This window comes from Euphorbia lathyris, chromosome 8 (assembly GCF_963576675.1).
Source record: "Euphorbia lathyris chromosome 8, ddEupLath1.1, whole genome shotgun sequence".
NCBI classification, from domain to species: Eukaryota; Viridiplantae; Streptophyta; class Magnoliopsida; order Malpighiales; family Euphorbiaceae; genus Euphorbia; species Euphorbia lathyris.
The window spans coordinates 81,668,452-81,740,540 of record NC_088917.1 but is presented as its reverse complement, the minus strand read 5'-3'; positions in this window follow the sequence as shown (position 1 = coordinate 81,740,540).

Sequence of the window (72,089 nt, the reverse complement as noted above, 5' to 3'; positions counted from 1 at the left end):
AGATACTGTGTTTGTGATGAAACTAGTCCGAAACTAGACATTTTCGTTGCAGCAGGTCGGAGAACTTTTGAAAGGCTATACACAATGTGAACTCTATTCCGAACTTCATTATCACATTTCCTGTCCTTCAAAATCTCCATTATACTTACAAACTCGGGGGAGGAAAACACGGTACCAGAGTAGATTTCGTCGCTAATGAGATGGATTCCTTTCATAGAGGGTTTGAAGGGTTAGTGACAAGCACACCCTTTGGCTTCTTCAAGATAAGATTTGGAAGCCATTTGAACTTGTGCATTGAATTGGTACAATTTCAACTCCAGTTCTCCTATTAAGATCTCTATCAAATCTGCATAAATTAAGTTGTAAATTAGAGGTCAGAAACGTAACTTAGATGTTGTTTTCATTAAATGGTACTTTGTGATTATCCCAACAACAATTGCCTTTGTAATAACAGAGAAGCATAGATGGATGCTCTTTTCAATATTGAATTTGCTAGTAGGATATGAGAATGGTAAAGATTATGCACGCTCCTATTCCTATGGTAATGGATTTGTTAAATTTCAAAACTTTACCCCAATTTTGTTATTTACCTCCAATTTGATTTTTGAAAGATGTAAACCTTATTCTTTTTCATTTCAGCTTAGTTCAGACATGTAATAGTTTTATTCTATAGAAACATTTGATGGTGTCAAAAACATTCCATTCCACCCCATTGCAGTAAATATATAAAACATATAGGAATTGTTGCACATATCATCATTATTCCTATAAGTCTTATGTGTTTCATTTGAGTATTTTGATCCTTTGAAGAATGTGAATTATGTTAGCACTTCTCCTACATTCTACTTCCTACAGACATGCTCGCTATTAGCTCCAATGACCTGATCAAAGATATGATAGGTATGGATTATCACTTCTCTTACATTTGTATCATATACAATGCTTATATAGATAATATAACATGATTTTGACATAACAACCCGAAATTACCACCCTTACTTATGTTCTAATTTACAGAGTAAAATTCTAAAGAGTAGCTATAAAAAGAAAAACTAAACAGATACATTACTGTTACGAGTTGATTTGATTGCACCTAATTACGAGATCCGGCTAAGTCTTAAAACACTCCCCTAAAATAGCAAACAATATTATTCATACAAGTTCGAATCAATAGCCAACTTATTTGTTTATTGTAACTAAACAGGGGCTGAACAGAACATATGCATAAAAGTCTACTCTAACTATACTGCACGGTAAGCTTAGATAGAGTAATTAAATGTCAAACTCGTTTAAATTCGATATGAACTCGACAAGTCCATATCTTGAACAAATATTGTTATTATTAAAACCTAAAAGTACTGTTTCAGTTATTTGGATGCAATTTAGAAAAGGGTAACAGTACTTGACATAAAAAAGACAAATTTTGAAGAGAACTTCAACGTTTACATTATGAGCTTATGTAGAAGTTGATTGTACGTACTTAGAGTATTTATACCTTAATATTTAGAGATCTCTAATGGCGTGCATGGATTGGTCACTAGTTGCCACTTGTCACGGCATGATACGCACACCACATGCATGACACGTGGCGACTGCCTGTTACTAAGCAAGTCGAGTCTGAAGAGGACTGTGTGGGCCACACACCCCTTCCCATTGTCAGTTGCTACTAAAATTCTATCCAATCCTTGATAACGTGCGTTTGTCCATACGATGAACGAAAAAGTTGTGCTTTAGGCACACACAATCTCGGTTGAGACTTAAACTCATAGTAGAAATTCTAACCATCTTTCTATCTTATCTTAAACTTATACTAAAGTTCTAACCATCTTTCTATATTATCTCAGACACAAGAAATATCCCTTCAGTCATTACAATATTACCTTACATATTCTTTAGTATCAAATTAGTGTTGTAAGTATGGATTGAACAACAGAACGACCATGACTCAACAAAGAAATCAATTTCAACCCTACTTCATATCAACAACCTAGCCTCTTCATTGACATTAGTAATGATCTCAGACCTTTTTATTACACCTGATATGGACGACACATTGGTGAAGCCCTATTGAGTACCTGTGGTTTTCAATGTTAGCAAAAAAAAAAATTAATAACACTATTAAAGTCAAAAAATATTTTTTGGTATCGTTGTTAAAATTAAAATTAATGCAGTGAAAATGACAAGTTGAAATTGTTTTAGTTATTGCAGATATAACAAATTAGAATACTTTAGCTTGACATGTTGATGGGCTCCATGACCCGCGCAACCTATGTTGCCCAGACACGGATACGAATACGGTATCCGACACAGACACGGATACGGGAAACGTCTTTTTTATAAAACATAGGACACGGAAACATGAAGAAACATGTAAATATTAAAAATATTGGGTCATATTTATAAATATTAAAAATATATTTTTATATTTGAAGTTTTGTAATATAACTAAATAAACACATATAAAGGAAATTATAATAATCTTATCTCAACGTAATTATTAAATACATGAAATATAAATAATATAAAAAAACGTTTTGAGAAAAAAAACATAAACAATTAAAGCTTTCGTCTCTCTGTTTTTTTTTTCTTTAAATGAAATCCAATCCTTTTTTGTCTGGGAAACGGGTTTCCCAGACAGATACGCATATCCAACTTCTGAATATTACAGATACGGCCTCCAAACGTATCCCAGCAGTTTCCGAGAGTTTCCGTGTCCGAAACCTGATACGCCAGCATGTTGAAGTGTTCGTGCATCATAGCGCGCAACTCGTCTAAGCATGCCTTATATGGGTTGAGGTTGGACATGCATATTTAAATAAAAAATTAAGCCATTTGGGGTGAAAATCCCCAATCTATTGCGCAAAGTGGCTTAAAGCCACTTTGCAATTTCGAGTGCTCTCCTCCTCCCCCCTTTCCACCATTCTTCAGCTCAGCTCTCCTCCTCCCTTTCCTTTCCTTTTCTTTTCATTTTACTTTCATTTCTTCTTCTAATTACACAAGTTAGTCTCTACATTTCTTAAAGTATGTAATTTCTTCCATAAAATTAGGTTAATTTTCATTTATGGTTTTTAATTTATAATTTGTTGAATTAATTTGGTGCTTTGTTAAATTATTTTAGGGTTTTCATAGTTTAGGGAATTTGTAGGGTTTTGATAGTTTAATTTGTTGAATTAATTTAGGGTTTTGTTAGTTTAGGGAATTTGTAGGGTTTTGATAGTTTAATTTCTTGAATTAATTTAGGGTTTTGTTAGTTTAGGAATTTTAGTTTAGGGTTTTTATAGTTTATGGAATATGAATTAATTTGTAGAATAAATTTAGATTCTTTGATTTAGTGATTTTCATTTGAGGGTTTAATTTAGTGATGTTGATTTGTGCCATATTTTCAAAATTCTGGATCTCGAAGAATAGATTTGCCATATTTGAGAGCGTGCCCGTTGTCAAAAAAATAGGTACATTTTCCAGTAATATAGTATATGTAACAAGTACTTTTTAGCATTTATTTATCAATACAATTAACATTTTGTATAAAGAAAATGAATAGGAAGTTAGGGATAAAAACCTTAGCAACAGCCTTTGGTTGGAAATTAAGAAGTTTAGGATCAACACATTGTTTGACTTTATCCTCACTCAACCTTGGACTTGCCCAAGTGACAATGCTATGTTGTCCCTTAGGTTTAGTGTGATCAACTGGCTTTTTACCTGTCAAAAAGCTCTAGAAGAACTACTCCAAAGCTATATACATTAAACCTGTCCAAATCATAACTTATAATTATTAAACAATCACTTTATTAGACTATGTATTTTTTTTTTTGTTATTTATCTGTATCATTCTGTTCCTTATCTCTAGCCTAAAATATAGGTTCAATTGTTGACTATAGTTGTTCACTACAGAGTGAACTGTATTCTGTATTAATACTGAACTACACATCAATAACAATCACTGAGAATCATATTATTACATGGTATCAGAGACCTAACCCTAACTCTAATCTTCTTCTTCTTCTATTCCTACCTAAACCGAAACACTAAACCCTCCTTCCCTTTTTCGGCAGCTGCCGCCGCCGCCGATTCCGGCCGCCTCCTCCTCCCTACTTCGATCCAGCAAAAACTGACTCACCACTCTTCCCCTCCCGTGGCCACCATGAGCACCAATACAGAAAATTCCACCACTGGAACACCACCTAACACAAATTCAAACATCAATACCATAGACACAAACCCTAATCACCATTCTTCCCTCACCGTCTCCAACATATCTACCTTCATCAAAATAACCCTAGACATAGAAAAAGGGCATTACCCCACTTGGGCTGCTCTATTCAAGCATTCCAGGTCCTGGACAATTTTTTTCCTCCCTCACCCACCAACCCTTCCGTCAATACTCTACAACAATCCAACCCCGACCTCTGGTCTCGTATTGATGTCGTTGTTCTTCAATGGATCTATAGCACCATCTCCCTAGACCTTCTACATACTATTATTGAAGCCGACTCTACAACCGCCAGGACCTGGATATGCATATGTTTGTACAGAATGCCTTGTGATCTGAATGCAGCTAGTTTGAAGTGGGATTAAAATTCTATGTTCCCACTGTCATTTGAGACCTTTGTGTTGAATTTGGAAAACATTTAATGTCTAGTCATATTCCCATGAGGAATGAATTTTTTTAGAATGGTCATGGCCGCACAATGATTATTTTATATTAATAACTCAATCTGACATGTCTGTCTAAGATTTGATAAACTATGTTTTAATTGTGGCTACTTGTCATGGCTATCATTTTTGTTTGTTTCTTTACTCTCATGCTATTGATTGCATATAACCCTTGAATGCATCAAAGAAGGGGCTGATTACATCAAAGGGTATGAAATGGTCAAGCTTGTCTATCTCTCATCAAGACTCCATTTTGTTTATACCCGTTAAGCAAGCGTATGAACTGGTCTAAAATGAAAAAATTGAAGGGGACTGAAAACATAATGCAGAAAGCCCTCTTGATTACATGTATCTTAATAACAATGTAGAATTTCATCATTGACTTGTTAGAATCCTAGAGTAAAGATTCAATCCCTTAAGCTTAAATTTAATAGGTTTTGATGACATGAACCTTAATGACTATACAGATTTTAATGAAGAATAGGATACTATCTTTCTTTTTGGCTTCTTTCCGATCATCTTCTTTCTCCTCGGGTTCGGCCAATTATGTACAGATTTTTTGTATCATCCAACAGCACCAGATTTTTTTCCCTTTCACCCATTATCCCATTCCATGAGGAGCTCTTTCATCTCTATTTTGACTCTATTCTTTCCTATCATCCTCTTCATAATTTGTTGATTCATAAAACAAAGAGCTTCTTAATTTATTTGTTGAACTTAATTTATTTGTTGAATGGGTTAGCCGAGAAGGGAATCCCTTACTTGGTTGAGAGTTTGAAATTTCAACTGTGAAAGTTACAGTAAAACCTCTATATAGGAATACGAAATAACCTCTATAATTCTTGAGCAATAATTTGGATTTATAAAATATTAAATATTTCTACTTCTTTTAGGCCTAACACTTTTAATTTTTTAGTATTCAACACCCCAAAACCATAAAAATTTAGGTGTTTTAGTTTAGGAAATCAACATTGACCATATAGAAAATTAAATAATTTTACGACTTTTCACTTTGGCCAAAATAAAGCACTTTTATCATGCTAGAGGCTAAAAAAATTTGTCCAGCTCTGACAAGCTGGACTTTAAAAAATTACGGCAAACTATACAACTAAAATTAGCCCACCCCCCCAAACCTCAAATTCTGACTCCAACCACTGCCAAGTGGTCCCAACTCTTTTATATGAAAAATATATTAATAATCTAAAAATTTAAGAAGTGGGACTTGAAACCATAACTTATTGTGTCTCAACCATTAACGTAAACCACTTAACTAAATTACTTTTATCGAATAAGTTTGAAAAATATATGACTTTATATATTCAAGCAACATGAATAAACAAGGAAGAGTTCTTCTTGATCATACAGACGAAATGAAGAATCACTGAGAAGAAGAGAAGAAGAGAGTTTTGGATTTCCAATCTGAAAGAGAGAGGAGTTGAAGAAGATAAGGTATTCGTCTGACAAAAGTTTGAGTGACCTTTCAATTGCCTGAGGGCAATCTTGTCTTTGCACAGCCCTGAAGGGCAATTTCGTCCTACAACATTCGTGGTATATTCTAGAAACAGCCCACCATTTTATAATAGTCCCAACTGCACCCAATCTCAACTCAAATGGATCACCACCATCCATCACAGTCGGATTTGATCTATGGTTCAGATTGGGACATTTGTATTGTCCTTATTTTCTTAGCCTTTAAGTTTACTTGTTCAGCACACCTAAGAGCATCTCCAAGAAACTCTTAGTGAGCTCTCTAAAAATAATATAAAAAATTGACTCTTAGTGATTTAAGAGTGGCTAACATATATCTCCAACCATGCTCCTTATATTCACTCCTTATTTATTATTTTATTATTAAGATTATTCTTTATTGTTACATTACCAATAGTGTGAGGAGAGAGACACATCAATAATAAATTATTAATAAAAAATGAAGTTGGGAGACACTAAGAGGTGGAGAGAGGCTCTCTATCTAAGAGGCTGTTGGAGATGGATTTTCATTCTCCGTCATCAAATTTTAACTTAAGAGCCAACTTAAGAGGCTGTTGGAGATGCTCTAACATTAGTATAAAATGTAGGTGTCTTCTATGGTTAATAGTTAGGGTGCAGGCTATTGTTACTTCGTTCAAAAACAAAGTAAAAACTACTTTGCTTAATGTTGGCCCAAAAAATAAAATAATTATTTTTATGTATATAAAAAGCTTGGGTTATGTTTTTAGGATATAGTTTATATTTTCTAAAAATAATACACGTGTAAGCTAACCTACAACCCATGAGAGAGTCCGGCAACACGCGGGGCGTGTCCTCAATACGCAGGGCGTAAACAAGGCGTCCAGAGAAATCAACGTCAAAAACTCAAATACGCAGCGCGTCCTTCACTTTACGCGGGGTGTACTTTCTTACGCGGGACGTACTTGCCAATACGTCATGCGTAAGACGCATCCGCAGAGTGTTCCAAGATCAGAAGCTCCAATACGCAGGGCGTATCCACCTATACGCAGGGCGTACTCCTTCACGCGCGACGCGACACCAGAGACGCCACGCGTAGAAATCAACAAGAAACGCACAAGGCCCAGTATCCGCCAACACGCAGGGCGTAGTAGGACATACGCGGGGCGTATCGTCTCGTTCGGAAGCAGTCAACGGCAGTTGAGGAAGTTAAGTTAGTTGGTTAGAGTTAGTTGGAGTTAGTTGAGTTAGTTGGTGATGAAAAGACCAAAACACCCTAATACCTCTAACTAATTACCAAAACGCCACTTAAAAATACTATAAATAGACCCCATCCCCTACACTAAAATACACACTCAACACACAACAAAACCCCTCTCTCAAGCTCCAATGCTTAATCTTTAGTTTTGCTCCCTAGTTCTTAGTTCTTAAGTTCTTTTGTTCTTATTTCTTCAAGTTCTTCAAGTTCTTCCTTTCGTTCTTCATTTTTCTTAGCTTCAATCCCTCCTTTAGCTTCCTTTAGCCTTAATTCAAGTTCCAATAGCCTTCCTTCCAAGTTTCTCAATTCAATTTAGCATTCCTAAGCTGTTACTCTGCTCAATTTTCAATTAGAATTCCATTTTCCAAAGTAATTTTCCAGATTCGTCCAATCATTTTCAAAGCCCATTTCTGTCCATTTAAAGTTATTTTTTGCCTTCGATCCCTTCGACAAAGTTGTTCCTAACGTCCTGAATTTCGATTTAGCCTTTTGATTCATTCAATTCCGTGTCCAGAAATTCCGTTTACAAGCTGATCTTTATACCCCAAATTCTTTTAGCTATTCTGCCCAGATTTTTCCAGATTCAACTAGTCATTTTCAATCTTTAATTTCGTCTGTTTACCATTCGTTTTAACCCCCGATCCCTTATACAAAGTTGTTCCTGACATCCCAAAGTTCAATTTACACTATTTATTTGCCCAATTCCATGTTCTTAAGCACTCCAACCAAGCTCCCCAAAGTCAAGATTAAATCTACCCCATTTGCCTACCAACGTTTAGTCATTGCACAAGACACATACCGTACGGGCCCGACCGGTTGCAGCTCTCCGAGGACCTCGCACCTACACCAAAATTGAACTTCAATCCGAGATAGCTATTGTGGCTCCGAGTTTGTTGTTCAATTTCAATTTGTTTTATCGCATTTCAATTCTTTGTATTGATTTGTTTGTTCAAATTCAATTGATTACCTATATGTTTAATATAGAGATTTCTCAATTGTAATTTAATTCATTTCCAATTTCATGTTTCAAACATTTATTCATCAATAAAATACCAATTTTCACCAAATCTTGTGTCAATTTCGCACCTTCAATTTCTTTATTTTTCCGTCTTCAATTTACACGCTTAGTTTAAATAAAAACAATTTATCTCGCAAAGTTTCTATAACGGCGCGAGAGACCCAAGAGGGACTTTTTCAATCCTTGCGTCCCTCGCCAATCGCTTCGATTTAGAATTCATGTTTTCGGCGCACAATTTCACAAACGTAACCGTTTTTCATAATTGAGGAATAATTCCTCTGGCACGCCCGCACCCTAACCACACGTGACAAGGTTGAAATTAGCATATTCGCAAAATATCGCTAACAATTTTTGGCACGCCCAGTGGGACCTATTTTTAAGCTTTGCCAAAAATTTTAGAACCCGTTTTTGTGCCTATTTCTTCTGTAACTTGTTTTTTTATATCACATTTATTTTTTTCGCCCCACTTCCACTTTACCAAAATTTATTAGCTAACGCTAACAATTTTTGGCACGCCCAGTGGGACGTTTGTTTTTTTTTAGCTACCAAAAATTGTGTCTATACTCGTTTTACGTTCTTAATTTTTTCCACACTCATTAACCCACTTGTTTTTCATGCCTTGCTTTTGTTCCGTTAATAAGCATTTATTTATTTCCTTGTTCTTTCTTTTTCAGCACTAGATTACTAACATAATTTCATAATTTTCACCCATAAGTACTCACGGAGAATGCCTCCTAGGAAGAACACGGGGAAAGATCCCATCCCATCGGACTCCGAAGAGAGTCAAAATCAGAACCGGGATCAGAGCAACGAACCCGCCATGCCTGAAGGTTGTGCGGCTGAGATCGTGAACAATAGCGGAGGTGCAAACCAACAACCTCAAGGCCCACCCATATTCGACATGGCACCATTTTTAGCAAAACTAGAGAAGCATATCGACCAATTTCTACATGGATTTTCACAGTCCATGAGAGAAAGTTATGAGGATGTGTGCAAGGCAATGCAAGCCAACAACGAGGCGGTGAACAATTCCAACAAGGGATCGGCTCTCGAGGAAAGGATCGTTGATTTAACCGGAGAAATCAGTAAAATCCCGGAAAAGTGCGCCGAGCTGTTCACACAAAGGTCGACATCTCAAGGACCGGTAGACGGTGGGAAGAAAGCACCGACATCAGGAACTGGGGAAAGGTATACCCCGCCACCAGCTCGAGAAGAGAATCTCAGGTTCAATGAGCGCGGTGACAGGATCAGCCCGGAACCTATTCAAATCCCGCCACCTCAACAACAGTTTAGATCTCATACAGGACCTAGTAACCATGCCGAACATTACGAGGAAAGCTATGCTCGTAATGTGGGGGGCAATGTGAGACAAGCCAACTTTCACCCACAACGGACGACGCATACACGCATGGAGCCCACCAACAACTTGGGAGAGGCCCAACCCATAAGAAACATCGTCCAAGAGATCTATGGGCTAGCCGTGAGGGAAGTATACCGATCCGAGTTCCAGAAACCCTATCCACGGCACTATGATCAGCAATACCCTTTACCCCACAACTTTAGAGTACCCGATTTCGCTTTATTTTCAGGGGAAGAAGGGCAATCCACTGTGGAGCACGTGGCACGCTTCACCTTTCAGTGCAGCGGTTTGAGCATGGACACAGACTTCGACATGTTACGCTTGCGGCTATTCCTAGGTTCACTAACGGGACCAGCTTTCTCTTGGTACACCACCTTAGCATCCGGATCCATTCACTAACTTCGCCAACTTAGTTGTTTATTGTGGTAGCCAACTTCAACTACTTAAAAGCCAAAACTCGGGATCTCATTCAACTTCCTCTTTCAATTACTGAACTCTCTAACCCGTGTTTGGTTCTACCCAATCAGGAGTGCCATATATAACTGAAGGAAATATGGTTATCTAAGAACTTGAAACTTTTTACTAATGGCATAAAAGTATATTGTAACTAAACAGGGGCTGAAAAGAACATATGCATAAAAGTCTATTGTAACTATAGTGCACGCTAAGCTTAGATAAAGTAATTAAATGTCAAACTCGTTTAAATTCGATATGAACTCGAACAAATCCATATCTTGAACAAATATTGTTATTATTAAAACCTAAAAGTACTGTTTCGGTTATTTGGATGCAATTTAGAAAAGGGTAACAGTACTTGACATAAAAAGACAAATTTTTAGAAGAGAACTTCAATGTTTACAGTATGAGCTTTTGTAGAAGTTGATTGTACGTACTTAGAGTATTTATACCTTAATCTTTCAAGATATCTAATGGCCCGTATGGATTGGTCACTAGTTGCCACTTGTCGCGGCATGATATGCACACCACATGCATGACACGTGGCAACTGCCTATTACTAAGCAAGTCGACTCTCAAGAGGAACGTGCGGACCACAGTTGCTACTAAAATTCTATCCAATCCTTGATGACGTGCGTTTGTCCATTCGATGAACGAAAAACTTGTGCTTTAGGCACACACAATCTCGGTTGAGACTTAAACTCGTAGTAGAAATTCTAACCATCTTTCTATCTTATCTTAAACTTATACTAAAGTTCTAACCATCTTTCTATATTATCTAAGGCACAAGAAATATCCCTTCAATCATTACAATATTACCTCACATATTCTCTAGTATCAAATTAGTGTGGTAAGCATGGATTGAACAACAGAACGACCATGACTCAACAAAGAAATCAATTTCATCCCTACTTCATATCAACAACCTAGCCTCTTCATTGACATTAGTAATGATCTCAGACGTTTCATTACACCTGATATGGACCGTCACATCGGTGAAGCCCTGTCGAGTAAATGTGGTTTTCAATGTTAGCAAAAAAAATTAATAACACTATTAAAGTCAAAAGATATTTTTTTCGTATCGTTGTTAAAATTAAAATTAATGCAGTGAAAATGACAATTTGAAATTGTTTTAGTTAGTGCAGATATAACAAATTAGAATACTTTAGCTTGACATGTTGATAGGCTCGGTGACCGGAAACAGACACGGACACGGACACGGAAAACGTCTTTTTTATAAAACATAAGACACGGGAACGTGGAGGAAACGTGTAAATATTAAAAATATTGGGTCACATTTATAAATATTAAAAATATATTTTTTTATTTGAATTTTTGTAATATAACTAAATAAACACATATAAAAGAAATTATAATACTCTTATCTCAACGTAATTATGAAATACATGAAATATAAAAAATGTCAAAAAACTTTTTGAGAAAAAAAAACAATGAAAGCTTTCGTCTCTATCTTTTGGTTTATCTCTGATTTTTTTTTATTGCACATACTGTCGACGTACTCTTTTGGATATTCCTACTCGTTTTCCCTTGAAATAACAATCGACCTTAATTGCTCTATTTAGCTATGTTTATTTTTTTCTGAAATGAAATCCAATCGTTTTTTGTTTGGAAAACTGGTTTTCCAGACAGATACGCATATCCAACTTTTGAATATTACGGATACGGCCCCGAAACTTATCCCAACAGTTTCCGGGAGTTTCCGTATCCGAAACGTATCGGAAACGTGATACATGTTGAAGTGTCTGTGCATCATATGGGTTGAGGTTGGACATGCATATTTAGATATTGGCTCGACCCACCCGGAACTCGATCAAGTCTGCACATAGAACGTGTCTCTTGTTTGTGGGAATTGGCACGCAGGTAGGGCCACCAGTCCAACTAGTCCTGCAACTGCTACTAACTGCAGACATAAATATATATATTCAACAACACAAACATTAACATTAATCTTCATAAAGAAAATGAATAGGAAGTTAGGGATAAAAACCTTAGCAACAGCCTTTGGTTGGAAATTAAGAAGTTTAGGATCAACACATTGTTTGACTTTATTCTCACTCAACCTTGGACTTGCCCAAGTGACAAGGCTCCGTTGTCCCTTAGGTTTAGTGTGATCATCTGGCTTTCTACCTGTCGAAAGATCTAGAAGAACTACTCCAAAGCTATATACATCAAACCTGTCTAAATCATAACTTATAATTATTAAACAATCACTTACTTTATGATAAGAAACATAGATAGAATGACTGACTGTGGAGCATGATACCCAAAAGCTCACCTTAGCTAGATATGTTAATGGGCTCGTTGATCTGCACAACTTGTCTAAGCCCACGTCATATGGGTAGAGGTTGAACATGTATATTTAGATATTGGCTCGGCCCACTCTGAACCCAATAAGTCTGCACGTATAACGGGTTGGATTTGGAATTTGTCTCAAAAGTTGTGTCCAACTTGGTTCGACTCGTCAGTATATTATATACATTTTATATATGTATTTATTACCTTTATTTGATTTTTATTATTTTGTTAAATATATTTTAATTACATGAAATTATTTTTGTTGAGTTTTATTGAATTATTAATAATTTTAGTTTGTTTGCTTTCTTTATTATATTTTAATTTAATTTTAATGAATTTGTTAAATATAAATATATACTTAGTTTGACGAACTAGGTTGAGTTAGTAATCATTTTTCGAGCCCAAGCCCGATGAAAATATGATACTTGGACAATATAATTTATTATAAAACTCAAGTAGGTTCCATCCAATCCGGGGCCAGCTCCACCCATGATCATATCTAATTTTAAAAGATAAAAATTATTGGACAAAAATACCTTCCTTCGAGAGAGGAGGCGCCATCCCTTACTCGTCATTTTGGAATCGCGCTCGAGAGAGAATTCCTGAACTCATATTGAGCTTAAAAAATTACCACTGACGGATATGAGAATATTGCGGGTATCCTTTAATCGGTGGTCTCGACTCCTTTATATAAATAACATATTAATAATTCCATGTAAGGATATGACTGTTAAGACTAAGGATGATAATTAACGGGTACTGTACCCACAGGTATCTAGTACTACCGATCCTAATGAGATTATGCGTGCTTTGTATAAAAAATGTATGAGACGAGTATCAATTCAAAATAATTAACAATTACGGGTATGAGAATACAACGCATACCTGTTACCTAGTGGTTCCTACTCCTTTATATGAAAAATATATTAATAATCTAAAAATTTAAGAAGTTGGATGTGAAACCATAATTTATTGTCTCATCCATTGACCTAAACCACTTAACTAAATTACTTTTATTGAATAAGTTTGAAAAATATTGGGATAAGGTGCAAAAGTACCACTAACTTTTATAGTAAGGATCAATTTTACCCATAACATTTAAAATAGTGCAATTTTACCCCTATTGTTGGCACCCAAGGGCAGTTTTACCCATAACATTGTCAAATTGGACCAATTTGAGAAATAATTCATCAAACTGTCTTTTCGGTCATGAATTTTATCGTCTAGACGTCACATCCGAGTCATTTTACCACTCATTCATAACATATTATAAACATATACCGTCTATTGTACGAGTTGGACAAAAAAAAATTCAAAATATTTCATATAATTTATAAATATTAATCTTTCATTCTATTATTAAATCACATAAAATACGAATTTATTTTTTAACAAACTGATATGTAATTAGTGCAGAATAATAAACAAAATATATGTGTATTAATAATGTCTGAAATTGACCTAACTTAATAACCTTAGGAGTAAAATTGCTTTTTAAACGAATGTTAGAGGTAAAATTGCAAATTGTTATTGACTATAAAAAGTGTATTTTTACACCTTATCTGAAAAATATATCCTTTATATATTAGTCATTGTGAATTATAGTCTCTATATAAGAAAACACTAAATCACTCTTCCGCCTCCAGCAGGCGCTGTGTCTAGCTAGCAGATTGGGAATAAACAAGACAATAATGTGGCTGGCGAAAACGATACTCTTCTCTCTCTTGGTTTCACCAAGCTATGATTTTCCCAGCTCGGTGTAAAAGGTCAGTTTTGTTCTTCTGATCTTTCTTTTTTATTGTGTATTTGGGTTACACGGGTTGCTTTTATTAATTAACTAATTTGATGTTTGGTTTATTTGAACCCTAAATCTGTAAAACCTAATCTAACCTTTGAATGCTAATTCAATCTCATTAATTCTTGTTTCTGTTTTTTTCTGTAATATTGAATTTTTGAATTGGTTAGCATACATTAATTTTTTCCGAGTGCATTGAAGGAAGGCTTAAGAACATAATGCTTGTTTGAGTGCCAGTTGTTTTGTGTCTAAAGTTAGTCCGAATGTGATGCTTCTTTGAGTGGCTATTGTTTTGTGCTTTTAACTTTAATATATAGGAATCTAAACTAATTTAAAATCAAAATTAGTTGAAATTTAAACTAAAAGAAAAAACATGGCGACCAAGTCCTCAATAATATTGAGTTTGCTATTTGTTGTAGTCATCACTACATGTTAGGTTTTCTTTCTATTGAATTGTCCTTTGTTTTTCAGAATTTTGATTTCATATATAATGATAAAATTTACACTTGAACAATGGTGTAGAAAAAGGAGAAGACGGTGATGAGATAATATCTTTTGTTTGGAAGAAATGTTCAGATTGCAACGATCCCAGTAAATGGCATTATGAAACTCGTTGACTGTATCAAGGATCGATGTCTGAGCTCTCCTAAAATATCTAAGCTCGACTCTCCAATCATAATTGATAAACATCATTCTTCTTCTACTCGGACTGTTTTTACTTTCTTTACCCTCTATGTATGCATACCTTTTTAAAGGCCAACGTTGAAAGACACTTTCTTCTATGTTGCACCTTATTTTCGAACTCGAAGGAGTTGCCAAACTTTGAAGCAATGACACTACATCAGCATTATCATCTAGATAGTATGTAGACTTGTTTGGTTTTTGTCCAACTTTATGTAAGTTTTATGTGTTTCTGAGTAGACTTTGAAAGTGTATATATGTGATCCACAATTATTGGAACCAAGATGCAATTTTGCATCTCCAAAACCAAAGGGCTTGAAATAGACAATTGGTTATGGGTCATTAACTCATTCTTTTTCTACATATTTTATTATTATTATTTTTTGGCCTAATACATTGCGAGCTCCTTGAACTTGTCCAAAATAATAGATTGGTTCCCTGAACATTACAAGTGTCTCACCAGCTCTCTAAACTTGCTTATTTCGTATCACCACCTCCCTAAACTTGTCCATAAAAATAGATTACCTCTCTAAATTTCGCAAGTGTCTCACCAACTCCCTAAACTTGCTTATTTTATAACAACTAAATACAAAAACTTATTAAACCTAAATTATAAAAATACGTCTTCATGTATTTCAGAGCTAATTTTTTTTGCTTCTCCTACCATTCAACCTATTATAAGAGTTAGTGTTGCAGTTTTGAGAGATTGAATGGATGAAGATTGAGAGTTAGTATTATCGTTTTTGTATTTAGTTTTTACAAAATAAGCAAGTTTGAGGAGTTGATGAGACACATGCAAAGTTCAGGGAGCTAATCTACTTTTATGGACAAGTATAGTGAGCTGGAGATAAGTTCAGGGAGCTGGCGAGACACTTGCAAAGGTTAGGAAGCGAATCAACTATTTTGGACAAGTTCAGAGAGCCTGTGATATATTAGGGCTTGTTTTTTTGTTTTGTTTTTTTAGGAAAGAAAATCTTCATTAACATAGACCACGAGAATCCTTACAAAGAGCAGAACCCAACCAGTAAGAGGTTACGTTTTTTGGACATCGAAATTTTACTAATTTTTTAGTAAATAACTTTGTTACTTGAGTTCGTTTCTAGCTTTAGCATCTATCCTAATTCATGAAAAATTGAATTTCCCAATGAAAAACAACTTGATAAATTGGTTGATCCTTTAAGTACGGTTGAATAAACAAACAAACAAAAATCACAATTAAAATATAGTTTATCGAATCTTAGACAAACATGTCAGATATAGCCTGGGTTGGACTTTGGCTGGCCAGAGACATATTGACTGGAGAGACTTTCTTTTAAGTTAGGCAAAATTACAAAACTGGGTCAAATGGGAGACTCATTTACATATTAAACCCATTTACTAATTCTACTACATATCTAGACTGATTTTGTGCGACTTTCCAAAAATACCCTCAATATTTACACGGAGCTCGCCCCATCCCGTCTGACTTCGCATATTCACCCATATGTGAAGCCTGCGAAGTTAATGTTTTAATTTACTTAATGAATTTAGTTCGCATATGCGAAGCCTGCGAAGCTGGAGTTTGTTTTGCTTGATGAATTTAGTTCGCATATGCGAATGCTGGATATGATTTCAAGCTAATACCCGAAGTGGTATATAACAAAAATTGGCAAACAACAACGGATTCGAACATTAAAATCATAACATTATCAAAATTTACAACAAGATTGCCACAATAACAACATTCAAATCATAACATTATCAAAATTTACAACAAGATTGCCACAATGAACTCTACTAACTAATCATTTCAAAGTGAAACTAACTAATCCGGTACCAAGATTACGCATCCGCTTCAAAATTGGTACCGGATTAAGTTAGGTCCACTTTGAAGATTGGCACCATAGGATGGACGTGTCCCATGGTGCACCCCGAGATTGACACAACCTCTCCTAACGAATCATTTCAGGAGTGAATGTGTCAATCTTGGGGAAGTTCATCCCTATACAGGAAGGAAAATCATCTCCCCTACAGCCCAGTACGCCGCCTTCCAAAGGGATGTTACGTATTCAACCATCTACAGAAAAAATTAACCATGTTAGTTAGGAAAAAAGACAATTTTGGCTTCGCGAAATGAAAATTAGCGAAGCATGCGAATGTAAATGTGCAGGGGAAGAGTGATTTTACTTCGCATATCAATTTTTTCGCGAAGTCTGCGAGGTCTGAAATGTGACTATCTACATCGCATATCACTGCTTTCGCGAAGTCTGCGAGGTCTGAAACGTGAGGATCTATTCGCAGACTTCGCGAACTAATCGATTCACGAGGTAGATCCATACGTTTCAGACTCTTTCTCTTCGCAGAACTTCGCGAAATCATCAATTCACGAAGTAGATCATCACTTTCCAGGCTCGTTCTCTTCGCAAAGCTTAGCGAAACCATCGATTGCGAAGTGAATTCATGAAAAAACACAGAAAAAACAAACAGATACTTACATTTTTCGCCCCTTTCATCCCCAAAAGCGACAATAACAATATGATAACATGGGAAGAACGAAGGAAATAACGTAGAAAAACCATTTCTTTGATGGTAACAAGAAGAAAGAAACCAAGCAACGAACAGGAAGATGAAAAACCATTTACTCGTTTTCTAGGGTTGGGAAGTTGCAGAATCAAGAGATGAAGAGATGAAAAAGAGAAATTCATTATGATTTTGACTAAATGGTGCAGATTTCGTGCAATTTAAAGGAAGAAAGGAAGATCAAAAGTCTTGAAATCATTAATGCTGGAGCAACTTTTCGCATAACCAAGGAGATAGAGGGAGCGACAATTCGCAAGTGGTGGAAGTGGGAAGGTCAGGGGTATTTTTGGAAAGTCACACAAAATCAGTCTAGATATGTAGTAGAATTAGTAAATGAGTTTAATATGTAAATGGACCTCCAATTTGACCCAGTTTTGTAATTTTCCCTTTAAGTTATTACTTGTGGTTTCAAATGTAACTCCAGAGAGTCTCGTGTTTTCCAAATCCAACACAAAGAAAAGAAACCTATACCATACAACTTCTAGCATATATAATAAAACATTAGCCAAATTGGTGAGCATACATAAAAGTCTAAAGTAACTAGAATACTTTTTAATATATCACAAGAATCCGAACTCAACATTCTCATTTCTTGATACTCGATGATAACCATAAACTGATCAAATTTTATATTGCACTGTATAGCCATTATCTGAGCTAATTCTGTAGGTTACTTGTTCCTAACTCTAAATAGAAGAATTAGTCTAATGGAATTTAATATAGGAAGCAATAGAAAACAATCTAGTAACTAGGAAAACATGCTTGTAACCAATGAATATATCCAATAAATCAATAAATTAATTACTACCTTTAAGGAAGTCACATTTAAAACGGACGAGCAAATGAATAAAAGAAAAAAATTAGCATTGCAAAGTCACAACTATTTACTATAATGATATTTCATCACTATGGAGTTTCACTCATCATATATTCCATAAATATAAGAAGAGTATTCACATCTGACTCCACAAGACTTGTAAAAGACAAAAAATATCCTACCCTATCGACCTTTCCTATAATATCTCAACTCGACTCTCCAATCATAAATGATAAACTTCATCTTTCTTCTACCCACACGCTTTACTTTATTTACCCTATATTTATGGAGGGCAAGGCAACAGTTTATACCATTTTCAAGGCCAACGTCGAAAGACACTTGCTCTTCAGTGTTGCACCTCTATTTCGAACTTGAAAGTCGCCAAACTTTGAAGCAATGGCAAGACATCAGCAGTATCATCTAGATAGTACGTATCAATAAACTAATATAGGTTATTTCTGTGCAACATTCACAAGTTAACAATGCTTACCAATACCAAAAGGAGTATCAATCCTTAAACGACTTCAGATTTCATTGACATTCTGCATCAACATCGTCCTCACATACTTGGATGAGCCCCACGGGCAGGCCATGAGGGTGTTTACGGGAGAGGGTTTCATTCAAGCTATTAAACATCGAAGTCTAAAGTAACTAGAACAGTTTTTAATGTCTCACAAAATTCTCAACTCGCATTGTCATTTGTTGATACTCGACGGTAACCATAAACCGATCACGTTCTATACTGCACTATATAGTCATTACCTGGTGTAATTCTATAGTCTAATGGAATTTAATATAACAAGTAATAGAAAAAAAAATCAGGTGAATAATAAATCCAATGACCACAAACATGCTTAAAAACAATGAATATCCCATAAATCAATTACTTCCGTGAAGCTATATTTAAAACGGGCCAACAAATGAATAGTTCAAAGAAAAAACATAGAATTTTAAAGACAACTATTTACTATAATGAAATTTCCATAGCATGTAATTTCACTCATGATATATTCCATAAATATAAGAGTACTCACATTTTAGTCACATTTGTCTCCAACAATCCTTGTAAAAGACGAAAAATATCCTAGCCTATCGACCTCTCCTACAATATCTCAACTCGACTCTCCAATCTTACTTGATAAACATCATCCTTGTTATTATCTAGATATTACCTAGACTTGATCCCCGGGCAAAACTTTCCTCTACTCTAAGACTACTCCAAGACTGGATTCCTTGTTATTCTCCTCCTTCGTCTTCTTCTACCATAATGAAGCTTTGGCACAGTTTCCATAACCCTGCAGGATTTGGCTCTGATTTGAATCCATATTTTCACTGGAATTTGGAGTATGACGAGGAAGAAAAAACGTGTAAGTTCCTTTCCTCTACAGTGAGACTGGATCCCCTGGTTTTCTGCTGCATCGTCTACCAGAATGGCGAGTTATGTGTCTGGCATATGGAATTTGTGAGGCAAAAACAATTAAATTTGTATGAGTTCATGACTACCTTCATAAACGAGATGCTGGTACAGTTTGTAACCCTAATCTCAATGACCAGAACCGATGACATTTACACCAATGAAGTTGTTGCAGTATGTAAACCTAATTGAATAAATGTCTCTGGGGAGAAGGTGGGGAGAAGGAGGGTGCAGAAGACCCACCGACTCAAAACCTGTCTTGTGGTAGGCCTTTAGTGAAGATGTCCGCCAGTTGTTGTCGAGATGGAACATGGAGGATCCGTACTTCTCCTTTGGCAACCTTTTCCCAAACAAAATGAATATCCATCTCAATGTGTTTGGTACGTTGGTGTTGTACAGGATTATCGGAGAGATAAACTGCACTAACATTGTCACAGTACACTAAGGTGGATTTTTGAATAGGACAGAAAAGTTCAAGTAAAAGGTTGCGAATCCAGCACGTTTCAGAAACAACATTAGCAACGCCTCGATACTCGGCTTCAGCACTGGAGCGAGAAAGAGTAGGTTGCCATTTGGCATACCATGAAAGTAGATTATCTCCAAGAAAAACACAGTATCCTGAAGTCGATCTCCGAGTGTCAGGACAACCACCCCAATCAGCATCATTATACGAGACCATGGAATCCAGAGAAGAGGCCGTGATAGAGAGCCCGAAGTCCAATGTGCCTTTTACATATCGAAGGATCCGTTTGATAGCGGCCATGTGTGATGTCTTTGGATCATGCATATACAAGCAGACCTGTTGTACAGCATAGCTAATGTTCGGGCGTGTGAGATTCAGATACTGAAGAGCACCAGTGAGGCTTCTATATTCAGAGGGGTCATGATACGCGGAACCAGAAGAGATGCTAAGCTTCTGCTTGGTGTCTACAGGAGTTATGTAAATTAGCAATAATTAATACAAGCAATCTTCTAAAAAAATTCAAGATAGAGAATTCCAAGGCAATAACTATACCTCAGTCAATAATGAAAAGTTGACTAAGGAAGATGGTTCACCTCCAGCAGATCGAAGGCAATATAGAAGTCTGATCGGTAGCTTGTTATATCTTACATCTACCATGCCAGATATCATGTTCGCTACAAGCTTATTATCACGTTTTATGCAGAGTCCAAGCCAAATTCATTTTACAACAGCAAAACGAGTGCTAAGATATATTAAAGGCACTGTGGATTTTGGAATATGGTACAAACCAATGAAATTTTATCAATTAATTGGTTTTTCACACAGTGATTGGGCAGGTTCAGAAAATGACATGAAAAGTACATCCGATTACAATTTCAATCTCGGTAGCCGAGTATTTGCATGCATCTCACAGAAGCGAGAAACAGTCGCGCAGTCAACTGCACAAGCTGAATATATTGCAGCATGTTCAGCGGTAAATCAAGAGATATGGCTAAGAAGAATTTTAGCAGATATGGACGAAATACAACACCAACCGACTAAGATTTTTTGTGATAGCAAGTCTGCAATTGCCATTGTTAAAAATCGGGTTCAGCACCGAAAAACGAAACACATCAAGATCAAGTTTCATTTTGTTCGTGAATATGAAAACGAAGGCGAAGTTAATCTGATTCACTGCAGTATTGAAAATCAGATTGCGGATATTTTTACGAAGGCACTTCCGAAAAATAAGTTTGAGTTCCTACGAATTAAACTTGTTATTAATTTAAAAAAAATAGAATGCATAATGACCCGTATGTCATATCCACCATTATAAAAAAAATTAAATAAATAAATAAACAAGTAACCTAATAATGAATAAATGGTATGGAACCAACCATATCACGTGCCACTGCTATATATTAAATGCAAAATACAGACCTTGAGAGTAAAATAATTGATATATAATTTCAATGCTTACCCATTTCTTCAGGTAGAATTTTCAGCCTAGAATTTCCATGTACACATTATTTTAGAATTCTATGTTTATACACTTGCATTCACAATTGTAGGCATCATGTTTACACGTATTTAGCAGTCTATGAATAGATGCTAGGTTGTATGAAATTTGAGTAACAAAAAATAATAAGTTTTCAATTCAAGTAATTACATTAAGTTCAATTCCTTTCTTTCCATGTCCAATTTATTCTAGTCATATTATTTATGCTCTGCATTTTTAATTAATTATTTCCGCTAAATTGTCGCAATATCTCCAACAACTAGAGTAAACAAACAAACCATAATAATAGGCATAACCACAATTAAAACATAGTTTATCAAATAGGAGTCAAAGTTCCTTTCAAGTTTTTAATATAAAATAATCTCATTAGAATATGGCTGGACAGTAATTTGTTTTCCAAATCCAACACAAAGGTCTCAAATGCCAGTGGGATCCTCGAATTTTAATCCTACTTCAAACCAGCAGCATTCAGATCACAAGGCATTCGGTACGAACATGTGCATATCAAAACCGTAGCATAAGGAACACAAACATATGTTATACAACTTCTAACAGATTAATAAAACATTAGCCAAGTTGGTGAATGTATATCAAAGTCTAAAGTAACTAGAACAGTTTTTAATATCTCATAAGAATCCGGACTTGCATTGTCATTTGTTGATACTCGAGGATAACCATAAACTGATCAAATTCTATACTGCACTATATAACAATTACCTCATCTAATTCTATAAGTTACTTGTTCCTAACTCTCAATAGAAGAATTAGTCTAATGGAGTATAATATAGCACGCAATAGAAAAAAAATGGAGTGAATTTCAAAGACAAGGTATATTTACTATGCAATTTCACTCCTGGTGTACTCTATAAATACAAGAAGAGTATTCACATTTTAGTCACATCAGTCTCCAACAAAACTTGTAAAAAAACAAAAAATATCCTGGGCTATGGCGCTCTACTACAATATCTCAGTTGGACTCTCCAATCATAATGGGTACACGTCATCCTTCTTCTACCCGGACTTTTTACTTTCCTTACCTTGTACTTGTGCATGAAAAGGCAACAATTTTATACATTTTTAAAGGCCAATTTCGAAAGACACTTGATCTTCTGTGTTGCACCTAAATTTCGAATTTGAAAGAGCTGCCTAAGTTTGAACTAATTGCAGGACATGAGCATTATCATCCAGATAGTACATAGCCTTGATTGGTTTTTGTTCAACAGTGCTTGCAAAGATCTCGGGAGCGGAAGAATATAGCAAATTTGAACCTGTTTTCGATATGCTTTCGAACATGTCTTCTTTGGATCTCCTACAATCCTTTTGTTCATATTAATTCATTAATGTTAGACCTAAGGTATATTGGTGCTTAGGACACAACATCAATAATTTGTAGTGCTTCTTTTCATAATTGGTTTGAAAGAATCCAAGATTGTTTACCCTCTAAACCATCATGGTGGAGGTGGAGTCAATTCTACCAGCAAGATTGTTACATGGACTTGCACCTATGAAATCCAATCACCCAAACGATTGAATCTGTTGCTTTAATCTGTCTTCCTTTAGATCTTAAACATCTTCTACCAAATTCACGGTTTGGGTTGTTTGCTCTCACCAGTGAAGAGCGATTTCTGCCCCTCCTATACCTAACAATAGAGACATCAGATTTATGCCTTCTGGGAATAAGTCTTTCAGTACGGACAGATTCCAAACAACCAACCTTTCACACCTTTATAAGGTTCTTATCTCCATAATGCACACACAAGGTGAGATTGTGCCGCAAAGCAATGAAATTTGTATGAGTTCATGACTATCTCATAAACTAGACTTTTGTTCCAAACCACTGGTTGAGTTTGTAACCCTAATCACCATCAATAGCACCAATGGCATTTACAGGGATAGAGTTGCGGTATTTAACCTAATCGGAATCAATTTCTTTACTGTTGTTCCCCGGGCCAGAAGGAGGAGTGGGTTATCCCATGGCGGAGAATACAAAGTTACATATCTCTCTTTTCTTTCAATACAAACTTTAAGAACCAAATTCAGCTTATGCTTATGTAGCTATATTCTAATTGTGTCGCGTCTTTAATTGGTAATTTGGTAGGATTACACGTCAACTTCTATCTACTTATAAATTTTTTCTTTTTTTAAGAAAAAAAAGAAAATCTAATAATTAATAGTTCGGATCTCTTTAAAAATCCATTTATTAATTTTATTTTAACTATATTAATTTTTATTAACCGTAACTCCTTCGTGTTATAAACTTAGGTTAAATCCTTTAAAAAAAACTTAGGTTAAATTGTGGTATTTATGTTACATAAACTGACTGCCAATAATAGAAAATTGAGGATATTAAAATTATCTTTCTTTTATATTTATTCCCAAAAATCTACAATATCAGTTTTATAAAGCTAAAAGTCTATTCCTAAAGCGAATAAGATTGTCTTCCTTCTAACAATTAAAGTAACACAAGTTGATGAGATTGATTGTCAAATTACTTTATAAACGTTTGAGTTTGTTACTTTTACCAAGCTTATGGATAGGTTTTAAAACCATTTGCTTCTAACAGGTAAGATATTTCAAATATAGTTTTAGGAGTTAATTCAGTTTCAAAGTAAACATTAATTTTAATTGATGTTACAATGTTAATTTTATATATGTTGTTAGTAGAATCACAACAATTAGCTCAACCAATTAAATTGATGTTAGTGAAAAGAACAAAAAAAAAAAAAAAGTAGAACAACGGATGAGTTATGAATATGGTTTGTCATTAAATTTTTGGCAATTTAATTTAAATTTTCTTAATTAAATTAAAATGTATATAATAAACTATGTAATAATAATGCATGATTTTATCGAAATAAGTTATTTAGCACGGAAAAATCTCCCTAATCTCAACTAAGTTGGCACTAGGAGAGAGAGCAACCGAATATAATTGTCATAATAAGAATATAAAAAATTATCTATTACAATTAAATAATGTTATTTTTTGTTAAAAAAAATAAAGCAAAAAGCAGTTAGTTAAATGATATTGTATGTCCGTGCAACCCGCATGTCTTCAACTAGTTATTATTAAAACAATAGCTTAAGGATTTATTTTAAAAATAATTTGAAAACTTTAACTTCACTTAAAATTTTCTTAAAATTTTATTAATTAAAATGTTCAAAGTTTCACACAATATACTATTTTACTTTTTTAAAAATAAAAATTAGAAGAAAAAAAATTAAAACTCCGCAGAATATAATATTTTACTTTTTTTACAATCACAAATATAATATTTTACTTTTATTTACAATAAAAATTAGATTAAAAATCTAAACTAAAAATTAGATTAAAAAATTGAAACTCCATGCATTTCACAGAATATACTGTTTTGCTTTTCCTTTATTGATACTTTGTGTGTCATAGAACCTGTGTGTCATAGAACCGTTTGAACCAAAATTTTAAGCTGATAGTTGAAGCTCAATAATAAATTGAATATTAATCTCTGACACACCACCATAGCTAATACCTCGCGGACTTGCAGCGTGTATAACACAGGTACATCTTATCATGTGTTTCTAATTCGACGAATTAAACTAAGAAGGCCGGATACCATTTTACAGAATTGAACAAGACACTACGCCAAAACCCCCTACAGACGACGGTTAATAACCGTCGTCCCGCGAGATATAAATCTGTCACAAGGCTCGCTGCCATCTGTTGCACCTTCAGACGACGGTTAGGTTCTGTCATTTGAAGATACTATACATGACATCAGCCTAGTTTCGTACTGTCATATGAATATTGTTATGATGCATCTTTTTATTTATTAACGTCACATTTACTGACATCACATGACATACTAATAATTAAAAATATCAAGTAGCTATATGGAAAATTGACATATTGGTATTCGCGGTGACAGTTTTTATAATAATTTCTGTCGTAGTAACTTGTATCAGATGGCATAAGTCTTAATCAATCATGTCAATAGATTTATTTTAGATGACAGATTCTTTTATTTTAATGTCTTTTTATTGTTGTTTAGATGATATTTTTTTAACCGTAAATGTCACTCCTTGCCTTCTTCTTCGAATGAATCTGGAAATGAACAATAATCAAATGAACAAGAATTTATGTATATCAATGATTTTAATTCTATTGGAGACTAATGCTCATAATCTGTTTACATTTGAACTACACAAATTTCTGAATGTACTAAGGTAAAAAAATAAGCAATATACATCTCCAAATCTGTCAATATGTCAATCTTTCAAGAGGCGTGGTGGTGTTGATTGGAAGCCAAATCCAACTTGATCTGCAGCATATCTAAGTCATCATTTCCTAGAATCCCCAAAGTCTTGATATCTACAAAACCAATTGATGATGCTCATTAATTACGTATCGTATACAGATAGACCTAATTAATCTCGTTTTACCCTTTCTCCATTCTGAGACCCTTCACTTACCCACCCACATTATAAATATGATGCGTTTAACAATTCTCAAGAGTCACCTAGGGCAACCTAACAGTATACTTACTCTAGTTATATCGAGCATGGATAGACTTATAAGGAACCTCTATCGTAATGTTGAGTTTCAGATTGCCCTACTCCGATATAAGGCACCCACGTGGCTTGTCAATATATATGCAGGTCCTAACTGTCGGTAATGGACTGCCGTGATGAAGGGCCCTCCAAACACCCCTTACGAAGGAGGTGTATTCATAGTCCACATGGACTTCTCTGTCGATTTCCCCTCCACACCGCCAGTTGTAAGAACATGCATAAACTTGTTAACACACATAATTTCAGTTCATATATATGCAAATACACTCATGACATTACTATTGTTCGCAGGTCATATTCAGGATCAAAATTTATCATCCTAATATCGGTCCATTGGGCATATTTCTATGCCCCAGCTACTTGATCGCCCTGCCCATAGTATTGCCACGGTAAGGTGATGCTATAAATCTATGCATTTGGGGTCTACTTTATCTATTCATGTCTGGGGTCTAGTTTATCTACTCATATTTGGGGTCTAATTTAATTTATCTATGCATTTTATAGTTGCTGTGGAATATTTATAGACTGCTAGTAGAGCCCTTCATTGAGGGGTCATTTCCTGGCCGAGAGCGAATTGTTGAACGATACATCAGTAACAGGGCAGGTTATATAGCAACTGCCAGGAGATGGACTGAAGAGCATGCAGGGGATATATGATGTGCAAATAGAAAATAAGGGGGCATTATGATGTGACGTGCGAATAGCGTACAAGGGGGGCGTGATGTGCGAATAGCAAGGAGATTTGGATGCTGGACAACCATTGAGTTGGATGGTGTGGACTACTGGATGGGCATAGAGCCAATCTTGAAGAATAGAATGATTACTGATTACAAATGTACTTGGTAATCAATCTGATCTTCAATGTTGGCTCCATGCCCCTCCAGTATTCGACGCCATTTAACTCTAATGGTTCCCCATTATCCAGATATCCTTGCTTACCATCTGCACATTCTTGAAGAAATGAGATTTGGATGCCAAAGAAACACTGAGCTAGATGGTGTGGACTACTGGATGGGCATAAAGCCATTCTTGAAGAACATAATGATTACTGATTACAAGTCTACTTGGTAATCAATATGATCTTCAATGTTGGCTCCATGCCCCTCCAATATTCTACTCCCTCCATCCAGCTCTAGTGTTTCTTTAGCATGCAAATATCTTTTCTATTCGCGCATCACGCCCCCCCTTGTATGCTATTCGCACGTCACATTATAATGCCCCCCTTGCACGCTATCCTTTTTTGATAGGCAATACAAAGTAAACAACTTATTCAAGTAGACATATATATGTATATTCAAGTGACGCATAACATGCTATAACGTGTAGTCAAATTATTCGTTTATGTCTATTAAATTGAATCAGATCTACTTCCTAACATATGTATATTCAAGTAACACATAACATGCTAAACTGATATGAAACATATGTATATTCCTGAATCAATTCTACTTCCTAAACAGAACATAAAACAAGCCAACATGCTTTATACATAGACACATAACACATAACATGCTAAATTGACATGAAACATATGTCTCATCAGCATAACTCATGTTAAAATAGAAAGGAATCAGGCAAGTTCATCATTTTCAGCTTTAAGAATATGTCTGATCAGCTACCTTCCTAAACAGAATATCAAGTAGACAACTTATTCGTGCATGTTTATTCCTTACTTATTCATAACATTTTCAGCTTTAAGAGTATGCCTAACATGCTATAACAATCTTAATTAGTCATAAACTTGTGTTGTTAGAATCACTATGTACCTGCCTAAAGCCACCACTATGTACCTGCCACTTGGATTGTACAGTTCATGATGAAATTAGCATGGTGATGAAGTGTATGATACTGTCACCACAAGCTTAATCATAAACTTGTGTTGTTAGAATCATATAACTTCATCACCATGTTAAATACTTTTCCATAAGCATAACAAGCAAAGTGACATGATACATAGTAATGGAGATTTAAGTTGACCATATTACTATGCTTCACAAACCATATGTTGTAGGCATGAACATTATTTCACTCAATTAACATTCATAGCATAAGAGTATAGCCAATCACAACAATATCATACATGTAACTAATCAGTTACATGCCCAAATGAATATTCGTACACATACTCAATCAGTCTAGCTTCCTAAACAGAACATCGAACAACCATGTTTCATAGAATTACACATATCAATCACTTCTAGTAGTATAACTCATAGGTCTAAGAGTATTGCCAATCACAAAGAACATTCAAAGCTTTAGAGTATACGTAATCAGCACTACAAGAAAACTGAGTATTAGTAAGCAAAATTTAATAAGGGTGTAAAATACACTTATTAAAATTATATTTTTTTTGAATAAGGATTGGGACGATATTAGGAAAAACCGTCGGACATCCCAGCCAGGCTGGCACCCCCTAGAGCCTCCCTAATAAAACTCGAATATATTAAAAAATTGAAAAAATTACAAGAGACGAGAGTCAAAAGTGTCTAAAATGAGCAATGTTACACAAATCATCAAAGATAAAAGGGTGGCAAAATGCAGGAGCCGAGTGCCACCAAGTCAAACGCTGAGCAGTGACCCCAAAACGGGCGAGAGAGTCTGCAGCACGGTTTCCTTCTCGTTAAATATGAGTTATCACCACTTCCATATGAGAACACAAATCCAAACAACGCAGCCAGTCTTGACGTATCAGCCAGGGGACTCGGTCTGAGCGGCTTCGCAATAGCTGCACAGCCAGTGAAGAATCACATTCGACCCACAGACGGTGCCATTGCTTTTCCCAAGCCATTTCAACAGCAAAAATTACCGCCTTGATCTCTGCAATGTGCGCGAAGCTGTCTGCAATTGGAAAAGCGAATGAGCCACAAGCATTGCCTCTGTTAAAGCGGTAGATTTTGCCCGCTCCCGCATATTAACATTATATTATTCATATATATAATAAGGATAAATTCTATCACTATTTATTAATAAGCAAAATACTTTTTTTTATAAATTTTACCAAAATTTTCCCTTATTAATTCACTCAAAATTAAAATATTTTTATTTTTATTTTCTTAATTAAATTAAACCTTTTAAGAATTGTATTAGAAAAAGTTAAATACTTATTAATTATAATAGTAACAAATAAATCCCTTATTAAAAAGTTTTGATAGAAAAAATAAAATCCCTTAATAATTATAATAGATAATATAATTATTTCTAAATGGTAATTGTAACAAATAAATCCATTATTAAAAAAAAATTGATAGCAAATAAAACTCTACTAAGAGATAAATCACTTACTAAAACGCTCTCCAAATTTCACCCTCCCCAAATTGATAGTAAATAAAACTCTATTTTGGTTTTACCGCCCTCCCCAAATTTCGCTTCCCCCCTAAACGCTCCAAAATTTCAGACTAAAATTCCAAATTGAAATCGTTCCCTCTAAATTAGCCGCCATCTACTCTCAATCCCTAATTCTTCTGGTAGTCCATCCCTTATTCACCCTCGATGCAGATGAATCATTCTACTGGTCTCTCTCTATGCCCTTTGTTCTCAATCCCTAATTCATATGGGCGAGCTGCTCTCAATCCCTACTTAACCTACGCGAGCTGGTCTGAACATGGAGGTAGGGCTATGTTCTTCACCATCTCATCTCACCTCGCATATGTTTGGTTGTTCTATATTATCTTTCACTCTAAGGGTCTTGGTGAAAACGGTGTCGAGTCTGGTAGTTAGGTTTCAAAGTTCTCCAAAGTAAGTTTCCCAGTCTCTCTGCATAATAGAAATCACATTTATCCTTCAGTCATGGTTGGTTATTGCTCCCTTATAGAGTTTTTATTCTTTTTAGAGTGTCATATTCTGAAATGTTTTTCATTACTGAACAGGTTTCAGAAGCAACTTTCCAGGCTAGAAAGAAGTCTACTAGTTCTTTTGGAGTAGTGACTGAGGCGAAATGTCGACGAGAACAACATTTGAGAGTGCCATTAAGGTATTATTCTATACATATTGGAGTTATGTTGATTGTGCTACTTCGCTATATAGGGACAACAATGTTAGATAATGTGTTAAGGTCTTGGTAGCCTTCAATTGTGCTTTAGTTATTAACCTTATCCATGTGCTAATTCATGGTAAAAGCCAGAGAGGTCTTTATGTCTTGCTTGATGGTTCAGAGTCTTGTTCTCTGTTATGTTCGCTTCTATTGTGCTCAATTCATCTTTAAATGTTTTATTGTGCTCTATTATATTCGTTAAAATCGTTTTAGCTATTGACCTTACTACTTTGATGATTTCTGTTTCGTCTCTAAAGAAGCTGTCTTTATCAAACCTAACTTAAGAACATGCTCAAACAACTTATGCTTTATCCTGCTTTACCCGTTATTACTTACTCCTGGCTTCAATAACCATAGCAAAATAAGCCTTATCAGTACATTTGCCTAAGTGATGCGCGTTTTACGTATACGTGCACGTGAAGGCAAGTGTACCTTAGTCGTGTATCAAGTAATAAAGTGAAAGTAGAGTATCATTCCAACGAGGATGGTGATTATAAGTACTAATCTTTTTGCTTACTATCTATTATTTAAACAATCAAAAGGTAGAGTTTGTAGGACAACCAAGTTAAGACTTTAATTAAAAAGTGAGATGAAAATTGTACAAAATTAGATAAGAGAATACTTATAATGAAAGAAACTAAGGCTTCTAGCTTCACTTAACCTCTTTGCTTGGTAATAATACTTAACCTCTTTTAAGTTGTTTTATCCTTTTTAAGATGGCGATTCTTTCTCATTAATTAAAAGTTCTCGAGATTGGTTCTAAACTCTCGACTAATTACTTTCCCTTGGTCCGGCTCAAGTAATTAATCAAGAGAAGTATTGATTTTTATTAATCTAAACCTTTTTAACCTACTTTACCTTGGTCTGGCTAAAGTGATTACTTAAGATTCAAGAAAAACCGCTCGAGTAATTAGTTCTAAACTTTCGATTAATTACTTTCCCTTGGTCCGGCTCAAGTAATTAATCCAAAGAAGCATTAAGTTTTCTTAGTTCCAAACCTTCGATTTATTACTTTCCCTTGGTCCGGCTCAAGTAATAAATCTAAGATTTGCAATAAGATTCATGAAAAAACCTTGGAAAGCCAATAAGCCACACTAAATGTTCATTAGGTCCAACTTATGAATTTGGATTAATCAATTTAATCACGGTCAATATAAACGATTAATTATATTCAAGTAGAGAGTTGGCCCATCTCCTACAACCATTAAGAATCATAAGTTAGTTCTTAAAAATGATAAACACAACTTAAATAGGTTAAACGTAATTACCACATAATTAAGGTTAAGATCCGCTTTTAGCCTTAGTTAAGGAGATTTTAGCCCATGGTTAAATTAAAACACACCTTAAAAAGATAGATAATAGAGTTCATAGTAATAAAAGAGATTAAAATTTAGAAGAAACCGTAATGACGATTGTCGAATGAACTTCTTCGATAACTTAAAACTTACTTTTATTGAATGAACTCTTGCACAAACAACAACTTGAGCACAATAACAACAATTATAACAACACAAACAACTGATTTTTGAAGAGAAAAATCAGCAAAGTAACATTATAGAGGGAGAAGTTAATCTTGGTTCCTTGTAAGGTTGCAAGTATAGTTCGAAGGGGGGGTTAGGAACTATTTAAACTTTTTGGTTTTTAGGGCAGACTTCTTTTTCTAAGGAAAAAGGTTTTAACAGCGGCGCTGAGTAAACAGCAAGATACTGGCTTAGTCAACTAGTGACTATGTCAGTTTCTTAGCTTGAGTCAGGAGATAGCACTTAGAGTCTATTCCTGAGCTCAAACGTTTAACACGCACAACTCAACTTGACCTCTTTACTTGGTCAGTTTTTGGTTATTTTAAGCAAGCAATATAAATAAGGAGTTAAAGGTAAGAAATACTTTACTCAGCAGATTTATCCAGGTTCCGCTTCTTCTAAGCCTACGTCCTGTCCCCGGAACACGTTCCGAGATTTCGAATCCTCTACTGAGCTCTTTAAAGGTAGAGCCTCAAACCTTTTACAATCTTAGCAACTGAGTATAACAAGAGTACCTTCCTCTATACCTCCACTCAATCCTAATCTCTCGCTGAGTACTATAACCGAGTACTCAGCCTCTCCTTTCTATCTTCTAGAAATGATAAGTGTTTGTCCTATACAAAGATTTGCTAAGACACTTTAGACGATTGAAATAATCACTCTAGACTTTTACACAGATATAAGAATTATAGTGTAAGATTTGCTTTGCTTCTTTGCTTGCAGAACTTGTGTAGAAATTTGGTCAGCGTAATGGCTTGATCAAGTTCTGTGTTGAATGAAGCTTCTGATGGCACTATTTATAGAGACGTCTGGGCATCGGTCATTTCGAATTTCGAAATAACCGTTGGAGGGAAACGACTACCTGTCGTTGTCATCCTGACTTGCTCAGAGCTCTCGGCCAATCAGAATTGTGTATCTTCTGTCCTCGGTCAGCTCAGCAGACTGTCTCTCCTTTTATGGTAAAGTCAACTGGACAGCATACTGTGTCGTCTGAACTTTACCCAAAGTAGAAATACTTTGTCTGGAGGTTTTCATTAGCCAGTTGCTGTATTGTACGCTTTGTCGAGACTACTCAGCATCTTCATCTTGAAGTTGTTCCCAAAGGTCTTTTAGATCCTTCTCTTGCTGAGTTGCGTTTTGTCCAAAGCAACAACGTTTTAACAAACGCGGGCTGAGTTGTACTGAGTTGTTTGACTTGGGCCTTGACTTCCGTATTGGGCTTGGGCCTTTTAATTCTTATGTCTTATAAACAGTTTTAACTCAACATTGAACAAACACATTAGTATAATAAATCAAAGCATTTAAACTTAGTGTGTTTAGAATATGTATTTCAATTGTACTTAAACAATTTTGTCAAATCAAAATTATGTGGAAAGGTGTTTCAACAAACTCCCCCATTTTGATGTTGGCAAAACTATTCAGCGAAGAACTCAGTATTGAGCTCCCCCATGATAGTTGACCTATTTCAACTTAGCAAACTCCCCCGTAAGGGTTGAGCTACTGACTTAGTTTTACTCTAAACATTTAAAGGTTTAATTCGAGTAAGTCTAAGGTCGGTTTTTCAGATATAGGTCAGCTTATTAAACATATTCTATTTACTCAGTATTAAGCGGAAGGTATAATCATATAGAGTGTGCTGAGTAATTTGTTGTTCAATGAGTTCTTAACAGACAATGTTTTATAAGCACATAAGTCAATGTCAAACATCTTATCAGCATTTGATTCAGTCAATAAGATTTATAAGTATAAAACATAGCTGATTTAATTGAAGATACGTAATGACTCAGTACACAGTAACATATATTAACATATATCATAACTCAGGAATAAGAATAAAAGATGCAGATATGATATATTGATAGTAGTCAGTGTTTACACAACAAAACTTATAGATAAGGCATATAGATTTCATCTGACTTAGTCTATACTGAGCTAGCCTATCTATTTCTTTTTCTTGTGTTGCGACTGACTTCGCTCATGCTGAGCTCTAGCTGCTTGTTCTTTCTCCCCCGTTTTGTCAGCATCAGGAGGAGGAAGTCTGAAGGCATCAGTTAAGGCAGCTCGAGTCAGTTCTTGGGACAGCTCCTTAAGTTTCTCAGCGCTTTCATTGACGCCGTCAAAAATTGCAACTCCATCAGTTGATACCTCTTCGGGTATGTTGAGTTCAACAGCACTGAGCATATTGACGCTAAACGCTTGAGCTTTTCCTTGCCAGATGAGAGCTTCAGTAAGACCAGCAAAGATTTGGTGAAAGGTCTTTAAGAGGGCTGTGTCGTAATACTGACGTTGAATATTGTTATGACGAATGTGGTTGAAGGTTTGTTGTATGATAGACTGCATCTCATTCTGTTTCATTGCGTCAGTATCCATCTCTTGCTTATTCAGATTTAGCAAGCGAATAGCCTCACTAATTTGCTCTACTGAGCACTGATTGTAAGAAACCATTTGCTCGTTGGTCTTGAGTTGCTCAGTGTGAAGCTGAGCAAAGAGCATCCTGACTTCAGATGAAGTGGCATGGTCGGGGTTCACAGCTGACAAGTTCTGGATTTGTTGTTGTAAGGAGGTCAAGTACTGCACGGTTGTCAGCTGGATCTCAGCCAGCTTGGCGATTGAATCTTGTTTGGCTTGCTGTGCTTGAAAAGAAATGATGAGATTCAGCAAGTCCTTGAGTCCCTTAACTTCGTTGAGAAGCTGAGTGACCTGGGAGAGCTGAGTAGTCTCAATAGATGAAGACCCAGCAGCAGGAGGGGTGGACTGTTGAAGGTCTCTGATCAACGCTTGCACTGAGTCAATGATCTTTTTGCCGGACTCAGTGGCATTCAAATAGCTTTGAGAGCCTTCAGGGACATCAGTGTGACCGGAAGGAAGAGGAGTGAAAGGAGTGACCTGGTTAGTGACTGGAATAGCATTTTCAATCTGCTCTTGAGTTTTAGGTATAGTTGATTGATCGGCAGAGAGTTGAGTTGGAGAAGTGGTAATCCGAATACTGTCTGTGCTGACGGCAGAAGTGTGTGTAGTCAGCACCATGCTTAAAGAAATAGCATTCACAGTAATCGGCTCAACCTGACTGGTTGAGGTGGCGGAAGCATTTTGGTCGGCATGTTCCTGTTGAGAAGAAACAGAGGCTTGCTTTTCTAAGGACGCTGAAGCAGTAGAGGGTTGTTGGCGTTTGAAAAATGTCAGCTTGACTGTAGAGGGGTCCTTAGTTGTCTTTGAGATGACAAAGTCAGGAAGAGTTGGTGGTGGCACAAAATCTTCACTGACAGGCTTCTCACTGGCCTTAACCAACTTTCTTCTTCTACGAGGTGGAGTGACAGTTTGACTAGGATCTCCTGAGTGAGAAGGAGAAGATTCGTGTTGCTCATCATGAGGCTGGTCAGCTTGTTCTTGGACTGGATCAACATTGTGTTGATCAAGTACTTGCTCATCTCCAGCAGCAAACCCAGCATTGGCCTGCTCAGTCTCATGTTCACTGGCTGTCTCTTCAGAGTCCACAGCGTTATCCTGACCGCTGGCCTCTTCTTCTTCTTCTTCGGTACTGTCACCATCAAGTTCTTCCTCAACTTGTGAGATGAAGTGATTATCCAGTTGTACCTCATGTTCTTCAGACTCAGCTACACTACCTTGACATTGGATAAAGTGAGAGTCACCCGGTACTACAAAGTCTGTAGGTATGGCGTTGAGGGGACTCAGTGTAGAAGTTTTCTGCTTCTTTTGAGGTTGCTCAGCAGTTTCCTCAGTTCCAGGCTCACCTTGCCTGCTTCGTTTCTCAGCTGACTTACCAGCTGACTTCTGTCTTTTTGCTGGAGACTCAACATTTTTGGAAGGAGTCTCAGCAGTTTTTCTTTTGCGGGAAGCTGGGGCCTTAGTCCTTCGCCCTTTCTTTCGTTCAGCAGTTCCCTCAGCTTGTCCAGCAGCAGCAGCAGCTTTACCTTTCTTCAAAGGCTGTCCAAATTTTAATGCTCTCAGCGAGGCAGCTGTTATCTCAGATCCTCGATTCTTCTCCTCACCTTCAAGATCAACTTTATGGTCAATGAGGATTCTAGTGATGATTGATCCTAGCCTCAGCATACCAGAGCTGCGTAGGAAGCCAGCGACAAGAAAGACTGGCATATTGATCGGTGTGTACGTCAGCATATGCCATATAAAGCATTGCTCGAAGTTTGTTGCTGATGTAGTGCAGTTGATCTTCGGGTAGATGAAGTAGGTCAGCAAGTAATGAGCCATCTTCTGGTGCTGACCCATGGATAAAGCGGAGACTTCTCCTGAGTGGCCCTCAGGTTTGCAGAAGTTGTATGCATACCCAGTGCCATCCTGATCTCCAGATCTTCTCAGCCTTGCTCCCTCAGTTTTTACTTTGAGAAGATTTCCTAAGTAGAGAGGGTTGATGAAGATGGTTTTCTGTTTCACTACTGTACACAGATAGTCAGTGTTGTCATTTGCAACGCGGAGGTTATGGTAAAACTCCCTTACCAGGTCAGGGTAGGTGTCATCCCTAACCGAAAACAGCTCCGTCCAGCCATTTTGTGAAATTCACTCACAGAAGGGTTGTTCGTTTTGTACGAAGTTTTCTGATACCCATCTTGAGGGCTCAACTTTCCATTCTCGGACGTTCTTAAAAACCTTGGAGTAGGTCCTGACTTTTACAGGCTTTCCCTGACCAGAGGTTTGGCCAGCTTGTCCTTTGCTCGGCGAGGTTACTTTGGTAGGTTCCGGCACAGAGGTTTGCCTGGAAGTGTCATCGGAGCTGGGCTTAGAGTGGCCAGCACCGGAGATGTTGTAGGAAACCTTAGTCATTGTTGAGGATGGGAAAGCTTAGAGGGATTTTTAGAGAGAAAGAATTTCTTTGCCAGAGTATTCGATAAGCGTAAAGAATAAAAATGGGAAATTACCCATTATTTATAGAGGTGAGAAATGGATCTTATCGAATCCATGTGTCAGTTTTGCCTCGGGATTGTGAACCGACAATAATCCTAGCATTTATGACACATTCGGCGCGTATGTCATCCTAGGTGGCTATACGCGTGCTTTTGCAATGATTCTAACGAATATAACACTCAGCGTTTGGAATACTAATCGTTTGATATTCTGAGTGGTCAGTATTGCATAATGGGATGATTTCTAAGTTTAAGTTTAAACTAGCTTACTCAGTGTGCAAGTTTACTCAGTATTTGCTGTTTAAATGAGTACACAGCAAAAACAATCATTCAGCATAGTAATTCACTCAGCATGCATATTCATTTAGTTCAGGAATTTACTGAAGAGGATGAAACATACCAATAGCTTCTCTCAGTATGCTGAACTGCTCACGAGCCAGTGGCTTCGTGAAGATATCCGCAAGCTGTTCGTCCATTGGGACAAAGGTCAGCTTGATCTCACCTTTGAGTACATGGTCTCTAATGAAGTGATGTCTGATGCTGACATGCTTCATTCTGCTGTGTTGAATTGGGTTCTTTGAAAGATCAATTGCACTTTTGTTGTCACATTTGACTTCAATTGTCTTTGTTTGAACACCATAGTCTTCGAGCTGTTGCTTAATCCATAGGACTTGAGCAACACAATGACCAGCAGCAATGTACTCAGCTTCAGTGGTGGACAAGGCTACTGACGCCTGCTTTTTGCTGAACCAGGATACAAGACAGCTTCCTAAGAAGTGACATCCTCCAGAGGTGCTTTTACGTTCCAGCTTATCCCGTCCATAGTTAGCGTCAGTGTATCCAATAAGTGTGAAATCGTGAGTATTGGGATACCATAAACCTGCGTTCACTGAGCTTTGCAAATATCTAAGGATTCTTTTTACAGCAATGTAATGAGATTCCTTAGGGTTAGATTGATATCTAGCACAGTAGCATACTGAAAACTGAATGTACGGTCTACTGGCTATTAAGTAAAGTAGAGAGCCTATCATACCTCGATATAATTTGCTGTCTACTGACTTACCATTCTCGTCAGTGCAGAGGACAGTGTCAGTGCCCATAGGAGTGGATATTGGCTTGCAATTCTCCAAGTCATATTTCTTTAATATCTCCTTGGCATATTTGGCTTGACTGATGAAGATGCCATTCTTTCCTTGTTTAATTTGAAGACCGAGGAAGAAGTTGAGTTCTCCCATCATAGACATTTCAAACTCAGTCTGCATTTGTTTGCTAAACTCCTTGCACATTGATTCTTTAGTTGCACCAAATATTATATCATCAACATAAATTTGGGCCAGCAGGGTATCTTTACCCTTTCTCTTAATGAATAAGGTTGTATCAGCTTTACCCCTGACGTAATTTCTAGTCAGCAGGAAACTGGTCAGCCTCTCATACCAAGCACGTGGTGCTTGCTTGAGGCCGTACAGAGCCTTTTTGAGTTTATAAACGTGGTTAGGGAATTTATGATCCTCAAAACCTGGAGGTTGATTAACATAAACCTCCTCGTTTATAACTCCATTAAGAAATGCACTTTTGACATCCATTTGGAATAATTTAAAGTTCATGTAAGATGCATATGCATATAGAATCCTAATTGCCTCTAGCCTTGCCACTGGGGCAAAGGTCTCACCGTAGTCAATACCTTCTTGCTGACTGTAGCCCTGAGCTACAAGCCTTGCTTTGTTCTTGACTACATTTCCTTGTTCATCCATCTTGTTCTTGAAGACCCATCTTGTTCCAATGGTCTTTTGACTCTTTGGATGAGGCACTAGCTCCCATACATCGTTTCTTCTGAATTGATCGAGCTCCTCTTGCATTGCGTTCATCCAGAATTCATCGTACTCAGCTTCAGCGAAATTCTTCGGTTCTTGAACTGAGACGAAAGCAACATTGCTGAGGTACTTCCTGAGTTGATTCCTCATCATCAGGGTATTCCCAGCAGAATCAAGGATTGCACTTTCTGAGTGCCCTCGTGGGATCCTTATCTCTTTAGGTAGATTCATGTCTTGTGCTGTCTGTGTTTCAACAATCTCTGCAGAAGTAGATGGGTCAGTAAAAGTAATCTTAGGTTCACTCTTACTCTTGGTCTGCCTTTTCGTGAATGACTCAGTAGCTGGATCTTGGTCAGCGGTTACTGAGTGTGGATCATCTTCGGTCAGTGGCTGGTATCTACCTGCAGGGTTAGTTTCGTCGAACTCTACATGTACTGACTCTTCTAAAACTTGAGTTCGCTTATTAAAAACTCTGTATGCTTTGCTGGTTGTTGAGTAGCCCAAAAAGATAGCATCATCAGCTTTTGAATCAAACTTTGCTAAGCTATCTTTGGTATTTAAAATAAAACATCTACAGCCAAAGGCACAAAAGTATCCAATATTGGGCTTTCGTCCTTTCCAAAGTTCATAGGGGGTTTTCTTTAATATAGGTCTAACTAGAGCCCTATTAAGAATATAGCATGCTGTGTTAACAGCCTCTCCCCAAAAATACTTTGGAAGCCTATGCTCATCCAGCATTGTCCTGGCTATTTCAACCAGAGTTCTGTTCTTCCTTTCTATAACCCCATTTTGCTGAGGTGTTCTAGGAGCAGAAAAATTATGGTCAATGCCGCTGGCTTCACAGAATTCAACAAACTTTTGGTTTTTGAATTCTCCACCATTATCACTACGAATGTGAGCTAATTTTAGGTCTTTTTCATTTTCAATTTTTCTAACCAAATTTGAAAATGTCTCAAAGGTTTCATCCTTGCTGGTCAGCAAGATGACCCACGTATACCGAGAGAAGTCATCTACAATGACCAAGGAAAATCTTCTTCCACCCAGACTCAGCGGCTGGACTGGACCAAAGAGATCCAAGTGTAGTAACTCTAACGGACGCTTAGTTGAGACAATATTTTTGCTGTGAAAAGATTGTTTGGTTTGTTTTCCAGCTTGGCAAGCGTGGCATAATTGATCTTTTTCAAATTTAAGTTCGGGCAGACCCTCAACTAATTGCTTTCTTGCTAATTTGGCCAGGAGGTCCATGCTTACATGACCAAGTCTCCTGTGCCATAGCCAGGAATTTTCTTCCTTTGATACTAAGCACACAGTTTTTGAAAACTTTTTCTCTAAGTCTAGCATAAAGACATTATCTATGCGAGGGGCAGTTAAGATTAACTCATTTGTTTTACCCTCGTATATTTTACATCCAGTAGCATCAAATATAACTTTTCTCCCATTGTCACATAGCTGAGCTACGCTGAGTAAGTTATATTTGAGTCCGCTGACTAGGGAGACAGATTCAATAGTAGGATTACCTCCGATGGTTCCTGACCCTACTATCTTACCCTTCTTGTTGTCTCCAAAACTTACGCTCCCTCCTCGTTTACGCTCAAACGTGATGAACTGAGTTTCATCACCCGTCATATGCCTTGAGCATGCGCTGTCAATATACCACATCTTTGACTTCTCAGCACATCTCAGGCTTACCTGCATTGTAACTAGTTACTTTTAGGTACCCAATTCTTTTTGGGTCCTTGCTTGTTAGGTGCAACAAGTAAAGCATCATATTTTATTTTATGGCGGCATACATGGACAGTATGGCCATTCTTTCCACAGAAGTCACAACTGACCTTCTGTTTAGGATGTTTCACTGACTTGTCAGCACCCCAGTGCTGAGCGTGCCAGCACACCTTAGTGGTGTGTCCTTTCTTCCCACAAAAGTCACACTGGACTTTTCGCTGGGGATTCCATCTCTACTTAGTACCTTGGTATTGAGTTCTCAGAGGAATGTTTCTTTTATTTGGAACCTTTAGTTGGTTCTAGATAGTTGTGACGTCCTTTCTCAGTTTCAATGAAACTGATTAGACTTCAGAGACAGACTCATGTATGATTTTCATATTATCATGCAGAGTTGAATTGTCCTGAAGAAGGAATCTGAGGTCACTCAGTTTGATCTCTTCCACTTCGTCACAGCGCCTGCTGAGTGCTCTAACTTTCTTATTACACTTCTTGACAAGTGTGTAGAGATCACTCAGGGCATTAACCATATCGTTTCTGAGCTGGGGAAGAGTAATTACCTCATTTGATTGCTCCTCGTCATCTGATGCGATGGATAGGTCAGCATGCTCAGAGAGGCATGGCTCAGCAAGTTCGTCAGCCATGAAGCATATCTTCGCTGACTCGGTGGCCTCAGTTTCTATGGATGAAGACTCATCACTGTCACTCCATGTAGCCACCATTGCCTTTTTGCCACTCTTCTTGTCTTTCCTCAGTGTGGGGCAGCTTGACTTAATATGGCCGGTTTGATGGCACTCAAAGCATGTAATGGGTTTTGAGCTGTCCTTTTTGTATTTGCTGTCACTTGAGTCAGCTTTATACTTATCAAATTTTCTGTAAGGCTTCTTAGAGTATTTGTCATTTTTCCTGAATAGCCTTTTCATCTTCCTTGTGAACATAGCCATCTCCTCATCATCAGTTGAGCTCCCGTCAGTGGAGTCAGCTTTCATGACAAGGGATTTCTGCTTCTTGTCTTCAGATTTTTCCTTCACCTCGAAGTTCTTCATAGATATCTCATGGGTCAGCAATGAACCGATGAGTTCGTCATATTTGTAGGTGGTTAAATCCTGAGCTTCCTCAACTGCTGTCTTCTTTGCTTGCCAATCTTTAGGAAGACTCCTGAGTATCTTTTTGACTTGTTCTTCCTCAGTGAAGATTTTTCCAAGTCTCTTGAGCTCATTAATGATGTTGGTGAACCTTGCATTCATGTCTGAAATGCCCTCATCATTGTTCATCTCGAACAGCTCGTACAGTCTCATCTGCTGATTCACCTTGGACTCCTTTACTTTATTTGTTCCCTCGTAGGTGACTTCCAGCTTTTTCCAGATCTCTTGTGCCGACTCACAATCTGAGATTTTATTATATTCTGCATCATCGAGCCCACAGTGAAGCATATTGATAGCCGAAGCATGGTTTTGGAGCTTCTTAAGATCATCCTCTGTCCATTTGGCCTCAGCTTTTACAACTGTTTGGCCAGCCACAACTTCGACAGGTACAAATGGGCCTTGGACTATAGATAGCCAGACACTCATGTTTGTAGCCTGAATGAAATTTTTCATCCTATTCTTCCAGAAGGTATAGTTTGACCCGAAGAATAGGGGAGGCCTAATAATGGACAGCCCCTCAGGCAATATCTGAGTTGTTTGGTTTCCAGGGAGAAACCGAGTGCTGTTTTCGCCCATGGTAGGGATCAGCTCAAGGTTGTTAGACCTTTTACAGTGAGCTTTTAATCTCTGATACCACTTGTTGGTCCCTTGTAAGGTTGCAAGTATAGTTCCAAGGGGGGGTTAGGAACTATTTAAACTTTTTGGTTTTTAGGGCAGACTTCTTTTTCTAAGGAAAAAGGTTTTAACAGCGGCGCTGAGTAAACAGCAATATACTGGCTTAGTCAACTGGTGACTAGGTCAGTTTCTTAGCTTGAGTCAGGAGATAGCACTTAGAGTCTATTCCTGAGCTCAGACGTTTAACGCGCACAACTCAACTTGACCTCTTTACTTGGTCAGTTTTTGGTTATTTTAAGCAAGCAATATAAATAAGGAGTTAAAGGTAAGAAATACTTTACTCAGCAGATTTATCCATGTTCGGCTTCTTCTAAGCCTACGTCCTGTCCCCGGAACACGTTCCGAGATTTCGAATCCTCTACTGAGCTCTTTAAAGGTAGAGCCTCAAACCTTTTGCAATCTTAGCAACTGAGTATAACAAGAGTACCTTCCTCTATACCTCTACTCAATCCTAATCTCTCGCTGAGTACTATAACCGAGTACTCAGCCTCTGCTTTATATCTTCTAGAAATGATAAGTGTTTGTCCTATACAAAGATTTGCTAAGACACTTTAGACGATTGAAATAATCACTCTAGACTTTTACAGAGATATAAGAATTGTAGTGTAAGATTTGCTTTGCTTCTTTGCTTGCAGAACTTGTGTAGAAATTTGGTCAGCGTAATAGCTTGATCAAGTTCTGTGTTGAATGAAGCTTCTGATGGCACTATTTATAGAGACGTCTGGGCATCGGTCATTTCAAATTTTGAAATAACCGTTGGAGGGAAACGGCTACCTGTCGTTGTCATCCTGACTTGCTCAGAGCTCTCGGCTAATCAGAATTGTGTATCTTCTGTCCTCGGTCAGCTCAGCAGACTGTCTCTCCTTTTATGGTAAAGTCAACTGGACAGCATACTGTGTCGTCTGAACTTTACCCAAAGTAGAAATACTTTGTCTGGAGGTTTTCATTAGCCAGCTGCTGTCTTGTATGCTTTGTCGAGACTACTCAGCAGCTTCATCTTGAAGTTGTTCCCAAACGTCTTCTAGATCCTTCTCTTGCTGAGTTGCGTTTTGTTCAAAGCGACAACGTTTTAACAAACGCGGGCCGAGTTGTACTGAGTTGTTTGACTTGGGCCTTGACTTCCGTATTGGGCTTGGGCCTTTTAATTCTTGTGTCTTATAAATAGTTTTAACTCAACATTGAACAAACACATTAGTATAATAAATCAAAGCATTTAAACTTAGTGTGTTTAGAATATGTATTTCAATTATACTTAAACAATTTTGTCAAATCAAAATTATGTGTAAAGGTGTTTCAACAGTTAAGCCTAAGCTTGGTGTGTCTTCAAATGGCACCCAAGGCCTCCTTTTATAGTAAACTGGCACACATAATTCCAAAGACCAAGTCATCCTTATGGCCTCCCGCTCCTTATCATCTGAATTTAGCATTTAAGAGAGCACGGTGGAAGATTTTAATAATTTAGGAGCTGAAATGTGTAAAGGTGTGAAAGGAATTTTAGGCTTCAACATATTCATCAACTTTGGATAATTTTCTGGGCATGATGCACTTCGAATTTGGAGATGATTATTATTAGTCATTTGTTCATCTTTCTCTTAGCTTTCCAACGCATTTTTAATCGCCTCAATCCGAGTCCGTATGAGGGAGATAAGTTGAAAATACGAAAATGTATCAAATCTGTCCTAGTGTGAACAATTGGACTTTATTTTACAGCATCTATCCGCGACGAAGTGCACGCTGGATGTCACTAAAACTCCTTTTTCTGGTCCCTTTTACTCCCGATTTACCACTTTAAGCCCCGGCTTGGTTATTTGTGCCGAAAACACACAAATTGGCTTAGATATATAAAATGAAGAAAACATACAAAAACCATTATTAAAATTTACTAAAATGATACAAAATAACTAGTAATTAAATACTAAAAATGCTATAAATTACGACAATAACAACACCCCCAAACTTAAGCTTTGCTTGTCCTCAAACAAAGAAAAGCTGAAAACGAAATTTATCGTCGAAAAAGTTAACGTAAATATAGGAATTATTTTAATCGAAAATGAGCAAAAATTCTATATTCAAATCTCGGACTATTTCTTTGGATAAAATGATTTGTTTTTACACCCTTATTCTCGAAACAGACATTTTTCATTGTGTTGAATAAAATTGAACCAATGTAAATACCTCACATGGAAGTGTCTCTTACGCTCAAGTGTTTAGGGCATTAAATTTCGCTCAAATCCGATAAAAACACTAACTATTAAAAATTTGCATGGTCATCCAAATCTTTACCAAACGCGACCAACTATAAACACGATCAAAAGATCTTTAACGAGTTGTAACGTTGGTTGAAGGTAAAGGTATAGAGAAGAGGAGATTTGTGGGTAAATAAATTCACGGGTAATTATTTGATAGATTCTCAAGAGAGATTTTGTCTTTCGGAAATTCAAAATTTTTGTAACGGAAATCTCTCTTTTATTTTTATTTATATATATATGATACTATATATTTTTATTTTTATTTATATATATATATATATTTAACTTTATATATATATATATATATATATATATATATAAATATCAATATGAATTTTATTTATATGTATATATATAGAGAAAGTATGAAATATACGAAAATAGAGAGGTATAACCGTTATATATCGGTAGAAGTGTTTTTTTGAATTTCGTATTTATTGTGAATCATCATCTCAAGCATATTGGTTACTAATTACCCGTAAATTTAGGGGGAACAAAAATGGTATTTATGAAGGGAATGCGGCTTGTAATGTGGTGAAATGAATGAAATGTTTAGGCTCAAAGGGGTGAACAACGGAGAATGTGTTTAAGGTGGGCTATCATTTCGAGTTTGAAATGTGGGGGTAAAACAAGAAATGCCTTAATCATGTCGTGTTTTGAGCTAGACGAGTGAGGTTTTGACCGGTATTTGATGCAAATTCTCAAGTTTTGTGTAATTATGGAACACTCGTGAGAGAAAAAAAATGAAGCGTTAGTGAATGCTTTTTAAATTAGGCTCAAAAACTCACTTTGAATGGTAATGTGTGCCAATTAACTCAATTTTATTCCTCAAAATGTAAATGTCGATTTGTTAAATACTGAGCGTAATAAGAAAATTTTACGTATTCAAAATAGTCCAAAATTTGTTTACAAAATTTAAGATTTTCAAATAAAATTTCATCCTATCAAAATTTAACATTTATTCTAGACGAAATTTTTGTTTGATTAAAGTTTTTATTCAAAATTATTTAACAAAAACATTTAATTAAAGGCTAAATAAAGAGAAAAATAAAAGTAGTAAAAATAAGGTGCAAAATAACACAAAAGTAGAAATAAAGTACAAAATACCATAAAATTAAAATTAAACGTACGAAATAACAATTACTGAAAATAAAGAAAACGTTCTATCATTTACTCCCATCCCCCATTAGTGTAGCATTTAGTCCCGAAATGCGAAATAAAAACTAACACTAAAGTAGAAAGTAAAGGATAGAAGGACTCCCTATCTAAGGCAACTGTGAGGATTAGAGTGTTCAAGGTTGCTTTGAGATAAAATTTAGGTGTTTTAATGGAGGTGTCGTCGGAAAAGTCGCCAGAGATGGAGGGAGGGGTGGACTTGAGATATGTGTTTTTGCGATTTTCGATTTCAATGACAATCGTTTTAGTCCCTATTATCATATATTACTTCTTCTGCGATTTTGGATTAGGGTTTATGCTCTTTATGTGTTTTTTCGTTAGTTTATAACTACATTTTGCGAAATGAAACTTAGAAATAGTTGAAAAGGTTGGGTTGACTTCATTTTGCAGAAACTACTACTTTGCATTGTGAAGAAGCATTTTGTTTCGCAGATTCTAAAATTTGTGAAGTTACAATGCCCCTTGCGAATTTACATATTGGCTTCGCATATTCGCAATATACGAATCAAATATTCGTGAAGTATTTTATTTTGCAGATTATAAAATCTGCGAAATTACAAGTAATATGTGAATTCGCATATTGCCTTCTAACTTCGCAGATTGGGAATCTGCGAAGATATATGCACTAGATCCAAAAAATGTTACTTTAGCATCCAACAATCAACATATTAGAAAAAAAAATGTGGCGTGGAGATAATAAGCTCAAAGTGAAGATGGAGATCAGGCAGCCTATTGCCAGAATCATCACAAGACTACATTCCTTCATGAAATTTATCCCTCATAGTACAAAAATACATTGGCACATCCACAAAAGGGGCAAATATATCTGAAGGGTATAAAACAAAATGGAGTATTGATGAGAGATAGACAAGCTTGACCAAGTTACTGCATTTCATACCAGGGCGAGCCTTGGCGGCATTTTGTACAAACATATGCATATGCAAAAGGAACACAAACATATGCCATACAACTAACTCTATAGGTTACTTGTTCATACCTCTGAATAGAAGAGTTAGTCTAATGGATATAATATAGCAAACAATAGGAAAAAATCGAGTGTGTAATGAATGCAATGACCAGAAATATGTTTAAAACCAATGAATATATCCGATAAATCAATTATTTCTCCTAAGGAAGCCATATTTAAAACAGGCCAGCAAATGAAGAGTTAAAAAAAACAGTCATGATGTATTCCATAAATATAAGAAGAGTATTCACATTTTAGTCCCATCTTTCTCCAACAAAACATGTAAAAAACGAAAAGTATCCTAGGCTATGGAGCTCTCCTACAATATCTCAGCTCGACTCTCCAGTGATGATTGATAAATATCGTCCTTCTTCTGCCCGCACTGTTTACTTTCTTTACCCTGTACTTGTGCACTAAAAGGAAATAATTTATACATTTTTAAAGGCCAATTTGGAAAGACACTTGCTCTTCTATGTTGCACCTCAATTTCGAACTTGAAGGAGTTGTCTAAGTTTGAAGCAATTGGAGGACATGAGCAGTATCATCTGGATAGTAGATAGCCTTGCTAGGTTTTTGTCCAACAATGCATGCAAAGATATAACAAAAGTGAAGTTGAAGAACATTAGGAGCTGAAGAACATAACAAACTTGATTTTACTCCAAATAAGTCACCATGAACACAATTAATATTTTTTACTCCAAATTTGATTTTTGAAAGATGTAAACCTTGTGCTTTCTCATTTTAGCTCCATTCAGACATGTAATAGTCTTCTTATGTAGAAACATTTGATGGTCTTAAAAACATTCCACCCCGTTGTAGGGGGTGTATAAAACATATAGGAATAGTGCAACATATCATCATTATTTCCATAAGTGTGATCCCTGTTTCTTTTGAGTATTTTGATCATTTAAAAAATATCAATTGTGTTAGCACTGCTCCTACATTCCACCACCTCGTGTCATATGTGATATCAATCAGGCATGACACGATATGGTGGAATGTAGGAGTGGTAACACAATTGATATTCTTTAAAGGATCAAAATACTCTAAAGAAACATGAATCACACTTATGGAAATAATGATGATATGTTGCACTATTTCTATATGTTTTATACATTTCCTACAATGGGGTGGAATGTTTTTGAGACCATCAAATGTTTCTATAGAAGAAGACTATTACATGTCTGAATGAAGCTAAAATGAGAAACCACAAGGGTTACATCTTTCAAGAATCAAATTTGGAGTAAAGAATATTAATTGTATTAGCGTTGCTCCAACATTCAACCTCCTCATGTCATCCCTGATGTTAGCCTCATTCCTGACAGATGCGATCAATTATCACTTCTCTTACATTTGTATCATATATACTACTAATATAGATAATATAACACGTTTTTGACATAACAACCCCAAATTACAACCCCAAATTACCATCCTTACTTATCTTCTATTTTATAGAGTAAAATTCTATAAAGTAGCTACAAAGAGAAAAACTAAAATGATACTTACTATTACAAGTTGGTTTGATTACACCTTGTACTCTAAGTCTTAAGAGACTCTCCTAAAATCGCAAACAACATTTTTCATACAAGTTCAAATCAATTACTCCATTTCTCTACTTCTATGCAAACTTAATTGTTTATTGTGGTAGCCAAAATCGGGGATTCATTCAAATAAACTCTCAAACATGTGATCTGTTTAATATCGCTGGTTTGGTTCTGCCTTTAAAAAGCCCCACCAGTTTTTCTAAATTAATAGCCCAATAAGGAGTTCCATGTATAACTGAAGGAAATTTAAGAACTTCAAACTTCTTAGTCAACTCCCTAACATGTGATTTGTTTAATATCGCAGGTTTGGAAATTTAAAAACTTCTAACTTTAAATAGCAGCAAAACCCAGGAGTTTTTCTAAATACAGCAAAACCCACAAGTGAAGCAAACAAAAGAAGTAAAAACAGCAGCAAACTTGATTACCAAATGAAAATTACCGGCAAACACAGATGATTTTGTATGGGTTCATGAGTATCACTTGATTGTCCTTCAAGGCACAGCTATCCAAGGCAGACAAAGATATACAAAAAAAAATCTTAAAAAGAATAAAAAAATGCTTACTCTCATCCATCGAAGCTTGGATGGATTAATGTTCGAGCAGCTAGGTGAGGCTACAACCTATAAGCAAGCATGAGGTATCATGCGTGTTTCTCTTCAAAGTAAAGAGAAAGTTAAATATGTTCATTTACAAATGCAGCTGAGAGACGAATTTGAGATGATGAGGATGAAAGCAACGCATACCGTTATTGATTACTCATCTCGAGTAAAATTCATTGTGAATCAAATGAAAAATATGGTTATAAAATTGAAGATTCCAAAATTGTTGAGAAAATTTTGCTATCAATATTACCATAATTTGATTATGGAAGAATCGAAAGACATCATCACAATGACCGTTCATGAAGTTATAGGGTCATTACAATCATTTGAAGACGGGTTCAAGAAGCCTAGAGAAGAATCGAAAGAACAAGTCTTAGCAACAAAAATTTCAATTAAAGATGGTCACATCAGTTAATAAAGAAACCAATTCGGTAGAGGACGCGGAAGAGATCAAGGAGGAAATGGAAGAGGAAGAGGATGTGGATTTGGAAGAAAGGAAGAGGTGACAACATCTACAACAACAACGAAAGACACAATTAATCCACAAGAGGCAGAGGCCAATGACGTAGAAGTTGACGTGGACTCGGAGGAGGAAATTGTAGGCCGAATGGATAGTGTAATGTTCAATGTTATAATTTCTCCAAGTACGAATGTTGGATTCCTCCCAAGGAGATAGAGGAAAAAGCCAAGAACATTCAAGATGAGGAAGTAACAGACACAATGTTACTAATTAAAGGAGAAGAAAATCATGAAAACAACATGTGGTTTGATATGGAGTTACTTACTTATGATTTGATACTTCTTCCAATAAAAATCAGGATTGTTGTTCATTTGATATTAGTTCTAGAAGACTGATGTTTCATTCTTACATTCTTGCTTCTATACCGTTAAAAGCATATTAACATTATGAAAAATCTATTAATGGTAGTATTCGTTTATCTTAATAAACGCGATTCTTTAGTTCTATAAAAAAAAACTAATATAAACATATGAGTATTTTATTGTTATAAATATATTTATTTTATTACATACTTATTTTTTGATGTGTACTTTTTATTTTTTATACATTATATTTTTTGTTGTATATTTCTTTATTTTTTGTTGTGTACTTATTATTTTATATACATAAGTAATCTCTGGGAGACTGAACTGCCGGTGAGGGTGTCAAATGTGATCTTTGGTGTAGGTTATGGAATGGTGTTGTTAGTAATAATTGTACTTCTGTTCATAAATCTATATTGGAGAATGGTTTGATTTTACTATGTTCAGATGACTATAGATAGTTCCTACTATTTTATTATGCAGGGCCGGTTCGGGACTATTTGAGGCCCTAGGCGGGATAAGAAATCTAGGCCTTTTATACATAAGTAAAATTATATATATATATATATATATATATATATATATATATATATATATATTATCTTCTCTTTTGACATAAAAATACTTTAGAATTAAAAAAAGATGAAAAAAATATATATTCATGCAACACAAAATTTAATATTTACTCTAGCTTTATGAGATGCAAAATCACCAATTAAAATTTTAAATTCAATGTCCTTTAATATCTCATTTTCAATAGATAATAAAGTTAATCCATGTCCTTGATATATAGCTATTTTTATATGTTATTTAAAGTTAAGAAAAAAAAGACGTTGCAAGATTTTGATAAGCGGTAAAATACGGATTTGACAGACAATATAAAATATGGACTTGATAGACAGATATATAAAATATGGATTTGATAGATAGATATATATTGGATCTGGATGGAAGATAAGTAAATTAAATTTCATGATGGTCCTAACATATTAAACTAAAGATATATATGAGGCCCCATTTTTTTTTGGGGCCCTAGGCGGTGGCCTTGGCTGCCTTAAAGGCAAGCCGGCCCTGTTATTATGGACAATGTTCCATTTTGTGTTTGCTAAGGTTTAAGTTTCCGAAATTTTATGGAAGGATCTAGAGATATATTTTTGGGATTGAATAACTTTAACTTATGCATGCTATATAATATGTGCGCTTTTGAATTATATGTATAACTTTTCAATTAAGTTTTGGTTCTTTTTTTTTTTTTTATTATAAGGTAAAAGTTTGTATGTTCACTAAATCTTAATTGCAACAAAAATAGCTAACAAGTTAACAGATCCTACAAATTGAAATTGCACACGAAACAAAGTCACCTGTTTAACCAAAATATTTACTATGTCCACATTGAGCTATAGATTCAAAATTAATCAGCATTAAGTATTGATTGTAGAATTATTTCCACCTTTGATATCGAGTATAAATTCAAAATTAAAAAACTAAGATATATTACTGTTATATATATATAAATAATAATAATAATAAATATTGTTATTATATAGACTCTCCTCCACCGCCATACCAAGTCCTTCTAAGCTATCTTTTTTTTTCTCTTTTATCTCTTCTTCCATCTCTTTCTCCATTTTCTTTACTTTCGCCTTCTTTTAGGTCTGTTATGTCACATCACATGAGATACTTCTCCATTTTCTCCACTTTCTCCTTCTTGTATGTCTGTTTTGCCACATCACATGAGATACATACAGACGTGTCTGTATTTTCATGTTAGTTAAGAATAGGTGTCAAACTACTGGTTTTACACTTTTAAAAATATATTAGTAGTTGATTTATCTATCTATATAAATAATAATAATAATAATAATAATAAATATTGCTAGGTTTTTGTATTTTTAAAATGGATATTAATCGAAGCTGGTTTGAGTGATTAAGAGTCTCAAGTCGTTTAAGTTAGAACTCAAGTTCGAATCCTAAATATTACTTTGCATGCTCTTTGCACGGGGCAGTCAATTGTTTATATAGAAATCGAAAATTGTAAAAAAAATTAATTCCATATCATTGAATATGATGATATTAATAATTTAGGTTAAAATGATTTTAAGTTTAAAGTGTTATGAATTAATTCCATATCATTCGAAAATTGTAAAATTGCTACATATTACGTGTCTCCTTGCCTCAACTAAGTTGCTTCATCTGTCAAATTTTAAAACAATTTGCTGTCTCAAACCATCTGTCCTTACGTGTCCCCTCCCCTTTTATTTTTTACATGTGTAATTTTAATAATAAGCATATTTAAGTTGTTAAACTCTGTTAACTTCTGTTAAACCTGTGATTTAAAACTCTGTTTAAATGATTAATGTGATTAGTTTGTTCATCGTCCCGTCCCGTCCCTTCCCATTAGCGTTGTACTGCAGTGAAAGATTGAAAGTTGATTATTGATTGGAAAATTGAAAAACTCATAAGCTTCTTACATTATAATTCCATGATTGGCATCAAGGTCAATATTATATATTGTTTGGCAGCATCAATGACTCTTTTGAAATGGATTTCCATTCCCATTCCAATAAACTTGAGGAATTTGAGTTTATCCATGTATTTGTTCACCAAATGATACATACATTCAGGAAGAATTCGAGTCGCATCTATGGTAAGACTCAGAAGTTTCATGAATCGGCCGAGTCACCACCGATTCCATCGATTCAGACCACCATTTAAAAAAAATCAATTTTTAACAACTAAAAAACTTACGGCAAAAGAAGATGACTATTCACTTTACAAAAACAAAAAAAAACATACAAAAATTATGAAACACAAATAGTTTCAATTAGATGACTCTTCACTTTATAAATTCCAAAACCTTCCCTCTTCTTTTCTATTTATTTGTTATTATCTTCTTCTACTCTCTATTCTTTATATTTTCTAGCCTGTCTCTACTTTCTTCTATAATTTGATATAATTTCGATTTAGATTTCGAACCATATTCATCTTGTTGCTTGGTACTGTACCACACTTCTATGTGTTCATCATCGTGCAGTTTCCTACATGTTAGTTCTTGAGTTGGAATTTTGATTAAGGGCAAATAGAAAGGACCATGACATGCCAATCAGTAGCTCTGTTGTCTGAAATTTTGGTCAATAAATAAGGCTTCTAGAATTACCAATCCATTTGTTCAAATTATTGATTTTATTTATTTCTTCTTGATTCTTACAGCATTATGTTTATTTTGCAACATTACTTGGTGAAAGGAAGCAAAAGGAGTTTCTGCAATTTGTTTTCTTCTAACTTATGTTGGATTAAATAAATAAACTTTCACATGCACAGAGAAAGAGTATAATTGTTGGAAGAAAATTCTCTTTTTTTACTGATTGTATTCTTATGTAAACATAACTCTCTGTAAATACAGATGGCTCTTTATGAAACAATTCAACTCTTGATAAATACAAAAATGACTCTTGAATAATACAATGAACCAAATTAAAGACTATTAATTATAATTTTTTTATCCCTTAGTAACACTAAGAATAGTTCTTAATCTGTTGACATCTTCACTTTAGCCGCCATCATACCCATTATTATTCCATCATTTTCTTCTTCCTTGAAATCATTGTTGTCTTCCTCATCATCCTTGTTAGTACCATCAGCATCACTATTATCACTATCAACTGGTATTTTGGGTTTTGGATGAGGCAGAGAACTAGTGAACTTTCTACGTGAAATTGACACAATATTAATCATGTCAATGCCCTGAAGTCCTTTCGCTCTTCCCTTTCTCTTTTTAATTTCCATGATTTCTTTGGAAAATATCTCCTTGAGTTCCTTCATTAGCTCGACCTCACATTTGTTCTCTTGCACATACTTGATTTTTTTTGTAAATTACTAGAGGTACACTCAACCCATATGATTTTATTACAATTTTTTAGATGCTCAACACCTTTACCATACCCTACTATTGCAACTTCATTTTTCTTGACACATCGTTGAGCATATGATTGAGAACAACTATCATTAGAGCCATGCTCCGTGCGTTTTGAACTGCCATTATCCTTTGCTGCTTCTTCCATAAGCTTGTTTTGCTTCTTACATGATACTTTGATTTCTTTTTCAAACCTCTTCCTCTTTTTCGACACTTCCGAATTTTGTACATTTTACTTTGCACTAATTTGAATTTTCAATCAAAATTATTGGAGTTTGTTAATTGTGTTGAAAAAAAATAAAACCAAGGAAAAAAAGCTCAGAAGTAACCCAAAACTATATAATTAGATCCAAATACATTCTGGATTAAACCAAATTTATGTTGATAGTAATTATATATTTATTGCAGAAGCTATCCTTTTATAATATAAATACCATTTTCACATAAACAAAATAGAAAAGAAAAAATACTGTTTAGTTTGACATTGGTGATATCAAGTGGGTTTGCATCAAGGAAAATGTTGATTCAACAACGCAACCAGCCAATTGCTATATTGGTGATATCAATTCATCTCTTACCACTGTACTAAACAGAACAACTGTAATGGTTTATGCATTCAAATTTTACTATCCCGTTACTATCATCGACTAAATAGCTAAATTTAGAATGTATTAGAGCAGTCACTCTCTTGCTAATGGACATCCACCTTTCACCAAATGTCTAAACTTATGGTTGTGCTTCGTTTGTGGCCAGTGGAGGCATGGGAACAAGATGAAACATGTTATGAATTGGAAGATTGTGAATTTACCCCTTTTCCTTACTGCAGTACATGTATGTTTTGAATCAACAAAATATGGCTTTACTTCACAAAGAAACTTAATTCAGTTGATTGAATTGGTAGTCTGAATCCCATCATCGGATTTGGGAGTCCTAGCATTTCATCATCTCCATGTAATAGGTTCAGCTTCTTCTTGTGCTTAGAGCTATGTTGCACTCAAATAGAAATGGATACGGGAAACAATATTGGAAACAAAAAAGAAACGGAAACAGAAACAGATACGAAACGCGGAAACGCTTTTGAAAAAAAAAATCGTGCAACATAGGCTAAGAGTGATAATTATTGATCCTTGGCTGAGCAGAAACAAATATACGTTATTTCTAAGAACTCAAAAGGGGCAAGGACAAGAAACGCACTGAAGTGTGTCTGCCCAACATTGATCACAAGTTAACAATGCTTAGCAATACCAAAAAGAGTATCGATCCTTAAGACGACTTCAGATTTCATTGACATTCTACATCAACATCGTCCTCACATACTTGGGCGAGCCCCAAGGGCAGGCCAGGAGGAGGTTGACAGGAGAGGGTTTCTTTCAAGCTATTAAACATCAAAGACAACTATTTACTATAATGAAATTTCCTAAGCATGTAATTTCACTCCTGATATATTCCAGGAATATAAAAGTACTCACATTTTAGTCACATTTGTCTCCAACAAGACTTGTAAAAGATGAAAAATATCCTAGCTTATCGACCTTTCCTACAATATCTCAACTCGACTCTCCAATCATACTTGATAAACATCATCCTTCTTCTACCCAGACTGTTAAATATCTTTACATTGTATTTATGCACGAAAACCCAACGATTTATACTTTTTTAAAGGACTAAATGGGAAGACACTTTCTGTTATGTGTTGTACCTCAATTTAACTTGAAGTAGTTGCCAAACTTTGAAGCAATGGCAGTACATCAGCAGTATCATCTAGATATTACCTAGACTTGATCATCTTGGCAAAACTTTCCTCTACTCTTAAGACTACTCCAAGACTGGATCCCCTGTTCTTCTCCTCCTTCTTCTTCTACCATAATGAAGCTTTCGCACAGTTTCCATACCCCTGCAGGATTTGGCTCTGATTTGAATCCACATTTTCACTGGAATTTGGAGTATGACGAGGAAGAAAAAACGTGTAAGTTCCTTTCCTCTACAGTGAGACTGGATCCCCTGCTTTTTTGCTGCTTCGTCTACCAGAATTGCGAGTTATGTGCCTGGCATATGGAATTTGTGAGGCAAAAACAATGAAATTTGGTAGGCTTACACATCACCTTCATCTCCTCCATCTGTAAAATTTTTGTTTTTGTTTTTTTAATTATAATCTATTTATTTTACAGTAATTTGTAAAAATTTTATAACAAGTTTCACCTTATGCAATTTTACTTGTTCGTGTAAGTGGTTCTATTCATATTTAACTCTAAAGCTTTAAGTGGTAGTATTCATATTTAACCCTAACTTTTTAAATGAAATGCGGATTTAACTCTAACCTATAAAATTATGGGAATTTAACTCTAACGTTTTCAATCAAAATCAATTTTAGTAATACGCTATTGAAAATTTGAAAAAACTAGTTTGAGTGTTATTTAATTTCACATTGGATCTTTCAAACAATTTTGTTGACAAATTGAATCAATTTTGTACATTTTCGGTTCCTTTTTTTAATTATATTAATAACACAATAAATATTTAAAACCATTAAGAAAAATTGATTAATTTAGGGTTAAGGTGCAAAAATACCCCAAAAGGCCAATAGCAATTTTAACCCTAACGTCTAAAATGGTGCAATTTTACCTCTAACATTGGTAGCCAAGAGCAATTTTACTCCTAACGCTTATAATTTTGGTCAATTTTACCACTATTAGAAAACACAAATATTTGTGTTTATTATTCTGTACTAGTTGCCTATTTTTAAAAAAAAATCATGTTTTCAGTGATTTTTTTTATTTTTTTTCTCCAATTTATACAAAAGACAGTCGAGACTTTGGCTGGCCAGTGATAGCGCGGCGCCTAGTAGGTGTATATGTGGATGTGGTAATATGGATATAATATAAGTTGTTATGTGTGTGTGCTTTGAACTCTACTAGACGCTACTACTTAGGGGAAAGTGTACCCCGCCGTATCAAGTAATAATCCGGTTAAGACCGGGTATCGAATCCGCAGTATTTATAACCACAAGTATTAAACTACTCGGTTCTATTCGTTATCTAAGCGGTGAATACTTTAGGTTGGTTTGGGTGACGACTACAAACTACTCCTAAACTACGGTGAGACAGATTTATATAACCGAAACTTTAAAGAAGTGATACGTGTGGCGATAAGATATAAATATATAAACAATAACTCCGAATATATACGATTGATGATTTACTCTTGTAAAGACGACTACGTGTAGACCAACCGACCCTTGAAGTGCTTAGACTATATGATTTCTCCTAAAGGCGTGTCTAATGCTAGGGATCAGAAACTAGGGCCCGTAAGTTCTGTGGCTTGTCAATGCCTACAGTTTTCGATGCGTCACTTCCGGTAGGGCAGCACCTATATGGTTCCCTAAAGATAACCCGAAAGGACGTCGGTAATCGTGTCCCCCTACATAATAATCAATTACGAATATCAAAAGAACTAGTAAACATCAAAACGCATAGAGAAACAGAAATGGTAAATCATATATTATAAATATGGAACGCGTAAATATGGAATACAACCAAGCCTAGTACACAGGAAGAGTGCAAGATAATTAGCAAGTAGAAAGGGAGGAATCAGCCCTTGGAACTAGCTAACCGGACTCAAGGCCGGCTCTTAGGTCTTGGAGGTGGAACTCTCGAGCTTGGTGGAATATGATGGAACGGAACTTCGACGGAGTGACGGAATAAGTGAACAAGCTCTCAAGGTGGTAGAGTTTAGTTACATAAAAATTCGAATGAAGAAATGAGTGCTAATCACTCTTATTTATACACATCAAGTTCGGGGGTAAAATCGTAAATACATAAGTTACAAGTAAGAATTCACATTTGCAATGCAGGTTTCACATGTCACGTCCCGCGTGGATAGGAGGACGCCCCGCATGTCTGGCATTTTACCCATTCCGTTGATAATTTCTCTAACGCGTGGACTAAATTCAGAGGAGTTGACTCAACCACGCTCCGCGTAGACTGGAGTACGCCCCGCATGGTTGAGCTCCTGGAACTTAATATTTCATGGTTGTTTCTTCATGCCCCGCGTATACCTGGGGATGCCCCGCGTGGGTGAGCTCTTGGAACATTTGTCACTATTTCACACCTTGCACGCCCCGCGTGCTATGCTCTACGCCCCGCGTGGTAGGTGTTGACTGTGTGGGAACGCGTAGGTTGACTACTGTGAGTTAGTGGGAATTGCTCTACGCCCAGCATGTAGTATTCCACGCCCCGCGTACCTGCTAGATTTATCAATTGTTCATTCTTAACCCGTACCTGCAAAATACGACTTCCGAGAACCGAATTAGCTTGATGTTTTATTCTTCTGAAATTAATCAAAAGTAAAGGGAATTCATTAAAAGCATAAGTTTTATTTTATTTTGTTATTTAATTGAAAACACACTTATTTTTGTAATTAAACTTAATTATTAGCTCAAAATTAAACCATAAATCATGCTAAAAGATAGGGACAAAACATCCCTATCAACCTCCTCGGACTTTAAAGTTTTACTTGTCCTCAAGTAAAGAAAGTCGAAAGACAAGGGATTGAGACAATTAAGAAACAAACCTCCGATTGGTTTAACCAAGTGCGTGATTTCAAAACCAAGGTTTTACGAAAAGTTTTCAATGAGCACTTATGTAAGTGGACGAGTGGCCAAACTTATTCGAAACCTCCATAATCAAACTTAATAGGCAAGATTAACGGGGATTGATCATTCTTTGAGAACTCAATTGTACCTCAACATGTTCACTCTTAACGCTCAACTTTCGGTGGGCTGGTGTTTGTACGTTCATCTTTGTACTTACTCAAAGTCATCCCAAGTCTGCATCTTCATCCGATTTTTCCACCTATATTATGGTCGGGCACTATTAAAAATGAACCCAGAGGAGGGTTGTAATGTAGGCGGACTTTTTAGTGGTAAGTGGTTAATATTAGGAACTCAAGTCCAAATACTGATTTTGGTGATTGCATCATCTTTTTACCATTTTGTCCTAGCAAACATGAAAGATAGATTTTGAAATTGCTCGGGTGGAGCTCGAAAATGCCTATTTTGCTCTCTATTTTTGCTTTATTTATTTTTCTTTTCTTTTTATTCGAGAGCGGCACAAAAACGATTTCAAAGATTATTTGCGTTTTCTTGCTAGAGACTTAGCTTGTTTCTGATCTTTTTGATGCATTTGATTTTGCTATTCGAACAAGAGGAAAAAGGGTTACGTGTTAAAAGGGTGCTAGCAAAGAAGTGGGTTAATAGGCTCGAGGGGGCTTCCTAGAGGTTTATGAAAACGAAGAAAAATAATTAAGAAAGGATTAGCCTAAGTGGGTTCGTTTTATCATCTACTGCCCTTCTTACCAAAACAAGTATACTTAACCCGGTATTAAATGTAAACTCTATGAGTTCAGTGAAGCCAAAGCCCTCAAAATGTTGTGAAGAAAAATAGAGTTCTCGTACGAACTCTTTTAGGATCAAAATACCTCACATAAATTTCGGGTTTATTTGTATACTTTCAAGTTCCTGTAAAATTTTCAAAAATCTCTTTTTAATTTTCACTATGGGGGTAACTCGTGGGTTAGGACTCAATGCTTTTGTTAAGTGCGAATCTCGACTATGCGTAAATTTCCTAGCTTTGAAACCAAGACTTATACTTCTTAATTAGACTGATCCTTTGTATTTTAACGTTTTTACTTTTAAGGACAAGTAACAGAACTTTTAATTAATCTCCGAGGGAGGTGATGTGTCGAAAAAAAAATTGAACCAATAAATTACTTTAATTATTTTGTTAATTTTTTATTTTTTATTTTTTGTTTTTGTTAGTGCAACACAAACTACTAGTGCGGGGTTGCACGGCCCTCCGCGTGACTCTAAAAAGACGTTAATTCCAAAAACGTCGCAAATTAAGACAAGACAAAAATAAAAACACAAAATAAAAGGATTATTGTATGTTAACAAAGACCCTGCAGAAAGAGGACAGGGCTCCACGCTCATACGAAGAAGTTTTCTGGGTTATCCCTAATTCATTAACAATGGCTGATAATTCAGATTTGGTTCGGTGTCGGGGCCTGACGGGTTCACTTGAGCTTTTTACCAATCATTCTGGGACATCATTGAGAGTGATGTGATTGCCGTAGTTCAAGGGTTTTTTGAAACAGGAGCCATAACACCAGGCTTAAACTCTAGCATCATGGTTCTTTTACCAAAAGTCGAAGAAGCAATGTCAGTGGAGCAGTACAAGCCAATTGCCATGAGTAATTTTGGATATAAAATTATCGCAAAGATTCTGGCTGATCGTCTTGCGCAGGTAGCCTCCCGGATTGTGTTTATTAATCAATACGGTTTCATCCCGGGCAGTAGTATACACCAATGCATAGCAATTGCTTCAGAGGGCACGAATATGCTTAATAAAAAAATTCTATGGAGGGAATATGGCTCTAAAGATTGACATACGGAAAGTTTTTGATACGATGGATTGGAACTTCATGCTTGTTGTGCTTGAAGCTTTTGGGTTTTCTTTGCAGTTCAGAGATTGGATACTCAATATCCTCTCCTTAATCAGGATCTTAATTCTAAGCGGGGCTGCTACATCTGGCTATTTCAGTTGTTCTAGAGGCATCCGTCAAGGAGATTCCCTATCTCCGTTACTATTTGGCATTGTTGAGGATTTCTATAGCCGCTGGCTATCACATCTTCATGATACTAGGGAATTACAGGCTATGGGCTATTTAATTACATGTAACTTCCCAACGCATCTACTTTATGCAGACGACGTCCTACTTTTCTGTCAAGCAAGTATAGCTAACATCAAATCCATCAGGAAGCGATCTTATTATACGGTACCTTATCAGGTCAGCAGGTCAATTGGCAGAAATCGAAAATTTTTCTAGGTACCAATATCTCTGACAGACATGGATTGCGACTAGTAGATCATATTGGTATGTGTAAAGGCTCCCTCCCCTTCCGATACCTTGGAGTTCCCCTTTTTATTGGCGTTCCACGAACCATGCACCTCCTCAGTTTAATGGACAAGGTGCTTGCCCAGTTTTTCTAAGTGGAAGGGCGACCACCTCTCTATGGCGGGTCGGATTGCTCTAGTAAACTCAGTTATACTTGGAAGCTTTATACATTCATTTATTGTCTATAAGTGGCCGGCTGCTATGCTAAAACATCTATCCTGATGCATCAGAAATTTCATCTCGACCGGTTCTATAGATGTCAGGAAACTCGTGGTGACTCCTTGGAAGATCTGCTGCCAGCCGCTTACTAAAGGACGTCTTGGTATAAAAAACCTTTGCACTCTTAATGCCTCTATGCTTGGGAAGATGGAGTGGGGGGTGCTTAAATCAGATACCCTATATTTTGGGCTTTTGAGATCTCGTTTCCTCTATGCTTCTAAGCCACGCGACGTGATAGTAAACTCTATAATTTGGGGATCCAAAAAGCAAGTGTATCACATGTTGGAGTCTAATTATATCTGGTGGATTGGCCGCCGATCACAGCTCAACTTCTGGAATAGTGCCTGGTTAAATCCTATAGTTGGCACGCTCATCGGTTTATCTCTGAAGGAGCAACGACGCTGATTGGATAGGGTAGACGATTACCTCACTGATAGAGGATGGGAGAGCCTACCTGCTTTACCATAGGATATTGTTAACCGAATATAAACGGTCAGTAGAAGCACAGATTCAATCGATGTTTGCATATGGGCACCATCCGTCAAAGGTGTGTTCAATACCAAACTATTCTACACTTGGCTACGTCCGCTGGTTAATCCTCCACCATGGCGAAACTTCATTTGGGCAAAGTATATACCACGTGCGAGATCACTGGTCTGCTGGCGGGCCGTGCAGGGAGGCCTTCTGACAAATGACAAGCTTTGCGAAAGAGGGCTGGTAATGGTTTCTAGATGCTGCTTGTGTGAATCCTCTGCGGAAACCACGACTCATGTATTAATCACTTGTCTCTTTGCAACTGAAATCTGGCGAGGCCTTAGCAATTTATTCGACCGTAACATTCATACTAGGTCCAGCCTCGATGATTCGATCACAACTGCCACAAAACAACGGTTTAGCTCTCAAACAACTACTCTTTAGGCTGCTCCTATAGTAAATGTTGTCTGGATAATATGGTTCGCCAGAAACAAGTGCATTTTTTAAGACAAACGTCTGTCCATCTTCATATCACTGCGAAAATTATGGCACTCGATTAGAGAGGCAGCAGGCTTCAAAATCGGATCGTCCAGGAATTCTCTTGTGGAGGCGCAACTTATGCGGGAGCTTGGTATTGACAGGCTCTCTCAGAAAGCTCCACATATAACACCGGTATGCTGGCAACCGCCGCCAGCGAGATGGACTAAATTCAGAGGAGTTGACTCAACCACGCTCCGCGTAGACTGGAGTACGCCCCGCATGGTTGAGCTCCTGGAACTTAATATTTCATGGTTGTTTCTTCATGCCCCGCGTATACCTGGGGATGCCCCGCGTGGGTGAACTCTTGGAACATTTGTCACTATTTCACACCTTGCACGCCCCGCGTGCTATGCTCTACGCCCCGCGTGGTAGGTGTTGACTGTGTGGGAACGCGTAGGTTGACTACTGTGAGTTAGTGGGAATTGCTCTACGCCCAGCATGTAGTATTCCACGCCCCGCGTACCTGCTAGATTTATCAATTGTTCATTCTTAACCCGTACCTGCAAAATACGACTTCCGAGAACCGAATTAGCTTGATGTTTTATTCTTCTGAAATTAATCAAAAGTAAAGGGAATTCATTAAAAGCATAAGTTTTATTTTATTTTGTTATTTAATTGAAAACACACTTATTTTTGTAATTAAACTTAATTATTAGCTCAAAATTAAACCATAAATCATGCTAAAAGATAGGGACAAAACATCCCTATCAACCTCCTCGGACTTTAAAGTTTTACTTATCCTCAAGTAAAGAAAGTCGAAAGACAAGGGATTGAGACAATTAAGAAACAAACCTCCGGTTGGTTTAACCAAGTGCGTGATTTCAAAACCAAGGTTTTACGAAAAGTTTTCAATGAGCACTTATGTAAGTGGACGAGTGGCCAAACTTATTCGAAACCTCCATAATCAAACTTAATAGGCAAGATTAACGGGGATTGATCATTCTTTGAGAACTCAATTGTACCTCAACATGTTCACTCTTAACGCTCAACTTTCGGTGGGCTGGTGTTTGTACGCTCTTCTTTGTACTTACTCAAAGTCATCCCAAGTCTGCATCTTCATCCGATTTTTCCACCTATATTATGGTCGGGCACTATTAAAAATGAACCCAGAGGAGGGTTGTAATGTAGGCGGACTTTTTAGTGGTAAGTGGTTAATATTAGGAACTCAAGTCCAAATACTGATTTTGGTGATTGCATCATCTTTTTACCATTTTGTCCTAGCAAACATGAAAGATAGATTTTGAAATTGCTCGGGTGGAGCTCGAAAATGCCTATTTTGCTCTCTATTTTTGCTTTATTTATTTTTCTTTTCTTTTTATTCGAGAGCGGCACAAAAACGATTTCAAAGATTATTTGCGTTTTCTTGCTAGAGACTTAGCTTGTTTCGGATCTTTTTGATGCATTTGATTTTGCTATTCGAACAAGAGGAAAAAGGGTTACGTGTTAAAAGGGTGTTAGCAAAGAAGTGGGTTAATAGGCTCGAGGGGGCTTCCTAGAGGTTTATGAAAACGAAGAAAAATAATTAAGAAAGGATTAGCCTAAGTGGGTTCGTTTTATCATCTACTGCCCTTCTTACCAAAACAAGTATACTTAACTCGGTATTAAATGTAAACTCTATGAGTTCAGTGAAGCCAAAGCCCTCAAAATGTTGTGAAGAAAAATAGAGTTCTCGTACGAACTCTTTTAGGATCAAAATACCTCACATAAATTTCGGGTTTATTTGTATACTTTCAAGTTCCTGTAAAATTTTCAAAAATCTCTTTTTAATTTTCACTATGGGGGTAATTCGTGGGTTAGGACTCAATGCTTTTGTTAAGTGCGAATCTCGACTATGCGTAAATTTCCTAGCTTTGAAACCAAGACTTATACTTCTTAATTAGACCGATCCTTTGTATTTTAACGTTTTTACTTTTAAGGACATGTAACATAACTTTTAATTAATCTCCGAGGGAGGTGATGTGTCGAAAAAAAAATTGAACCAATAAATTACTTTAATTATTTTGTTAATTTTTTATTTTTTATTTTTTGTTTTTGTTAGTGCAACACAAACTACTAGTGCGGGGTTGCACGGCCCTCCGCGTGACTCTAAAAAGACGTTAATTCCAAAAACGTCGCAAATTAAGACAAGACAAAAATAAAAACACAAAATAAAAGGATTATTGTATGTTAACAAAGACCCTGCAGAAAGAGGACAGGGCTCCACGCTCATACGAAGAAGTTTTCTGGGTTATCCCTAATTCATTAACAATGGCTGATAATTCAGATTTGGTTCGGTGTCGGGGCCTGACGGGTTCACTTGAGCTTTTTACCAATCATTCTGGGACATCATTGAGAGTGATGTGATTGCCGTAGTTCAAGGGTTTTTTGAAACAGGAGCCATAACACCAGGCTTAAACTCTAGCATCATGGTTCTTTTACCAAAAGTCAAAGAAGCAATGTCAGTGGAGCAGTACAAGCCAATTGCCATGAGTAATTTTGGATATAAAATTATCGCAAAGATTCTGGCTGATCGTCTTGCGCAGGTAGCCTCCCGGATTGTGTTTATTAATCAATACGGTTTCATCCCGGGCAGTAGTATACACCAATGCATAGCAATTGCTTCAGAGGGCACGAATATGCTTAATAAAAAAATGCTATGGAGGGAATATGGCTCTAAAGATTGACATACGGAAAGTTTTTGATACGATGGATTGGAACTTCATGCTTGTTGTGCTTGAAGCTTTTGGGTTTTCTTTGCAGTTCAGAGATTGGATACTCAATATCCTCTCCTTAATCAGGATCTTAATTCTAAGCGAGGCTGCTACATCTGGCTATTTCAGTTGTTCTAGAGGCATCCGTCAAGGAGATTCCCTATCTCCGTTACTATTTGGCATTGTTGAGGATTTCTATAGCCGCTGGCTATCACATCTTCATGATACTAGGGAATTACAGGCTATGGGCTATTTAATTACATGTAACTTCCCAACGCATCTACTTTATGCAGACGACGTCCTACTTTTCTGTCAAGCAAGTATAGCTAACATCAAATCCATCAGGAAGCGATCTTATTATACGGTACCTTATCAGGTCAGCAGGTCAATTGGCAGAAATCGAAAATTTTTCTGGGTACCAATATCTCTGACAGACATGGATTGCGACTAGTAGATCATATTGGTATGTGTAAAGGCTCCCTCCCCTTCCGATACCTTGGAGTTCCCCTTTTTATTGGCGTTCCACGAACCATGCACCTCCTCAGTTTAATGGACAAGGTCCTTGCCCAGTTTTTCTAAGTGGAAGGGCGACCACCTCTCTATGGCGGGTCGGATTGCTCTAGTAAACTCAGTTATACTTGGAAGCTTTATACATTCATTTATTGTCTATAAGTGGCCGGCTGCTATGCTAAAACATCTATCCTGATGCATCAGAAATTTCGTCTCGACCGGTTCTATAGATGTCAGGAAACTCGTGGTGACTCCTTGGAAGATCTGCTGCCAGCTGCTTACTAAAGGACGTCTTGGTATAAAAAATCTTTGCACTCTTAATGCCTCTATGCTTGGGAAGATGGAGTGGGGGGTGCTTAAATCAGATACCCTATATTTTGGGCTTTTGAGATCTCATTTCCTCTATGCTTCTAAGCCACGCGACGTGATAGTAAACTCTACAATTTGGGGATCCAAAAAGCAAGTGTATCACATGTTGGAGTCTAATTATATCTGGTGGATTAGCCGTCGATCACAGCTCAACTTCTAGAATAGTGCCTGGTTAAATCCTATAGTTGGCACGCTCATCGGTTTATCTCTGAAGGAGCAACGACGCTGATTGGATAGGGTAGACGATTACCTCACTGATAGAGGATGGGAGAGCCTACCTGCTTTACCATAGGATATTGTTAACCGAATACAAACGGTCAGTAGAAGCACAGATTCAATCGATGTTTGCATATGGGCACCATCCGTCAAAGGTGTGTTCAATACCAAACTATTCTACACTTGGCTACGTCCCCTGGTTAATCCTCTGCCATGGCGAAACTTCATTTGGGCAAAGTATATACCACCTGCGAGATCACTGGTCTGCTGGCGGGCCCTGTAGGGAGGCCTTCTGACACATGACAAGCTTTGCGAAAGAGGGCTGGTAATGGTTTCTAGATGCTGCTTGTGTGAATCCTCTGCGGAAACCACGACTCATGTATTAATCACTTGTCTCTTTGCAACTGAAATCTGGCGAGGCCTTAGCAATTTATTCGACCGTAACATTCATACTAGGTCCAGCCTCGATGATTCGATCACAACTGCCACAAAACAACGGTTTAGCTCTCAAACAACTGCTCTTTAGGCTGCTGCTATAGTAAATGTTGTCTGGATAATATGGTTCGCCAGAAACAAGTGCATTTTTTAAGACAAACGTCTGTCCATCTTCATATCACTGCGAAAATTATGGCACTCGATTAGAGAGGCAGCAGGCTTCAAAATCGGATCGTCCAGGAATTCTCTTGTGGAGGCGCAACTTATGCGGGAGCTTGGTATTGACAGGCTCTCTCGGAAAGCTCCACATATAACACCGGTATGCTGGCAACCGCCGCCAGCGAGATGGACAAAGGTCAACACATACGCATTAGTCGAGGGGTGCCCGGGTTCAGCAAGTTGTGGAGCGATCTTTCGGGGATCACAAGGGCAGTTCCTCGGTGCATTTGCTTTCTCCATGGAGCTCACCTTCCCTTTCCTGGCAGAACTTGCAGCTGCTGTTTTTGCAATCAAAACAGCGTTATCCCGTGGATGGACTCAACTCTGGGTCGAAAGTGATTCGACAAACGTGGTTGGGATTCTTTGAAGTCGCTCAAATGACGTCCCTTGGTCAATCAAACAGGATTGGACATTTTGCCTACAAATTATCTCAATTAATCTGGTAGTTTCGCACATCTAGAAGGAAGGCAATCAGGTCGCCGACTCCTTAGCAAACTTTGGCAGAACGGTCAATGCTCCTATTTAGTGGGATGAGCTCCCCAATTTTTGCTCTTCTGCTTTTTTTTGCAACCTTTTGGGACGACATATTTACCGTTTCTCATAACTTTGTAAGCTTTATTCCGTTTTCTTTTCTTTTAATAATATTGGCCTTGGTACGAGGGGTTCTGCAGAGGTGCCGACCTAGTTGGGATGTCCTGTGTTCCAACCTGACATTCTCAATATTTACTCTTCCTCCTCCCGCAGCCACCATCTACATCACTCTCAATATTCTCCCTCCTCTATGTCTAGCTAGCAGATTGGGAATAAACAAGACAATAAGAAGCGCAATTCCATTTTTTACATTTCATTAGTGTCAACTTCTTCTTCATTTGAAACTCAGTTTTGACATAGTAATTTTCCACCGATGCTGGATTGGTAAAATCTGGTATCCAAGGTAACATCTATGTTTAAGTGTTAAATGAGGTTTTTGTGTCATCTTGAGTAGGGAGCAATTATTTAGATTCTTTTTTTCTGTTGTGGCATAATTAGAATGGGAAGCACGAAAACGTTGATGAATCAAAGTTTCTACGTTTCCACAAGATGTGGGAAACGGAAATGCCCGGAAACGGAAACGATCCGTTTCCGAGCACGTTTCTATAAATAAGGAAAATTAGAAACGCGTTTCCAAATTCAACTGTGTAAAACCTATTCGAATTCCAGATTCATGAACTGAAATTTGATTCCCTGATACGTTTAATCATCAGTTCAAAAGTCATTCTTTAAATCTATATAAACCTTACCTCTCTTAATTTCTTCAATTCGAATATTGAGACTGAATTTCAAAAATCGATCGATCTCCAGAAACGCAAACACAGGTATCTTCTTTCGCCTTCTTCGTTTTCTTCGTTTTCCTCTTCGTCTTCTGTTCTGCTGTGCGTTATGCGAATGTTGTTCATCTTTGTTTGTATGCCATTTTGAGTGCGATGGAGGAGATTTCTAGAAGGTTTTATTATTTATTATTTTTTTTGGGTAAAGTAAATGACGGTTTGATTATTTAGTTGGTGGGTTCAGGAAGGTTTGATTATATAGTGGATTTAGTGCTAATTTTTTAATATATAATAGATATGTAGTACTAAATTTTTTAAGATAAATTTATTAAGCAATAAGATACTAGTGGAGTTCATCAAAAAAAAAAAAAGATTCTGTTTTTTTAATATGTATTTGTTGTTTTGTTATAGCATTTTTTTTTTTGTTAAGAGATTTGTTGAGATGCTTATATATATATATATATATATATATATATATATATATATATATATATATTTGAGGATGATGATAGTTTAAAATTAGTTTATGTATTTATAATTTATAATTATTTTTATGTTTTTATCATACTTTTTAATATTTATAAATATGCCTCTATATTTTTAATATTTATAAATATGCCCCTATATTTTTAATATTTACACGTTTCCCCCACGTTTCCGTTTCCTATGTTTTAAAAAAATCGCGTTTCCCGTTTCCGTTTCCGTGCAGGCAGTACAGGTACCGTTTTCCAGATCTCTGTCTTGCTTTGAATTTGATTATTTTGACAATTTTCTGAAATCTTCTTTTCCTTCATGTTCAATGTTTTAGTTGATATCATGGCCATTAGATCCCAAAGAGAATAATTTCTTATATACGTAAAGAAACTCTTTATAACATGCGTTCCCCTTTTCCGACACGTTTCCATAATTACCCAAAATAAGAAACAGTGTCTCTCAATTTTTAAAAGGTTTTCCCTGCCTATTTCGATTAAAATTCTGCAAATTCAAACTTTCTATTTTACCGTTCCTATTCAATCTAATGTAAGGAAAATTGAATCATGCTATTTAGAGATAATTCTTTCCTTGTATCCTTCAATTTAAAGAACTTACCCATATTTCTTCCCCTATAATCTTTGTCTCTTAAATCTCGATTGAACTTGGACTTTCATCCTCTTGTTTTTTAATGTATTATTATATTTTTAATATTTATAAATATGCCTCCTATATTTTTAATGTTTACACGTTTTTTCATGTTTCTGTTTCCTATGTTTTTCAGAAATTATGTTTCCTAGTATCGTTTCCGTTTCAGTTTCCGTGTCCCCGTTTCCGTGCAACATAGGTAAAGTGTATTGATGTTTTCCAAAGAGATTTTGTTATAGTTTCCAAAGGCAAACGAGTTATTAAAGATTGGGATTTTAGGATTCACCAGCCTATTTTTACATTAATTGCAAGTCTCTTAAAGCCACTCAACTCTTATCTGAATTCCTGTAAAGTTGAAGCAGATACAAGTGTGATATGATTATTGGATGCAAAAGTAAACATTTCTATATTTTATATACTCATGAGGTTAGAACACTAGATGAGATGAAGGATTGAAAGCAAAATTAATTAAGGAAATGTCTTCATTAAACACTAATGGTTTGAAAAATGCGTTCTATTTCTTCAGATTTAGTGTTGACACTTGGTTAGTTTAGTTGCTTGATAGAGACAAGGAAGCAAGGTAAACGATGATTTTAACTTAGTTTAATTTTGTGCAGGAAAAACATGGTCCTCAAGAAACAGGAAGAAACTTCGTGTCAAGATGTGAGTGCATCAGCAAATCTTCAAGACACTGCCAAGAACAAAAAAGGATATTCTAGTACTGATTTCATAATGTGGCCGGCGAAAACCATACTCTTCTCTCTCTTGGTTTCTACAAGCTATGATTTTCTAGCTCCCTGTAAAAGGTCAGTTTTGTTCTTCTGATCCATTATCTTTTTTCCTACTTGTTATTATCTTTCTTTCTGATTTCTGTATTTGGGTTACAAGGGTTGCTTTCATTAATTAATTAATTTGATGCTTGGTTTATCTGAACCCTAAATCTGTAAAACTTAATCTAACATTTGAATGCTAATTCAATTTCATGGCTTCTTGTCCTTCTTTTTTCCTTGCTGGGAGATTGTATCTTTGAATTGGTTAGCATAGATTCATTTAGATTAGATTGGAGTTATAGAGTCCAGGAAGCTGATGTGTAAGCTATGGTTATGAACCCAGTGCATTGAAGGTACGTGATACTTGTTTCGTCTCGAAAGTTGGTCTGAATGTGATGCTTCTTTGAGTGGCTATTGTTTTGGGCTTTTAACTTGTTTTAGTGTTTATTATTCAGAATGTAACTGAAGTTCTTGGTCTATCATATTGGGTTTAAGAGAATACTCCTACACTTTCACTTTCTCTTATAAAATATAGGAATGAAGAAGAGTTTCTCTTCACTCTTTAAAATCCCAAACAAATTTAAAATCAAAATTAGTTGAAATCTAAACTAAAAGAAAAAGACATGCAACCAAGTCCTCAGTAATATTGAGTTTGTTATTTGTTGTAGTCATCACTACATGTTAGTTTTTCTTTCTATTGAATTATCTTTTGTTTTTCAGAATTTTGATTTCATATATAATGATAAAATTTACACTTGAACAATGTTGTAGAAAAAGGAGGAGATGGTGATGAGATAATATCTTTTGTTTGGAAGAAATGTGCAGATTGCAACGATGAGAGAAAATGGCATTGTGAAACTCGTTGTGACTGTATCAAGGATCGATGTCTGAGCTCTCCTAAAATATCTAAGCTCGACTCTCCAATCATAATTGATAAACATCATCCTTCTTCTACTCGGACTCTTTTTACTTTCTTTACCCTGTATGTATGCATATGTCGCTTGCACCTCATTTTCGAACTCGAAGGAGTTGCCAAACTTTGAAGCAATGACACTACATCAGCATTATCATCTAGATAGTATGTAGACTTGTTTGGTTTTTGTCCAACTTTATGTATGTTTTATGTGTTTCTGAGTAGACTTTGAATGTATATATGTGATGCACAAATATTGGAACCAAAATGGAATTTTGCATCTCCAAAACCAAATGGCTTGAAATAGACAATTGGTTATGGGTCATTAACTCATTCTGTTTCTACACATTTTATTAATTTTTTTTTTGTTTCGGACGAGACCATATAAAAGGAGAACTTATATGATGGACCGGGTGTAATAGACCCAACCAATGAAAAAAAAAGAATCATGCTATCTCATTAGGAGATGATTGGTGTAAGGAAAAAGGGGCACAATTATCACGTTTCTATTGGCAATATCCAATGCACTAGGACCATAGTAGAATTTCTCATATAAAAATCTAATAATTCTATGCTACTTATCGGATGCCATAATCAATTGAATTTTATAACTGTACCTATTCCTACTGCATAATATGGTATCAAATGCTAAGAGAGTGACACCGCAACTTTATTAGGTGTCAAACATATATATTTTGTTCAATATATGTGCCTTTTAGAAAACAATATTTTAAGAAACTTTTTTATTAAAACAATATTTTATGGATTTTCTTTTTAGATTTTGAGACTTTAATTTATTTCAAAAAACATATATAAATATTTGATTGAAAAATTAGATAAATTAGAAAAACAATTTTGTGTCTACATAAATTGTGAATCATGCTTGTAGGATTTATTTAAGTATGACATTGGACCTTTCAAGCAATTTTGCTGATAAATTGAATCAAATTTGTAAATTTTTGTTGGTTTTTTTGTAACCATATTAACAAGACACTAAATATTTGAAACTGTTAAAAAATTGATTAATTTATATATACTAGATTTAGTTTTTAGCATTTTAATAGAATTTTTTGATATTTAGAATGTTGGAAATAACATTTAAATACCAGGGAAACGAGTTTTTCTAATTTTGATTAGGTAAAACTAAAATTGATCTTACTAGAAATGTTAGGGTTTAATTTACCATGTTTAATATGTTAAGCCTAAATCTACACTTTCTATTAGTGCTAAATTTGGTTTTTATTCTTGAGAAAACAGGCCCATGCTTTTTCATTAAGTTGTTGTTAAAACAATATTTTTAAGATTTTCTTTAAAAATAATTTCAACACTTTAACTTTACTCAAAAAATTATTAATTGGATTAAAAAATAAAAATTAGATTAAAAAATTGAAACTCCATGCATTTTTAGAAAATATACTATTTTATCTTTCTTTTTTTTTGTTTGAAACCCGGTACATTTCAGGGAATTGAACAAAACCTAATTATCTCAGCATCATTTTTGTAAATAAGTAATATCATTTCTCTCTGCTAATAGTCCCCAAAAATTTTGAGCAAAAATTTTGTAAATAATTACTCTACCATTAAGATTTGATGTAAAATAAAAAATATACATTTGTGGTAGCTTGAAAGTTATTACTTGACCACCACATTATCATCATTATATTTAATCGTCAAATAACCAATCATGTATACATGATTTTTTTTTTAAATATTGTTCTATGTTATGGAGTGTTGGGAAGTGAAACACTGTCACATTCCTAAGATGTTTATGGTGTAGATGTGCATGTTGAGATTGATGTGTGAGAAAAGATCGGGTGAGTAATGAAATAATTAGACAAAAGTATGAGTTACATCTGTTGAGAATAAAATGAGGAAAAATCGACTAAGTTGGTTTGGCCATGTAAGACAAGAACGCTTAATGCCCGATTAGGACGACTGAAGAGTGGCAAAGGGATGTAGTGGTGAGGGTAGGTGAAGACCTAAGCAAACTTGGAGGAGGGTGATCGAGAGTGATATGAGTTTATT